Source organism: Schistocerca nitens, chromosome 4 (assembly GCF_023898315.1).
Source record: "Schistocerca nitens isolate TAMUIC-IGC-003100 chromosome 4, iqSchNite1.1, whole genome shotgun sequence".
Classification (NCBI taxonomy): Eukaryota; Metazoa; Arthropoda; class Insecta; order Orthoptera; family Acrididae; genus Schistocerca; species Schistocerca nitens.
Window position 1 is genome coordinate 747,027,181 of NC_064617.1, and position 72,089 is coordinate 747,099,269.

Here is a 72,089-nt window from a genome sequence, read left to right on the forward strand (position 1 = left end):
CCCTTTTAGTGTGATGAGTTGGTTCAGGACAGAACTAAAGAAGCCTCGGACAAGCGCCGTCATGGTCGGGGACGACGCTTGAACCCTATGCCCGCCCACAATGGTAACGACACTGCTAGCCAACTGGAAAATGATTTAAATCCAAATAGAGGTGTTTTGTAGGATATGCTTCCTGCAACCACCCTAGAAGGAAAACAAAGGCAGAGGATGAGATGGTCAGATGAAGTTAATCGACACTTCATGTTCTGTTATTACCAAGCAACAAACCTAGAAACCAACACAACTGGATACAGATCACAAGTATGCACAACATTTATTACCAGATACCCAGAATTAAAATTTTTAACTGAACAACGACTAGCTGATCAGATCCGTGTAATAATCAAAAATAACAGGATTACCCAGTCAGAATTAGAAAACATCAAACAACAAGTACAACAAATACTGGAACAAAATAATGTGCAATCAGAAGAAGAAGAAGAAAATACAGTAATGGACTCAAACATCCCAGAGCAAACAAACAAAAAACAACACGCATCAATTAAACAATCACAGGAAAACGAAATCTTACGACAGCCACCAGAACAAGCACAAATAGAACACGAAGTGACACACATGTTAGATATAGAAGAAAAATTTCAGCTGACATATATAGAATACAAAGACACAAATACAGACATTAGACCATTCTTGCATAGACTGCCAAGTAACCCACAAGTCGAAACAACAATAAAAACTATCAACACAATCATACACAACAAAATAAATGAAAACAACTATGGAAGAGTTACAACTACTGGTTTATATAGGAGCACTCACTACACTAAATATACACACTAGACAGAGATCAGAACCAAACAACATACAGAAGAAACCCACAAAACCAGCATGGCAACACAGGCTACAGATCAGAATAGAAAAACTGAGAAAGGACATCGGACAGCTAACACAATTTATAAGAAATGAAATGTCAGAAAAAAAACGAAAAAGGTTAGGTAAAATCTCACAACAAGAAGCGATAGAGCAATTAGATGAGAAGAAGCAGAAATTACAAGCATTGGCTAAACGACTTAGGAGATACAAAAAAAGTGAAAATAGAAGGAAACAAAACCAAACATTCAACGCAAACCAAAAGAAATTTTACCAGACAATAGATAACACACACATTAAAATAGACAATTCACCAAACATAACAGACATGGAACACTTCTGGAGCAACATATGGTCAAACCCGGTACAACATAACAGGCATGCACGGTGGATACAAACAGACACATACAAGATGATACCACATATGCCTGAACTGATAATTTTGCAACATGAAGTCACCCAAGCTATTAATTATACTCACAATTGGAAAGCCCCTGGAAAAGATAAAATAGCAAATTTCTGGCTAAAGAAGTTCACCTCAACAAATTCACATCTAACTAAATTATTTAACAGTTACTTTGCAGACCCATACACATTCCCTGATACACTTACGCATGGAATAAATTATCTGAAACCTAAAGATCAAGCAGACACAGCAAACCCAGCTAAATATCGCCCCATAACATGCCTACCAACAATATACAAAATATTAACTTCAGTCATTACACAGAAATTAATGACACATACAACACAGAATAAAATTATAAATGAAGAACAAAAAGGCTGTTGCAAAGGAGCACGAGGATGTAAAGAGCAACTGATAATAGATGCAGAGGTGACATATCAAGCTAAAACCAAACAAAGGTCGCTATACTACGCATACATTGATTACCGAAAAGCTTTTGATAGTGTACCCCACTCATGGTTACTACAAATATTGGAAATATACAAAGTAGATCCTAAATTGATACAGTTCCTAAACATAGTAATGAAAAATTGGAAAACCACACTTAACATCCAAACAAATTCAAATATTATCACATCACAGCCAATACAGATTAAGCGTGGAATATACCAAGGAGATTCATTAAGTCCTTTCTGGTTCTGCATTGCTCTGAACCCACTATCCAACATGCTATATAATACAAATTATGGATACAATATCACTGTAACATACCCACACAAAATCACACATTTGCTATACATGGATGCTCTAAAACTACTGGCAGCAACAAATCAAAAACTCAACCAATTAGTAAAGATAACAGAAGTATTCAGCAATGATATAAATATGGCTTTTGGAACAGACAAATGTAAGAAAAATAGCATAGTCAAGGGAAAACACACTAAACAAGAAGATTACATATTGGATAACTACAGTGACTGTATAGAAGCGATGGAAAAAACAGATGCCTATAAATATCTAGGATACAGACAAAACATAGGAATAGATAATACAAATATTAAAGAAGAACTAAAAGAAAAATATAGACAAAGACTAACAAAAATACTGAAAACAGAATTGACAGCAAGAAACAAGACAAAAGCTATAAATACTTATGCCATACCAATATTGACCTACTCATTTGGAGTAATGAAATGGAGTAACACAGACCTAGAAGCACTCAATACACTTACACGATCACAATGCCACAAATATAGAATACATCACATACATTCTACAACAGAAAGATTCACATTAAGCAGAAAGGAAGGAGGAAGGGGATTTATCGACATAAAAAACCTACATTATGGACAGGTAGACAATTTAAGAAAATTCTTTATAGAACGAGCAGAAATCAGCAAAATACACAAAGCAATCACTCATATAAATACATCGGCTACACCACTGCAATTTCATAACCACTTCTACAACCCTTTAGATCACATAACATCAACAGATACGAAGAAAGTAAATTAGAAAAAGAAACACTACATGGAAAGCACCCGTATCATCTAACACAGCCACACATCGATCAAGACGCATCCAACACATGGCTAAGAAAAGGAAATATATACAGTGAGACGGAAGGATTCATGATTGCAATACAGGATCAAACAATAAACACCAGGTATTACAGCAAGCATATTATTAAAGATCCCAATACCACAACAGATAAATGCAGACTTTGCAAACAACAAATAGAAACAATAGATCACATCACAAGCGGATGTACAATACTAGCAAATACAGAATACCCCAGAAGACATGACAATGTTGCAAAAATAATTCATCAACAGCTTCTCTTACAACATAAACTTATAAAACAACACGTTCCTACATACAAGTATGCGCCACAAAATGTACAGGAGAATGACGAATACAAATTATACTGGAACAAAACCATTATAACAGATAAAACAACGCCACATAACAAACCTGACATCATACTCACCAATAAAAAGAAGAAATTAACACAACTAATCGAAATATCCATACCCAATACAACAAATATACAAAAGAAAACAGGAGAAAAAATTGAAAAATACATCCAACTGACTGAGGAAGTCAAAGACATGTGGCATCAGGATAAAGTTGACATCATACCAATTATATTATCAACTACAGGACTCATACCACGCAATATCCACCAGTACATCAACGCAATACAGCTACATCCAAACATATATATACAACTACAGAAATCCGTAATTATTGATACATGTTCAATTACCCGAAAGTTCCTAAACGCAATGTAACATATACCGTACAGTTAAAAGGAAGTCACGCTTGATCAAGGTCCGCGTCACTTTCATTTCGAACCAGACCTAAGGTCTGAGAAAGGAAAGAAATAATAATAGTAATAATAATAATAATAATAATAACACGCACCAATTAAACAATCAGAGGAAAACGAAATCTTAAGACAGCCACCAGAACAAGCACAAATAGAACACGAAGTGACACACATGTTAGATATAGAAGAAAAATTTCAGCTGACATATATAGAATACAAAGACACAAATACAGACATAAGACCATTCTTGCATAGACCACCAAATAACCCACAAGTCGAAACAACAATAAAAACTATCAACACAATCATACACAACAAAATAAATGAAAACACAACTATGGAAGAATTACAACTACTGGTTTATGTAGGAGCACTCACTACACTAAATATACACACTAGGCAGAGATCAGAACCAACCAACACACAGAAGAAACCCACAAAACCAGCATGGCAACACAGGCTACAGATCAGAATAGAAAAACTGAGAAAAGACATCGGACAGCTAACACAATTTATAAGAAATGAAATATCAGACAAAAAACGAAAAAGGTTAGGTAAAATCTCACAACAAGAAGCAATAGAGCAATTAGATGAAAAGAAGCAAAAATTACAAGCTTTGGCGAAACGACTTAGAAGATACAAAAAAAGTGAAAATAGAAGGAAACAAAACCAAACATTCAACACAAACCAAAAGAAATTTTACCAAACAATAGAAAACACACACGTAAAAATAGACAATCCACCAAACATGAGAGACATGGAACACTTCTGGAGCAGCATATGGTCAAACCCGGTACAACATAACAGGCATGCACGGTGGATACAAGCAGAAACAGATACATACAAGATGATACCACAAATGCCTGAAGTGATAATTTTGCAACATGAAGTCACCCAAGCAATTAATTCTACTCACAATTGGAAAGCCGCTGGAAATGATAAAATAGCAAATTTCTGGTTAAAGAAGTTCACCTCAACACATTCACATCTAACTAAATTATTTAACAGTTACATTGCAGACCCATACACATTCCCTGATACACTTACACATGGAATAACTTATCTGAAACCTAAAGATCAAGCAGACACAGCGAACCCAGCAAAATATCGCCCCATAACATGTCTACCAACAATATACAAAATATTAACTTCAATCATTAAACAGAAATTAATGACACATACAACACAGAACAAAATTATAAATGAAGAACAAAAAGGCTGTTGCAAAGGAGCACGAGGATGTAAAGAGCAACTGATAATAGATGCAGAGATGACATATCAAGCTAAAACCAAACAAAGGTCGCTACACTATGCATACATTGATTACCAAAAAGCTTTTGATAGTGTACCCCACTCATGGTTACTACAAATATTGGAAATATACAAAGTAGATCCTAAATTGATACAGTTCCTAAACATAGTAATGAAAAATTGGAAAACCACACTTAATATCCAAACAAATTCAAATAATATCACATCACAGCCAATACAGATTAAGCGTGGAATATACCAAGGAGACTCATTAAGTCCTTTCTGGTTCTGCCTTGCTCTGAACCCACTATCCAACATGCTAAATAATACAAATTATGGATACAATATTACTGGAACATACCCACACAAAATTACACATTTGCTATACATGGATGATCTAAAACTACTGGCAGCAACAAATCAACAACTCAACCAATTACTAAAGATAACAGAAGTATTCAGCAATGATATAAGTATGGCTTTTGGAACAGACAAATGTAAGAAAAATAGCATAGTCAAGGGAAAACACACTAAACAAGAAGATTACATATTGGATAACCACAGCGACTGCATTGAAGCGATGGAAAAAACGGATGCCTATAAATATCTAGGATACAGACAAAAAATAGGAATAGATAATACAAATATTAAAGAAGAACTAAAAGAAAAATATAGACAAAGACTAACAAAAATACTGAAAACAGAATTGACAGCAAGAAACAAGACCAAAGCTATAAATACTTATGCCATACCAATATTGACCTACTCATTTGGAGTACTGAAATGGAGTAACACAGACCTAGAAGCACTCAATACACTTACACGATCACAATGCCATAAATATAGAATACATCACATACATTCAGCAACAGAAAGATTCACATTAAGCAGAAAGGAAGGAGGAAGGGGATTTATCGATATAAAAAACCTACATTATGGACAGGTAGACAATTTAAGAAAATTCTTTATAGAACGAGCAGAAACTAGCAAAATACACAAAGCAATCACTCATATAAATACATCGGCTACACCACTACAATTTCATAACCACCTCCACAACCCTTTAGACCACATAACATCAACAGATACGAAGAAAGTAAATTGGAAAAAGAAAACACTTCATGTCAAGCACCCGTATCATCTACCACAGCCACACATCGATCAAGACGCATCCAACACATGGCTAAGAAAAGGCAATATATACAGTGAGACAGAAGGATTCATGATTGCAATACAGGATCAAACAATAAACACCAGGTATTACAGCAAGCATATTATTAAAGATCCCAATACCACAACAGATAAATGCAGACTTTGTAAACAACAAATAGAAACAGTAGATCACATCACAAGCGGATATACAATACTAGCAAATACAGAATACCCCAGAAGACATGACAATGTCACAAAAATAATACATCAACAGCTTGCCTTACAACATAAACTTTTAAAACAACAAGTTCCTACATACAAGTATGCACCACAAAATGTACTGGAGAATGATGAATACAAATTATACTGGAACAGAACCATTATAACAGATAAAACAACGCCACATAACAAACCTGACATCATACTCACCAATAAAAAGAAGAAATTAACACAACTAATCGAAATATCCATACCGAATACAACAAATATACAAAAGAAAACAGGAGAAAAAATTGAAAAATACATCCAACTGGCTGAGGAAGTCAAAGACATGTGGCATCAGGATAAAGTTGACATCATACCAATTATAGTATCAACTACAGGAGTCATACCACACAATATCCACCAGTACATCAATGCAATACAGCTACATCCAAACACATATATACAACTACAGAAATCCGTAATTATTGATACATGTTCAATTACCCAAAGTTCCTAAATGCAATATAACACATACCGTACAGTTAATAGGAAGTGACGCTTGATCAAGGTCCGCGTCATTTTCCATTCTCAACCAGACTTAACGTCTGAGAAAGTAAAGAAATAATAATAATAATAACACGAAGTGACACACATGTTAGATATAGAAGAAAAATTTCAGTTGACATATATAGAATACAAAGACACAAATACAGACATTAGACCATTCTTGCATAGACCACCAAATAGCCCACAAGTCGAAACAACAATAAAAACTATCAACACAATCATACACAACAAAATAAATGAATACACAACTATGGAAGAGTTACAACTACTGGTTTATGTAGGAGCACCCACTACACTAAATATACACACTAGGCAGATATCAGAACCAACCAACACACAGAAGAAACCCACAAAACCAGCATGGCAACACAGGCTACAGATCAGAATAGAAAAACTGAGAAAAGACATCGGACAGCTAACACAATTTATAAGAAATGAAATATCAGACAAAAAACGAAAAAGGTTAGGTAAAATCTCACAACAAGAAGCAATAGAGCAATTAGATGAAAAGAAGCAAAAATTACAAGCTTTGGCGAAACGACTTAGAAGATACAAAAAAAGTGAAAATAGAAGGAAACAAAACCAAACATTCAACACAAACCAAAAGAAATTTTACCAAACAATAGAAAACACACACGTAAATATAGACAATCCACCAAACATGAGAGACATGGAACACTTCTGGAGCAGCATATGGTCAAACCCGGTACAACATAACAGGCATGCACGGTGGATACAAGCAGAAACAGATACATACAAGATGATACCACAAATGCCTGAAGTGATAATTTTGCAACATGAAGTCACCCGAGCAATTAATTCTACGCACAACTGGAAAGCCCCTGGAAATGATAAAATAGCAAATTTCTGGCTAAAGGAGTTCACCTCAACACATTCACATCTAACTAAATTATTTAACAGTTACATTGGAGACCCATACACATTCCCTGATACACTTACACATGGAATAACTTATCTGAAACCTAAAGATCAAGCAGACACAGCAAACCCAGCTAAATATCGCCCCATAACATGCCTACCAACAATCTACAAAATATTAACTTCAGTCATTAAACAGAAATTAATGACACATACAACACAGAACAAAATTATAAATGAAGAACAAAAAGGCTGCTGCAAAGGAGCGCGAGGATGTAAAGAGCAACTGATAATAGATTCAGAGGTGACATATCAAGCTAAAACTAAACAAAGGTCTCTACACTACGCATACATTGATTACCAAAAAGCTTTTGATAGTGTACCCCACTCATGGTTACTACAAATATTGGAAATATACAAAGTAGATCCTAAATTGATACAGTTCCTAAACATAGTAATGAAAAATTGGAAAACCACACTTAATATCCAAACAAATTCAGATAATATCACATCACAGCCAATACAGATTAAGCGTGGAATATACCAAGGAGACTCATTAAGTCCTTTCTGGTTCTGTCTTGCTCTGAACCCACTATCCAACATGCTAAATAATTCAAATTATGGATATAATATTACTGGAACATACCCACACAAAATCACACATTTGCTATACATGGATGATCTAAAACTACTGGCAGCAACCAATCAACAACTCAACCAATTATTAAAGATAACAGAAGTATTCAGCAATGACATAAATATGGCTTTTGGAACAGACAAATGTAAGAAAAATAGCATAGTCAAGGGAAAACACACTAAACAAGAAGATTACATACTTGATAACCACAGCGACTGCATAGAAGCGATGGAAAAGACAGATGCCTATAAATACCTAGGATACAGACAAAAAATAGGAATAGATAATACAAATATTAAAGAAGAACTAAAAGAAAAATATAGACAAAGACTAACAAAAATACTGAAAACAGAATTGACAGCAAGAAACAAGACCAAAGCTATAAATACTTATGCCATACCAATATTGACCTACTCATTTGGAGTACTGAAATGGAGTAACACAGACCTAGAAGCACTCAATACACTTACACGATCACAATGCCATAAATATAGAATACATCACATACATTCAGCAACAGAAAGATTCACATTAAGCAGAAAGGAAGGAGGAAGGGGATTTATCGATATAAAAAACCTACATTATGGACAGGTAGACAATTTAAGAAAATTCTTTATAGAACGCGCAGAAACTAGCAAAATACACAAAGCAATTACTCATATAAATACATCGGCTACACCACTGCAATTTCATAACCACTTCTACAACCCTTTAGATCACATAACATCAACAGATACGAAGAAAGTAAATTGGAAAAAGAAAACACTTCATGGCAAGCACCCGTATCATCTACCACAGCCACACATCGATCAAGACGCATCCAACACATGGCTAAGGAAAGGCAATATATACAGTGAGACAGAAGGATTCATGATTGCAATACAGGATCAAACAATAAACACCAGGTATTACAGCAAGCATATTATTAAAGATCCCAATACCACAACAGATAAATGCAGACTTTGTAAACAACAAATAGAAACAGTAGATCACATCACAAGCGGATGTGCAATACTAGCAAATACAGAATACCCCAGAAGACATGACAATGTCGCAAAAATAATACATCAACAGCTTGCCTTACAACATAAACTTATAAAACAACACGTTCCTACATACAAGTATGCACCACAAAATGTACAGGAGAATGATGAATACAAATTATACTGGAACAGAACCATTATAACAGATAAAACAACGCCACATAACAAACCTGACATCATACTCACCAATAAAAAGAAGAAATTAACACAACTAATCGAAATATCCATACCCAATACAACAAATATACAAAAGAAAACAGGAGAAAAAATTGAAAAATACATCCAACTGGCTGAGGAAGGTTCAAATGGCTCTGAGCACTATGGGACTCAACTGCTGAGGTCATTAGTCCCCTAGAACTTAGAACTAGTTAAACCTAACTAACCTAAGGACATCACAAACATCCATGCCCGAGGCAGGATTCGAACCTGCGACCGTAGCGGTCTTGCGGTTCTAGACTGCAGCGCCTTTAACCGCACGGCCACTTCGGCCGGCGGCTGAGGAAGTCAAAGACATGTGGCATCAGGATAAAGTTGACATTATACCAATTATACTATCAACTACAGGAGTCATACCACACAATATCCACCAGTACATCAATGCAATACAGCTACATCCAAACATATATATACAACTACAGAAATCCGTAATTATTGATACATGTTCAATTACCCGAAAGTTCCTAAATGCAATATAACACATACCGTACAGTTAATAGGAAGTGACGCTTGATCAAGGTCCGCGTCACTTACCATTCTCAACCAGACTTAACGTCTGAGAAAGTAAAGAAATAATAATAATAATGATAAAATAATAATAGTAGCTGCTTGTGGCTCAGTGTCCTGGTGCAAGGCTTTCTACTGAACGCCGAATCGGTGACTTGCGTGTTGCGTGTTCGTGACCTATCCGGGTTCTCAATCGGGGGAAAGGGGACGTGCAGTTAACGGAAAATCCGAACCGCATGTTGTTCCTGGCAACGCCTCACATCGATGAGAGGTGAAGGTTAGGCAAAAAGGAAAGCTGAAAAATCTGTGACCCGATCAAGACTTGATCCCTCGATCTCCCCGTTTATCTTTACGTTCAGATGAATAAGTTTGCGAATATCAAAATTTGCGACGTATGTGGCCGTACCTTTGACTGTATTGACTTAAGAGCTTACATTTTTCTCAACGCCAAGGAACCCTAGACTACAGCATCCGACGTAAATTTCAACTCTATGTATTCTACCCGTTTCTGAGGTAAAGGCGTCTTTGTAATCCGGCCGATAGAAAGACTAGCGCACAACAAAGTAATCCTATAAGGAATCAGTGAGTACTTAATTCCTTTTTCCTTTTCTTGTAGTATAGTACAATCGTTGTATACAACTGTTCCGATGGCATCAAACTTTATCCTACAAGGGTTCCGTTTTTAACCTATTGAGCTACGGAATCCTAAAAATCTGTTGGTCCGAGGTATCTTTCTTGATGTACTTGATTAACAGGTCCAGCAGGTGCCAGGCATAAGGTCACGAGTGGAGCTCTGAAGCGCGACACCTTCCAAAACACATTATGAGATAATCACGAGTTGAATTAAAACGAAGGGTGGTGCAATGTAATTTAACTGAAGCAGGTGGCGCTGAAGGAACTGGATTGAAATATAAGACACTGAAAATAATAGACGAGTTTGTTATGTGGGATGCCAATTAACTGACGATAGCTGAAGTATGGACGATGTAAAGTAAAGAGGGTGTAAAGTGCAGACTGGCAATAGCAATAACAGCGTTTCTCGAAGAGAGAGTTATGCTAACATCACATACAAGTGCAATAGGAAGACTTCTGCAGACATATTTGTTACGAGCCTAGCCTTTTATGGATTTGAAAAGTAATTCAAACATAAAGAGAGGTTTTTAAAATCAGAAGAATACTCATGATTATATGGATAAATCGGATAACAAAGGAAGAGTTACTGCATCAAATTAGCCGGAAAAGAAACTGTGGCATAGCATGATGAAAGGAAACAACCGGTTGGTAGGACAACTCTGGACATAATCATGCAATGGAAAAGTTTGGATGTTGAAGATTATTGAGGAATACAAAGGTTTGGTAACAATAAGCAGGGTCAAGTGGGCGTACGCTGCAGTAGTTATGCAGAAAAGAAGAGGCTTACACAGGATAGACAAGTGGCTGGAGACTTCCATTGTTGTCGCAGTGGAAAAGTGTGGAGTGCATTCTTGCAGGGCAGTCGGCGCACAGAGCGCTAATTACATAACATTAGCAGAACAAGAATTTACTCATTAAAGTTGGTATTTGAGTGTCTGTGCCAAGGCAGACAGCGTTGCAGAATGCGGCCTCAGAACTTGCTGATACGGGCTGAGCGAACCTCGGAGATTGTCGCCCTCAGCGTCCGGCTCATGTGATCAAAGTATCGGGTGGGTGACCGGCCTCACGGCCGAACGGCGTAGTACGTACGACTGGGGTGGCTGACGGTCGAAGGCTCTCGTAATTTCTTATCAACTCTGCATGGCGTGGAGACGTTCCGCAGCATAGCCCTTGCAACAAGGAAGGCGGGGGTGTGCATGGGTGTTTACAGTGCTGGTCAGGAGCAGCAGTGGTTAGTGCACCTTCCGAATAATATAACAGGCACCATCAGTTTATCTCAGCAACCCATAGGTAGATACCACCACATCTTCATATCAGTTGTTGCGAGGTCGGCAGTTCACAGCGATGGAGTACGGTAGATCAAATAGGCTAGTTGGAGAGGACTCTGAGAAAATTTTACATTTCTGCCGTGCAACAGCAGAATCAAAGCAGTAATGTGACTGAAGACCACAACATTTCGAAGCAAAAGTAGTGTCCTTTAATCATATCCCTCTGAGGAGACCAGCAATGCCGGGTCAGCAGATAGACGCAGGTGGATACATTGTAACTACGCCACGCACGGGAAACATCAACATATGCTGGGAGAAAAAGACGTTGGCTGTGAGTATAAGTGATGGAGGATAGCCACCGTCATTCCTGTTAAATAACTCCGGCAGTACTAGTGACATCAGTCAGACAAGCAACACTTGTCCATTTCAGTTGAAACGTTTCCTTAAATGTAATATTGTGGAGCACAAAAAATACCTTACTGGCGCTACTAACACATCACCATCAGTCTGGCAGCAACATACTGTAAAATATCCCATTCAATGTTTCACTGTAAATGTTTATTCGTTCCAGAGCCATTAATGAGTAACACTCAGGATAATGACCCTGAGAATAGCAACGATAGCATGTACCTAACATTGTTATTAAATCTTGATTGAGATATAAAAACGTTATTCTGATTTACACACATCAGTAAGAAGTAATGGTCATGTGTTTAACTGTGACACAAAATTGATGATTCTCATGTAGATAACGACAACCTTAAAACTGGCATACCCCTTCTTGTAATTTTTTTCTTCCACATGTCGCTTTCAACTCGAAAGATTTGCAAATAAAAAAATATAATAAACAGTAATTAGCTCCACAATCTTGATAACACAATCAGTTGAGCAAGACATAAATAATTTACTCGAAGTTTGGTTAACACAGTACGCAACATCCTCGGCAGGTGATTATTGATGCATGGACTCCTTTATATTATTTGTCTTTTAGTAACGAAACTCTCCATATCAAATGTGATTTGTACAATCATACCTGAACACACCAACGTGATACCCATTTGTGGCTGGCTCTGAGCACTATGGGACTTAACATCTGTGGTCATCAGTCCCCTAGAACTTAGAACTACTTAAACCTAACTAACCTAAGGACATCACACACATCCATGCCCGAGGCAGGATTCGAACCTGCGACCGTAGCAGTCGCGCGGTTCCGGACTGAGCGCCTAGAACCGCTAGACCACCGCGGCCGGCATACCCATTTAGGTTAAACAGCTTCCACAAGCTGTTATGACCTTAAATAACTTCAGATGTGAAACAAATTTGAAAATATTTCTGATATTTCATATCTTGCCAAATTCATGTGATTACGAACTTTCGAAAATGAGAAGTGTTGTTATTAGCACGATGACAAGTAAATTTAATCTTAAACAGACCTTTGTTAGAACAGCCTTTAGATGACTTTGTCCCTTATTGGCGCAATCATATTAATAGTACGTTAGTATTCACTGATAAACAACTGTTGTTACGTATAAATTAGTGAAAAGCAACTTTTTCGACGCAGCGGCTTTGATACTAATTTTGTTATGTTTGATGTAGCCTGTTAAAAGTAGGAAACGGATATCAAAAGAAAAGAACCTGAAGAACATGCAAAGCTTTTATACGAACAGAAAGCTTCGAAAATACCCGAAATTGTCTGTGTTTTTCCTCTGGATCAGCGACTAATTTATTTAGAGAGATGATATTTCGCGAGTGTGCTGCATCGGTACAACACACAAACCCCAGATAGAGGTGTTCACAGTGTTAAAAGTCAGCTTTCCAGCAGCTAAGTCCCGTGGGGGGTCATTAATTTAATTGCAGACGAAGGAATGCAAATGAACATTTCCTTGCGCGTGACTGCGTTCTGTTGACGCTCCGTTGCCTCCGGAATGGGATGCACTGCAAGCCCTGTGCCTTGGTCTGCTTCACCTCAAGCACTTAATACAGCCCAGCCACGCTGCTTAGTGCTTTGTTCGGCGTTCTGAACTGCTCTTTTTATAGACAAAGTTATCGTTTATCTTAAAAATCTAAGGTATTTTCAGGAAAACTTGCCCAGCTCCGGAATAATAAGATGAAAGAAGTATGAAAGCCACGAAAAAGGTTGCAGTGGGCGGCGTGAACGACGTGGTAAGTAGTGATAAAATGTGAAGTATCTTCAACATCACACAGGTATTTCCGAACTTCGCACTGGAGAAGGATGTAAGACGGGAGCAGGATAGGCATCGTGGTTGAAATAATGTATCAGCTTAGAAGGGAGGAAGGAAGATTAGGGTTTAACGCTCCGTCGACAACGAGGTCATTAGAGACAAAGCACAAACTTGGATTGTTGCACGACATACACCGCTTCTTATGCGACCCTAAATAATTACGTACAACACAGATATTAATTACTTGTAATATACTGTCAGTTGGAAAAGCATTCAACACATGAACTTTTTGATTAGCCTAGATTCGCACTTTTATTTTGTCAAGTGACTGTTGGTTTCGGTACCAGTACTATCATTAGCGGATAGCTTGTCGTGCAGTCATCACAATGACTTACCCAAGTTGGGTGTAAACACATTCAGAAAATAATCATACCGTCAAATTTGGTGGAAACCAAAATGCTGAACAAAGGACTTGTCGAGTGTAAGATACACCATCAGCGAGCAACATTTTTCTTTTACCAGTGTCATTCACCTAGTAAATGGCCTATAGTGAGAAAAATCCTGAATCATCACCAGAATATAACGTTAAGACGATTAGCAAAAGTACAATTTCATTTTGGGTATTTTCATCCTTGATCGATGAAACCATCTTTCCTGACAGTTTTACGTACTTGGTGTGACTGTCGATAGAAAACTGAATTCAGTAAGAAATCGGTTGAAGCTTTCGGAATACCTTTTGTCGTGTCTTACGCCAGATTCACTGCTGTCTGACTCTACAGAGAGACTTATATGAAGAAATAATGTTATCACACTGTGAAGTGATGATGTATTTTTACGGGCACGTGAATTTTGTGTAAAACAGACTATAGTTTTTAGTAACGCGCTACAGAAAATGATTACAGCAGTGTGAGGAAGAAATAAAATCTTATGCGTTACATATAGCTAAGAGCTAAACCACTATGGTCAGTGCCCAGCACGACATTAAACACTGTGGACAAAAGGCGAGTTATTAAGAGGAAAGTTATTAAGTGGAGCAGAGGCGACTGAGGAATTCAGTTGTCTAGATTTCTTCTCCATCTACAATCAAAATAACCTTCTGAGTAACAAAGTACGAGTATAGGACTATTCCTCGACAGAAACTAACATGGAGCGCAGACATCCTTACCTTTCAGTACAAAGCCCGAAACCTATTAAGTTACCAGGGCGGCCATCGGGTCTCCATCCATCTACCATTATCGTCCCCTATAAATCCCTCATACGTCCCGTTCTAGCCTATGCCAGCACTGAAGGGTTGTCCACCTCCCCTAAATTCTGCAGACTATTTACGTCCTGCAAAGACATGTTCTCCACCTCGCCTTGCACACGCAATTGCCTTTCCCATCTAGCATCTTCTGCCAGCTATACTTTAATCGAGATAACTTCATAGTAACTTACGGATAATGTGTACCATATTCCGTTGCACATCGGCCTAATCCCGTCAGAGTGCCAGATGCCGCTACAGGCGAAAACATCTTAGTCAACACCGATACTTGTCTTTTCCAGTATTTCGATTGTAGAATCGATAATGACATAAGCAGAACACTACGACAGAAAAGAAAACATATTGCTATTACACGGGTACATTCCTGATCTAGCATACTACAATTTTAAAAAAAGGCGACCCTTGCCTTGAATGTTAACGACATAGTAGCGTGGATCATCTTGCACTGTCACTAGAACATTCCTCTATTCCAAATTAAGTACGTTGAAACGGCGTAACATGGGAATCAGCTTATATTTCCTACCCAACGGATAGAGACAGACATGTACATAAAAAAGGCAGTATAAGGAACTTAAACGTAAAAAACATAATCTAACTTTTGCCGTTGCCCATAAATAGATTAGAATAAGGTTCACTTTGAAGTGATATGACTTCAAACGTTGCTACATAAACTTCAAACATTTAGAATTTACGTTTAGTGAGCTTGTAGAATCAACAAGCATTTTACAATATGGCGTCATTACAGCACAAAAATCGAAAAACTTATGACGAAATAGAATAAGCGATTATTAAATATTTCAATGAAAAAAAGTACTATGTGGAACAAGTACCCATAAGACCTGCAACGGAGTGAGGTGACGCAGTGGTTATGTTACAGTGTTTCGGTTTAGAAAGTCCCTGAATTTAATTTCCTGCCTGGCCACCTAGGGATGTATTCATTACAGTGAATTTACTCCCGAAATCCTATGCTTTATAAATGTTTATTGCAGATAAATCTATATCCCTCTTGATCGTTTAATGTTTGATAGCATTATTTATAGCATTGGTCATCTGACCTTATGTCTTAATTATAAAGGTATTAGCTTCAAAAATTCAGTGTGAACTTCAGGCTTAGATGAGCAGCAGGAGTACCTATTGTAGAAGAGCTACTGGGGTTCATAAGTAGTAATAATAGTTTTACTCACCAACGGTTGCTTGAGAAGGGATCGCGAATTTATTGCTGAAATTGAGTTGACCGTTCTAGACTGTACACCGACTTTAAATTTGTTAGATTCACGTCTCTTGTCGGATAATAAAGTAAAAAATAGAAAAAACGAATACTCCACCTGATGTCCATCAACCATACATTTTGCAATGGAACTAGAATACCGCTAGAAATAGCGAGAAACAGGTCGCGAGTTCGAGTCTCGGTCCAGCACACAGTTTTAATCTGCCAGGAAGTTTCATATTGGCGCACACTCCACTGCAGAGTGAAAATCTCATTCAGCGAGAAACAAGTCCACGAAGAATATTCCTACCAGTATAAACTTACAACAAACACGGATAATCCTCCACACCCATAGATACACATTCATCGCGTAATACAAAACTGACGATTAAATAACGGAGGGGACATACATTTCAGAAAATTGTGTTAGTGTTAAGACTTTCGTTCACAGGCAACGGAAATCAGAGAACAATAAGTTAGCTACGTTGTAAGTAGCCTGTTTATGTGTTTGTATGTTGGCAGCGCTGTGCAGCGCTTAGACTATATTAAAATCTCCGACAGCGCTGTGCGCACTCTGCAAGAGACTCTGTGGCAGGTCGCATTAGCAGTTGGAAGTTAATAGTCAGCGGTGATGGAATTTGGAGGTGAACAGCCAGCAGTGATGGAAGTTGGGTGTGAGTGGACAGCAGTGATGGAGGTGAGAGGTTAATAATTAGCCGTGTTGGAGGTTCGCAGCATTAGCGCTAGCTGACGGTCTGAATTTATATCCGTCATTGAGATTTATTACCTATGATTATGTAATTTTTGAACTGGTTGTCACATTCTTAAGGTGAATACATTGTTTGCTCTGCAACAAAACCTTTCCTTTGCTAACCACATGCCTATTAGTAGCCAGAGCATTCAGTAGTTAGAATCTCTTATTTAGCTGGCTGTATTGGCGCCAGCTGTATTGCAGTAGGTCGTGTAATGAAGACTTTTGTGAGGTAAGTGACTTATGAAATGTATGCGTTATTGTTAAGATTTCTTCTAATTCGGGACCATTCTTTTGTATTAATTATTTTAAGTCAGTTTATCAATTTTGAAGCAGTCAGATCGCATTATCCTTGAATATTGTGAGTAATTAATGAATAGGAAAGGTTTGAGTTCAGTTAGTCAGGGCAGATTCTGTAGGTCAGAAACGATACGATAAAGACAAGCAAAGAGACAGTATAGTCAAAGTCACTCAGCAGTTTAAGTACAAAAACTTAAAACAGAAGTTTCAACGTCCTTACTACTGAATTTCATTTTAAAATTGAGAATAAATGAGTTGGCTACGGCATTTCTGGAAAACACCCAGTGAAAACTAAGAGCTTGAGAGTACTTGAGTTATTACACAATTATGTTTTTATTAGTACCAGTGCTGCATACGACAAGAATAATGATTTCAGTATCAATATTAATATACACGTAAATTTGCGCTGCCGTTGGCACTGTCAATAAAATTCTTCTTGACAGTATCACTGTATCTGAAAATCAATTAAAGTTAAGGACGATTAAATAAAAAATTCAAGATTTTACGATGATATTATAATTCAGGTGGCAGATGGTTTGAAAGATCAGTGCATAGTACCATGAAAAGACGTTATAAGATGGAAACATAGAAAAAAAATGATGTGTTTGGTCGAATTAAGTCAGACGATGCTAGGGTTAAATAGTTCAAATGGCTCTGATCACTATGGGACTCAACATCTTAGGTCATAAGTCCCCTAGAACTTAGAACTACTTAAACCTAACTAACCTAAGGACATCACACACACCCATGCCCGAGGCAGGATTCGAACCTGCGACCGTAGCAGTCCCGCGGTTCCGGACTGCAGCGCCAGAACCGCACGGCCACCGCGGCCGGCTGCTGGGGTTACAATTGGAAGGAGGCACTAAATGTAATACACATGTTTTGGAAATTAGCTAACGAAGGCAGAGGTAAAGAGGATATGAAAGCATATTGAGAATAGTAGCAGTAGTTGTTCTGAAAAAAAGATATAAATTATGTGATGGAATAGAGACTATTTAGATATGGAGTTAGAGAAATATGTTGATTATGGTCCGATTAAAATTACTTTTGTGACAGAGGTTGGAGGGTGGGAGGGGTGGGGTTTCAGTGTTGCAAATGTACAGCCAGCGTTCTTGGACGTAGCTCCGCGAATATCTATCACAGGGATCACAGCGAGCGTGTGGCTCTAGAGATAAGACTATGTTCACCTGCCGGCTGGTCCCTACCACTCGATACGCTAAAACATCAATCACAACGATAATTTAAGCAGAGTGTATACCCATGGATCTAATAAGTAATGAGGCGATACAGAATCGTGTCTGGGGAAAATAAGGTTTATGGCAAAATAAGACAGAAAAAACATATCATTTAACGACATACAAAGTGAAACATCAAGGAATATCTGGTACTGGAAGGACATTGGTAAAAATTGTGGAGCCTGGCCAAAACTTGGATACAGTGAGTACTATCAAATGGATGTAGACAGCAGTAGTTACGCGCAGATGAAAAATACTTGAATAGGAAGCTATACGAAACGAGTCTTCGGTCTAACGACTATAATAACGATAATACTTCCTGATCTACAGGTAATACAATGTAAAGAGAAGTGACGGTACTAAGTTTAGAAACAGGTGAAGTGTAGCTTTAGACATGAACTATAAGCAGCGAAGTCTGATTTAAGTTGTAATGTAATTAAGCCTGCTACACTTTCTCACGCCTTAGATATCAATGGATATCGGTAACTTCATTTACAAATAGAGGAGTTTATATGCGACTGCGTTAACTTACATTATTTCATTCACGACCATTTATGTTTTTTTCTAATCGGGATAATTTTGAAATTTTAAGATAACCTCTTTATAGGTTTTTTACTAAGTTTTTCATTTCATGGAAACAATGTCTTTGACAATAATGTAAAATATTTATAAAGATCTTTGCGTCAGTTGATGTCTTTGTACTTCTTGTGTGGCTTGGCAGGAAGTTATTGAGTAATGGAGTCAAGAAATGTTTGTGATGCTGTAAAAAGGAGACAGTTTGGGTTGGAATTTATAGCTCAAGCGAATGAATGGATGTTAAAATGCAAGTCTGCTCAGCAGACACATTTTATAGACATTACCGCAGTGGTGTATTACAGCATCACACACAGACATATTCAAAATGATTTATACACTCGTTTTAAAGACTAAAGAAACTCTTTAAAAAAATCTCTACTGTAATTTCAGAATACCAACAGCCATTATTAAATAACACCCAAGCGTCGATGCGATACAGCACCCTCCCCAAAATACATGGATATCAATGTAGACATTCTTGGTACTGCGTGAACAGCAGATAGTGATGATGATGACGATGACGGTAAGGTCTTATATGAATCTCTTAAACGCTCCTTGTGGCAAAATGGCGTCCATCTCTTAAACGAGGGCTGTTTTGGATTCGATATCGCTGTTGGGCGAGAGCAGTTTTTCACCTTTCGCAGTACGAAGCAAAATTTTACTAACCCAATGTATACATCTGCAATTTGTTGTTGTTGTTCCCCACCTTGTTAGTTTAATTACACTCCTCGTCACAAATAGGCTTATCTGACGCAACAAATTTTCCTGGCATGTAGTCATTAACCAGTGTTTCCGCATATTTTGGATGTAATTTATGAGTCGTCATCATTCACGGCTGCTTTAGTTGGCATCATTTCTGCAATAATTATGCAGTATTAGCTAGTAAAATTAGTTTGGTACAAACACGAGGCGTAGTTGTTACGATTTCTGGTTTACTGAATATTGCTCGTATTTCACGTGCTCCAGGGGAATTTAATTAAAGCAAACGTACATTACGTCGCAGCAGCAAATGATGTGAAACCATATGAAGCGCTTATTTCAATAGTGGTACATGCCTATTACCTCCACTCTTCTGCCTATAATGCTTCTGAAATTAATGATCCAAACAAACAGAAAGAAAGGTTCATCTCTAGCAAGAAGCCATATGCTTGAATATTTCTGGTATTCAACTGCAGATTTTTCAGCGCTCATTTAGTTTTAGGACTTTGTATCTCAAAATGAAAAAAAAAATGGACTTGTACCACTACTGAAATAAGCCCTTCATATCGCCAGAGCACGATAGTACGGGATCTGCTGTCCCCGTACTAAATTATTGATCACGGTAATCGCAGCCTCTGTCTGTTTCCAGATTATGTACCTATTTATGATAAACTATTACTGTAGGAAATTTGCGTGCTCAGTTTCACATTACATATTGGTTTAGAGTGAAAATACTGATTAATAAAAGTGCAGTACGACAAAGAATCCTGCGTAGTTATCTCGACAATGTCTTCTTCGAGATAGTTTTTTATTAGGCTACTTTTTTGTCTTCTGTTGGTATCTTATTTGATGTTTTGTAGTAGCCTATACGTGACTGCTTACGTTATAAGCGTGTCGGGCATTCTAGTGTTTTATGTTGGCGATGAATATAGTGAATAGGTAACGAGTAATCCAACTGACCTCTTTGAGTGGGAACCACAGTCGACATAAATTCAAAGAATGATATCATTTCCACCACTTTCTTCCTTTAAGTGAGTGGGCATCGGTTGTAATTTTTGCTACACATTTACGAGAGTGATGTGTTAACGTCCTACGATTAGTACATTTGAAAATGGGCACATGTTCGAAAGTTGGCAGTACAACTTAACAAAATTCTCAAAATTCCTGAGGGAAATGATGTCGTACTTTGGGTGATGAATGGACATCGTGCGGAGTATTTAATGTCTTACAAATTCATACATGCCATAACGTGTGTTACGTGAAATGTTCAACAAAAGGTACGTTATAGGCCTTTCATTTACAGACAAGGAAGTTTGATGGTTCATAAAAATGAAGAAAGGACTGTCGTTGATTGGTTCACCTAGCGATTCACTCCTGCTTCTCCCCATGCTGCGTTATCTGCGTTTCTGGCCACCGTAAAGTTGAACACAAAAATGATATATGAAATACTGTGTCACCAGCTGACTAGGTCCCCAAGTCAGCTATAAGGTAACTACCCAGTAGGGGCAAAATGAAATTTTGAAAGTGTATAAAGAGTTCGATTTTGTTTAGTTAACGAAACTGAAGTTTTTCTAGAGTATAATGCTACTATCACTATTTAGTATGACTGAAATACTGATTATATAATTTATCTATAATTGTATTTCTTAAAAAGAAATACTAGCATTAATGCTTGACACTGTGGATACTACTTGTGAAACAAATGTATTATCATCTTTCTGGCATAGTCTACACACTATTCACATACTTCGTACTTTGTGGCAAGCACCCACGTCAGTATTATGGGGCATATTCGTAAGAGGTGCTTTAATAAAGCATGAAAATGCTTTCTCTGAGTTGCAAGTGATTCCCGAAATGGACCAAAAATTTCTTACACCCTGAAGTTTTCCATTTTCTGCCAGTTCAGATGTAAGGAGTCCAGCAATCAGGGGATTTTGAAACAATTAGTAAACTTCATCAGTCTAGTACACATCTTAGCTAGGTTGATTTTAAATGTGGTTGCAGGCTGTGGTTGAAGCTCGTGTCGTTAGCGGGAGGACTGGTGTTCGGAAACCATGTTTAACTGGTGTCTACCCTCAATGTTGATAGTTAGCTCTCTTTCGTGAGAAGGAGTTGTAGGTGGCGCTCGCAACACCCTGACAATGCCTTCATTTCTCTATAAAAATGTTTGAAGTAAGTAGTACCAGTTGTCTCATTAACTCGTTAGTAAGATGTATAATAAAACAACCCCTAAAACTAAGTATCACTTATCATTCATTTTAAAGATAAAGTACTCATAGAAAATTCTTTTTCATTCTAATGTTTAACTGGGCGCCAATGGTGATGGTCGTGAGGGGAATGACGTACTAGCTAATATCTGATCGCACTAGGTGTAACTGTCTCAGAAAGATTGGGAACCGCTGTGCTAAGAGCTTTGTACTGCGCTGGCATGCTGACTTCTAAGGGGGGAAGTTTCCATAGTTTAACTATAGATATGTTAACTTCTGGCATATTTATAATGTTTAGTGTTCGTTCTATTGAGAAAATAACGACATCATTTACCCCAATTCAACATTTGAAAACACTATACGTATAAATTTTATTATTACGGTGCACACAAACTGATCTTAATTCCTAAAATTCTGTCAGCATCTACAGCTACATAATTTCTTTGAAATTCTTAATTCAGTGTCTGTTACAGGGATCAGTGAACCAATTTCACTCTATTACTCTACCATTCCGCTCTCCAACAGCGCACCAGCAAAACGAGCTATTAAATCTTTTGATGCGAGATCTGATTTCGCTTATTTTATTACGATGGTCATTTCTCCTTATGCCGGTGGGTGTCAACAAAGTATTTTCGCTTTCGGAGGAGAATCTCGTGAAAAAGTCTCGCCGCAGTGAAAAACACGTTTGTTTTAATGACTGACACAACTCGCGTATCATATCCGTTACATTCTCTCATTTCACGACAGCACAAAAAGGGCTGCCCTTCTTTGGACATTTTCGTTGTCCTCCGTAAATCCTGACTGGTAAAGGATCCCATACCGTACAGCAGTACTGTTGCAGAGGACGGCGAGCGTAATTTGGGCAGACTCTTTAGTAGACGCAAGCATCTTCTAAGTGTTCAGCCAGTAAAACGCAGTCTCTGGTTTTCCTTCCACACAACATTATCTGTGTGATCATTCCAATTTAAGTTATTCGTAATTGTCCTTCCTAAGGTCTAGTAGGACTAAATAAGTTTAAATTATACGGTAACTTAGAAACTTATCGTTCAAGGTAATCATGAAGGTGATTTCTATTTCCTACTTTTTTAAATAGGGTATGCGTGAGGTAGTGGCATTTGTAGGCGCACAGAAAGATGGGTGGCACTCCGCAATGGGGCAGACACTGAACAACAGCCGCACACCCAAGAGGTTTGTTATGATTTTTGTGTCACTATTCGCTCATTAACTGAAACTGCAATTTAACAATGCGTTTGGTAATTTTGCACGTTATAAAGGCGAGTTAGAGGTTACAACTCGAACATCAACGTAACAATGGCACTGGAGAGTAGCTGCATTACATCAAGTGACGCGGAGGGATTTAGGAAAAGTGACTCTAATTGTAGGGACTGAGTATTTCTATTCGGACAGGAAGATAACTAACATTGGCCGAAGTAATGAAGATACAAAAATACAGACTGGCGATAGCAAGAATGTTCTTTCAGAAAGATAAGTATTTTAGCATCTAACATAAATTTAAGTGTTGGGAACTCTCTTCTGAGACTATTTCTTGGAAGTATAAGCTTGTATAGAAGTGAAATGTGGACGATAAACGGTCCTGGCAAGAGAAGAGAAACTTTTAAAATGTGACGCTACAGAAGAATGCTAATGGGTAGATAGCACTCGAGAATGATGAAAAAGTACTGAAAACAATTAGACAGAGAGGAAATCTGACTAATGGGATCGGTTATACCACGTCCTGACGGTGAAATATTCAACTTTACAAGGACGGAGGTGTATGTGTATGTGTATGTGTGTGTGTGTGTGTGTATGTGTGTGTGTGTGTGTGTGGGAGGGGACGGGGGGAGGGGTCGCTAAAATTGTGGAAGCTTCACTACATGAAGCAGTTTTAGTGCATGAAGCGGCACGTATGGTATAGACCTTGAAAGGTATTCGAAATGAAAGTTACAACATTGATCCCTCCCTGCGACTTCACGTATTTTTTTCCCAGTTTCATGAATCTGATAGTTCGTCAACGCCAACAGTCATCAAGAGAGCTGGTAGGACAGGAATATCAACGCATAATATGGCGGTAAGCCTTTGCCTAAAAAAGTGTAACCCCGACAACATGTTAATCACTGCTATTGGCTTCCTATAGATTTCAACATGACAGTGATCAATAGGGAAATTGGGGAAGGAGAGTCATAACAACAATTCTAAGGAGAAGAAATGTGACATAGCCTCACTGAATTACACAGCCACCCAACGTTTAAAAGTTGAAGGCTGCAAAACAGTTTCTGATCACAAAATATTTTACTTTATCATATGATTGGCTTCACTGTACGTCAGCATGATCAGTGGCGTATGTCTTCTTTAGCTAGTAAATATAAGATAAAAAAGCTTGTAGCCAAGACGAATTCCATCGAAAGACATAAAAATACATTGAGACTATGATCAACGCCAATGAACTTAGGGTAAGGTCATCGGCAGCAAGAGACCACAAGCATCAGAAGGACACGTTTGTGTTACAGTTTCAGGTTCGTGCATATTTCGACGACGTTTATGTTGGCTACATCCTTTTATGTTTTGTTTGCCACTTTAGGATGAGTAACGCATTGCAATATCCCAGTTACATTTTGCGCATTCAGCATAGCAAGATTCATACTCATCGCATTATTTGGAAGATACTGACATCTACGTTGTGTAGAGCAAAGACTTAATTTAATCTGCATGCTCAGTAGTCTCCCTCTATACAAAGATGGAGACGACGTCAAAGAACATTGACGTTCATATTAGCGAAAACAATGAGACGCTGTTGTATAAATAAAGAGACGAAGACGAGGAAAAGAAATTGGAAAAATCGTTGTAAAATGATGGACCCCACAAGGCTAGTAAAAATTAGTGAAAGGGGACGACTACAGCGATGATCAACCGAGAGATGGGACAGCAGTTTTTCCAGTACACATACGGAATGAGACCGACAACCGTGGGAAACCCTAGCCACCACCAGCAGCAGAAGAAGAAGCTGTCGCAATAGAGCTCGGCCATTTCTTGTTGTTCGCATTGCAAGAACCATAATCAGTATCACAAATTTTGCAAGGGCAATAAAAATAATCTTACGTAAAAGTGTATGGAGGATGCATATGTAGAACACTGTCAGACTTTTAAGCTCGAAGCAAAAGTAAACAGAAAAAGTGAAGTTTGTCGTTCGCAAAGGTACCTTTGCAAATATCAAGCTCCACAGTTGCTGTTTATCGAACCAACAACAAAGCATCTGTGAACCAAAAAGGAGTAGGAAAAACCAATTTAAAGACAATGACGTTTTAATATGTAAGGCACAGTTCTCTCTCGCAGGACCAGATACATTTCTGAACAGGCGCATGTGATCTGTAGTAATAAAGAGGTTAAAATAGGCAGAACGCTTGTTGCACTGGACTCCGGACTCTTGCTTCCACTCCCTTGCTGGGTTAATTTAATTCATTCTGTTAGTGCTCCCCATCGTATTCTTCCGCCGTATTCTGCACTGCACGTCTAGACACCAAGCTGAAAGTAACCTGTTTCCGAAACGTCATACAGTCAACCAGTCATTGTTTCCCCATTTTAGTTCATTAAATTATTTTTCTTTTGTCATATATGAAAATGAGTTCAAGTAATTCTGAAATATCTGACAAGGGTTCCACGCGTCTTTGTGATACGAAGGGTTCATGGTTATTAAGGTAATTCGGTTTTGAACCTATTATTTGTTTTAAATGCAGATATTCTCATTTGGACCTTCTCGCTCATTTGCTGGGAATTTATGTAAACATTTACATAAACTTTTTTCGCTGCCATCTCGTTTCGCGCGATACAAGATGCTATCTTAATGTCAGCTTGAGATTGCGTTTAATTAATTTTATCGAGGTGATAACTTAAGAAATAGCATCCCGTAGTTTTAACAATACGCAGGTTCGTTCTGTCACATGCATTTTCAATTCACAAGGTGGGTCGTAAGGACGGACGCTGGTCCTGAAATAGTGTATGTATTCAAGTTTTACATAATAGGAGGAATAGAGCATTATCTTGGTGTCTACCATGCGTTAGCAAACCACGGATATTCAGATCTTAAACTGAAACATCATTCAATCGGTTTTAAGTTGTATTGCCTGTAGATACTCAGTGTTTCATATTTGACTTATGATTACCATACTGGGAACTACTTCCTATTTTGCAGTGATCAGCTGCAAGTTGCGGATTAGTATTCTTTTCATATTTTTAGGACTTTGTGACTGATATTCATGTTCAATTCTGTTTAGTTTCTAAGGCTATGCCTGGAATGTTCCCTTGCATGATTTAACTTAGGTATGTTATTTATTTCCTTTTTCTCATACCAAAGTGAGTCCTATTAATGAGTAAGCTTAGGTCATTACAGGATCTGCTACAAGATATAGTTAGTCTGTATGAGGGAAAGTAGGTATATTGTGCAGCAGATAAGCACTTGCTGAAGAGAACACACGCATTGAAAGGTGACATGTGTAAGGTTAACTTTCCCCGGAAGGAGGAGGGCCCGAAAAGGTCAGACGTTTTGATGAAAAAGGACCACTTAAGACTAAGACTAATTTGTGAGCATGGCTGAAACGCAGAGCTTACGAAGGAAAAGTAAACACAAGAAACGAACTGATATTTGTTGTTGTTGTTGCGGTCTTCAGTCCTGAGACTGGTTTGATGCAGCTCTCCATGCTACTCTATCCTGTGCAAGCTTCATCATCTCCCAGTACCTACTGCAACCTACATCCTTCTGAATCTGCTTAGTGTATTGATCTCTTGGTCTCCCTCTACGATTTTTACCCTCCACGCTGCCCTCCAATGCTAAATTTGTGATCCCTTGATGCCTCAAAACATGTCCAACCAACCGATCCCTTCTTCTAGTCAAGTTGTGCCACAAACTTCTCTTCTCACCAATCCTATTAAATACCTCCTCATTAGTTACGTGATCTACCCACCTTATCTTCAGCATTCTTCTGTAGCACCACATTTCGAAAGCTTCTATTCTCTTCTTGTCCAAACTGGTTATCGTCCATGTTTCACTTCCATACATGGCTACACTCCATACAAATACTTTCAGAAACGACTTCCTGACACTTAAATCTATACTCGATGTTAACAAATTTCTCTTCTTCAGAAACGATTTCCTTGCCATTGCCAGTCTACATTTTATATCCTTTCTACTTCGACCATCATCAGTTATTTTACTCCCTAAATAGCAAAACTCCTTTACTACTTTAAGTGTCTCATTTCCTAATCTAATCCCCTCAGCATCACCCGATTTAATTTGACTACATTCCATTATCCTCGTTTTGCTTTTGTTGATGTTCATCTTATATCCTCCTTTCAAGACACTGTCCATTCCGTTCAACTGCTCTTCCAAGTCCTTTGCTGTCTCTGACAGAATTACAATGTCATCGGCGAACCTCAAAGTTTTTACTTCTTCTCCATGAATTTTAATACCTACTCCGAATTTTTCTTTTGTTTCCTTTATTGCTTGCTCAATATACAGATTGAATAACATCGGGGAGAGGCTACAACCCTGTCTCACTCCTTTCCCAACCACTGCTTCCCTTTCATGCCCCTCGACTCTTATAACTGCCATCTGGTTTCTGTACAAATTGTAAATAGCCTTTCGCTCCCTGCATTTTACCCCTGCCACCTTCAGAATTTGAAAGAGAGTATTCCAGTTAACGTTGTCAAAAGCTTTCTCTAAGTCTACAAATGCTAGAAACGTAGGTTTGACTTTTCTTAATCTTTCTTCTAAGATAAGTCGTAAGGTTAGTATTGCCTCACGTGTTCCAACATTTCTACGGAATCCAAACTGATCTTCCCCGAGGTCCACTTCTACCAGTTTTTCCATTCGTCTGTAAAGAATTCGCGTTAGTATTTTGCAGCTGTGACTTATTAAACTGATAGTTCGGTAATTTTCACATCTGTCAACACCTGCTTTCTTTGGTATTGGAATTATTATATTCTTCTTGAAGTCTGTGGGTATTTCGCCTGTCTCATACATCTTGCTCACCAGATGGTAGAGTTTTGTCATGACTGGCTCTCCCAAGGCCATCAGTAGTTCTAATGGAATGTTGTCTACTCCCGGGGCCTTGTTTCGACTCAAGTCTTTCAGTGCTTTGTCAAACTCTTCACGCAGTATCTTATCTCCCATTTCATCTTCATCTACATCCTCTTCCATTTCCATAATATTGTCCTCAAGTACATCGCACTTGTATAAACCCTCTATATACTCCTTCCACCTTTCTGCCTTCCTTTCTTTGCTTAGAACTGGGTTGCCATCTGAGCTCTTGATATTCATACAAGTGGTTCTCTTCTCTCCAAAGGTCTCTTTAATTTTCCTGTAGGCAGTATATATCTTACCCCTAGTGAGACAAGCCTCTACATCCTTACATTTGTCCTCTAGCCATCCCTGCTTAGCCATTTTGCACTTTCTGTCGATCTCATTTTTGAGACGTTTGTATTGCCTTTTGCCTGCTTCATTTACTGCATTTTTATATTTTCTCCTTTCATCAATTAAATTCAATATTTCTTCTGTTACCCAAGGATTTCTATTAGCCCTCGTCTTTTTACCTACTTGATCCTCTGCTGAGTTCACTACTTCATCCCTCAGAGCTACCCATTCTTCTTCTACTGTATTTCTTTCCCCCATTCCTGTCAATTGTTCCCTTATGCTCTCCCTGAAACTCTCTACAACCTCTGGTTCTTTCAGTTTATCCAAGTCCCATCTCCTTAAATTCCCACCTTTTTGCAGTTTCTTCAGTTTCAATCTGCAGTTCATAACCAATAGATTGTGGTCAGAATCCACATCTGCCCCTGGAAATGTCTTACAATTTAAAACCTGGTTCCTAAATCTCTGTCTTACCATTATATAATCTATCTGATACCTATTAGTATCTCCAGGATTCTTCCAGGTATACAACCTTCTTTTATGATTCTTGAACCAAGTGTTAGCTATGATTAAGTTATGCTCTGTGCAAAATTCTACAAGGCGGCTTCCTCTTTCATTTCTTCCCCCCAATCCATATTCACCTACTATGTTTCCTTCTCTCCCTTTTCCTACTGATGAATTCCAGTCACCCATGACTATTAAATTTTCGTCTCCCTTTGAAAGGTGGCTACACTGAGCCACAGCGACAGAGATCGCTAGAGAGCATTGTTCCGCCGCCTCCACGGGAGTGATTATTGAGATGTCGTAGTGGCAGTGCTTGTCGAGGACTCGTAGTAGTCAGTTCGTGTTGAGATGTGCTAGTAGGGTGTGCTTTCTGAGATGTGATACTGAAAGGTTCTTGTTGAGATGTGGTAATAGCGAGTCGGTGTGGAGATATATTGTAATGATTAGAGTGATTTTGGTCAATATATGAAGGTAACGAAACTTGATTTATTTTTCATTATTTCCATGTTAAATAATGCGTCATTACAGGTTCAGTCAACAAAGCATCTGGCTTGTGTTATTGTATTAGAGTGTAATTCTGGTTTTCTTGAGTAATTATGGTATTTTTATTTTCTTTAATTAATTCAGTATGAATGATATTTAAAATTTCTTGTGTTATTGAAGAAGAACCGTGCCAGATGCGTACGTTGAGTCATACTTCCACACACAGAACAGTTATACTTGTGCTTTGGTTTCGTAGGTTTTATAGTTGCTGGGGACTTAATTAATTAATTAATTGTGTTAATGAAAATTTCCATTTCATTCTTTGTTGTTGTTCTAAGCAGTCAGATTGCGTAATAATAACAGTCAGGGCCAACCGTTACGAGACTTCGTAATCGGACAGACAGCTACTAAACCGAAAAACTAAAAATATTTGCATTTCATATAATTAAGCCCCCATGCACGTGGCGACCACTGCTTCGGATCGTCCCTTGGAATTCTTCTGATTGTAGAAATAGTAGACAGTAGGATTGTTGTAGTAATTTGTAATTTAGTAATTGTAGTCTATATTGCATGTGTAGATTTGGTAATTGGCATTTTTCTAATGGTATTCTTTAAAATTTAATTTTTGTTGTCTTGTCTATGGGTTTGACAATTTAGTGCAATTATTTCAATTGTTCGATGATCGTGATTGAGGGAAGCATTTCGTGTGAATGATATTGTTGGAGATATAGTGTCATTGTGTGTAATTTTTTTATAGTGACGAGTTTTGTATATTTTGTAAATGATCACGCGATCAATGAAAAAGGCAAAAATGATGGATAGTCAGAATGACGAAATTGTTGACATGGCGAACTCGCCAACACAAGAGAACAGTATGTTGAATAATGAAGTGGAAAACAATGTAATAAGTCGGGAAAATAGTCCGGAACCATTTCAAAATTTTTCTCAATCAGAAAATTCACAGAATCCGAGATTAACGACAGAAGATTCTGGAATAGTATCGAATTCAGATAGCTTTACAGCTATGATGAAGGAAACTGGTTTCGAGGCAAATGTTAGGAGCGAAAGGAATTTCGAACAAGTTAATATGGAGCAGTTGATGAGTGTAATATTAAATTTTCGATCTGAATTTAAAACTGAGATGGGAACAATGGGAACACGGTTAGACTCACAGGGATCACAAATAGGAACAATTAAAACTGAGATAGGAACAATTAGAACTGAGATGGGAACAATGGAAACACGGTTAGATTCACGAATAGGGACTTGTTTCAAAAACATGAAAGATGAATTAAAGAAAGAAATCAGAGAAGAAGTACAACCGATTTTGAATGCTCACAATAATAGATTAATTGCAGTAGAGATTAGACAAAGGGAACAGGATAGAGAACAGGAAGAAAGAGATCGCGTGATAGTACAAAAATTTTCAGAATTAAATTTACAACGTGCACACGATAAGGAAGAAATATTTGAGAGAATCGAGGAATCCGTACCAAATGACAGAATAAATAATCTAACACAACAATATGAACAGTTAACTACCAAATGTGTCAACACTGAAACCCGAGTCGCGACACTTACGGAAGACGTAAATAAACAGAAAGAAAAAATAGGTGACTTATCGGAAAGAGTTGAGGAGATTTCAGATAAATTGACAAGTCTTAGTTTAAATGGGGATAGAGATTCAGATGATACAGCTCCATTACCATTTGCAGAAACCGAAGAGTACCAGAACATAAATAAGCATGTTGAAAATCAGGGAAAATTTAATGAACGCGTTAAAAGGGAAGTTGAGGCATTACGAAAGCAAGTCAAACAAATTGAAGGCGAAATCGTAGGAAAAGACAGCAGAAGAAATTTAGAATCACAGATAGCAGAGGGGTTTGAAGAAAGTAATTTATTTCATTTACGGGACACAACAAGAGAGCGCCAGGCGCGCGAACTTGACAATAATCGACATTCAAACTGGGACAGACGCGGTAGGTCTTTGTCGCCACGAGGCGAAAACTTTGACTATAAACACTTTTTGACTGTTCGGAAATTTAAGATCTTCCGCAATTCTAAAAATGACATACATCCATGTGCATGGTTAGATCAATTTATGTATGCACTCCCACCAAATTGGCCACTAAGTCACAAACTGGAATTTATGTGTGGATATTTAGAAAACGAACCGGCGACGCGGATGCGTGCACTCATTAGAGATTGTAATAATCTGAATGATTTTTATCATGCATTTCTATCGGCATATTGGTCCGAAAACACGCAAGACAGAGTCAAACACAGTCTTATTATGCAGCGTAATTTCAAACAGTCTGAATTCCGCACGCCAGCAGAATATTTTGAAGACATGATTCGAAAGAATCAGTTCCTTTCCAACCCTTACAGTCCGACTGAATTAATTCGCATTTGTTTAACTAAGCTGCCACAATCCATAAGACAAATTGCTGTAGCCGGAAGATGTAAAGACGACATTGAGACTTTTAAGACTTTGCTACAAGAACTTGAGTATGACAACGACGACGGGACTTCTTGTAATTTTTTCAGTAGCAGTAATTACAATACATTTTCAGAGAAAAGGGATAGTGATCGGAATGGACGTTATTTGGGTAACTTTGAGAATGACAGACGTAACAGACAGGACAATAGATACCAGCCTTATGACAATAACAGACGTTCTAACAGAAATTACACAGACAATTATAATAACGGTAATTCCTACCGGAATGATCAACCATACGGAAACAGTAATCGGTATCATCAAGATAGAAATTATTCATACAATAACAGAAATTCTTACTACAGAAATAACCAGGGTAGTAGATACAACAATAATTTCAGAAGTGACAGTCGAAATTACACAAGAAGTAGTTATGCAGACAGACAGGAAAACAGAAATTTTAATAACAGACACAACCAAGAATTTGCATCTAACAGACAGGAAGAACCTAATTGGCATCCTCCACGTGACAGAACTTCAGAGAGACAAGTGCAATTAGTAGAAATTGATCCGCGAAATGACGCGAATAATCAAAGACGTGACGCAAACAATCGACAATGACTAGCAGCTTCGGCTTCTGGCAGCAATATAGACGGTTCAGAAAGTAATGACACTTCGACTTTACACTACGTACGACTGGAAGACATGAGAGACATTTTGTTAGACGAAAAGGAAACTAATGTAGACGCATTTTTACATCCTGTTATTGAAGTATGTGTGGGTAAGAATAAGTTCACTGCAGTTTTAGATTCTGGGAGCCCATTGAACGTCATTAGTGAATCAGTTTTTCGTATATGTGAAAGAACTATTGCCTGTCCCGTGTTACCTATTTCTAAAACTACAATTCGAGGAGCGATTTCTTGAAAAGGTGTGGAAGTTAAACAACAGACCAACCTAAATTTCATTTGTCAAGGATACGAATTTTCTGCTAATTTTATTATTGTTCCATTACTCAGTACACAGATTATTTTAGGTATGGAGTTTCTTAACGCACATAAGGCAATTTTGAACTTTAAAGAAGGAAGTGTGAATTTGACTGTTGCCGGAATGCTGAAATGTTTGAAATTTTTCGAGTGTTTAGCAAGATCTGAATCAGATACAAAATGTTTAAGGTTTCTTACTTCTGATGCTTTTGTTGAGCATTATGACGACAGTGTGTTTATTCATGACAATGACAATAGATACAGGGACGCGATGGATGATGTAATTAATAGCGAAGAATTAATTAATGAAAAGGTTAAGAAAGCTGAAGTGCCAGATGACGTTGCAAGAGAAGAGCTGCACCATATTTTGACTTCACATGCTACAGTGTTTAGTCATCACACAGGAACTATACAAGGCTTACAATATTTATTTAAAGTAAAAGAACACACACCATTTCGCGGAAAAACGTACGCTATTCCTTTGGCTTACAGAGACAAGGTTAAGAATGAACTTCAATACATGTTAGATCAGGGCATTGTTGAGCCAGCAGTCAGTCCTTATACCAGCCCATTACACGTTTTCTTAAAAAGGATGGGTCAATTCGTTTGGTTCTGGATTCCAGACAGATAAATAATATTATTATTCCTGAAACTGACCGTCCACAAAATTTAGATGAACTTCTTCGACATTTCCATGGAATTAAAGTTTTATCCACGATTGATATGCGCGCAAGTTTTTGGCAAATAGAACTCCACCCTGATTGTAGAAAATATACTGCTTTTTTAGCCTTTGGTAACTGTTACCAGTTTCGGAAATTACCGTTTGGACTTACTGTATCTTCAGCAGCATTCATTCGTAGCTTAAATGAAATTTTACCTGTTTATCTTCGTGACAATATTACTTCTTATGTTGACGACATTCTTATTGCTAAACGTTCTTGGAGTGAGCATAACAAAATTTTGGATTCATTATTACGTATTTTTGCACGAGTTGGCATGACAGTGAACTTGGAAAAATCTGAATTTGGTCGTTCTCAGGTGAAATTTCTCGGTCACATTATTTCTACAGAAGGTATTCTCCCTGATCCAGAGAAACTAGACGCTATTCATAATTATGCTGTTCCTACCACAAAACGTGATGTTCGTAGTTTCCTTGGTGTCTGTAATTTTCTTAGACGCTTTGTTAGATTGGACAATTTGGCCACACCTCGTTTATGTGAATTATCTGGAAAAAATTCTAATTGGTGTTGGGATGAGGAAGCTCAGTCAGAATTTGAACAACTTCGTGATGCTTTAGTTGCTGCCCCACTTCTTTCACATCCGGATTTATCTAAAGATTTTTGTTTGGCGACGGACTCATCATACAAAGGCCTAGGTGCACATTTATTTCAAGAGATAGAAGAAAACGGCGTTGTAGTACAGAAAACTGTTGCCTTTGGAAGCCGTGTTCTCTCCAAATCAGAGAAGAATTATTCGATTACGGAACTTGAAGCTTTGGCTGTTGTATGGGCCTTCACAAAATTTCGCACATTTTTGTTTGGCAGACATACTAAGGTTTACACCGATCATCGAGCTCTGGAATTTCTTATGTCGACAAAATTAACTCATGGCAGATTGTCACGATGGGCGTTGTACCTACAGGAATTTGATTTTAGTATTGTTTACATACAGGGATCTTCAAATATTGTTGCTGATGCTTTATCACGTGCACCTATGGGTTTGAAACAAAGTGCCGAAGAGGACGGCAAAGAAAACCATTATTGTTTGATGTACATTCAAGGTGTTGCGTTTGAGAACTTTATTTCGTCTTCGCTCCAGGACATCGCTAAGGAGCAAAATAAGGATCCAATCTGGAAGGACATTAAGGAGAAGTGGAGGAGAAAGGAAAGCGTAGCGATCAGACAGTATTATTTAGTTCGCAATCATATTCTTTTCAAACGAAAATCGGTCGACAACTCTGTTTGGTTAGTTTGTATTCCTGATGAGTGGGTCAATAAATTGATTTGGTACACACATTTCAGTTATGCGCACTTTGGTCCCAGAAAATGCTTTCATAAATTACGAGAAAATTGCTACTTCAGTAATATGGAAAAACGTATTCGATCTGTTCTTGCCAAATGCAAATTATGTCAAAAGGCTAAGCCGCCAACAGTTTCTCACAGAGCACCGTTGTTTCCTATCATTCCAGCGAAATTAAAGGAGATGGCTGCAGTCGATTTGTTCGGTCCAGTGGTTCGTTCTACTAATGGTTTTGCGTATATTTTCGTAGCAGTGGAATTAACATCAAAATATGTGTGTTTTACACCTTTACGCAAAGCAACAGCTCGTTCAGTATCTAATGCTTTCATCAAACATTTTCTTAAGGAAGTTGGTCATGTTGATAAGGTTATATCAGATAATGGATCACAGTTTCGCTCTAAAATTTGGCTTCGTACTCTACGGCGTCGTAAAATTAAACCAATTTTCATTTCACTTTTTCACCCTCAATCTAATCCTTCAGAGAGATGGATGAAGGAAATCAATAAATTGTGTCGTCTTTATTGTCATCAGAATCACAGAACGTGGGATCAGTATCTTCATCTTTTTCAAAACATTCTGAATGAACTTCCTAATGATTCAACTTCTTTACCGCCTATACTGATATTAAAAAATAAAGCACCGATAAATCGCATTTCTGAAATCGTTTCTTTTCCGCCTTCACGGAAACTGCGGCATTCTGAAGTTGTCAACCTGGCTCTACAAAATATTGCATCTGCGGCTGCTAGAAGAGAGAAATCAGCTAAACGTCCTGGTCGTTTAAAAATCTTGTCAGTTGGTCAGAAGGTGTTAATTAAATCTCATAGTTTGTCTCATAAAGGAAAAGGCTTATGTCGCAAATTTTTTCTGCTTTATAACGGTCCATATAGAGTTCGCAAAATTATTCATGATAACACTGTTGAAGTAGAAACTCTTAAAACTCGGCGCTCTAAGGGAATACATCACATATCTAACGTAAAAATTTTTGTGGAATGACATACTTGTGAGAAACCAACAGTTTATGTAAACATGGAGAGAGTACAAGGATACCGCGCTGTGTTTGGCGGCGGCACATACTCAAAGCAACAGTCAGTCTGTGCGCCGCACAAGGCAGTCGTTGACCGCAAACAATTACCTTCCTACGTCACGCGCCTACAGCTGATCGAGCGCTCAGTGCGAATGCACTGACAGACGTAAACAAATACACAGTCTAATTTCTCCGACTAAATTCTGTATAAAGCTATAAGGACTTCATAAATTATGTTATTAACGTTCAGTATTTTTCAGGATACGGTTGTCTAAAGTATTTAAGACCTTCAGGTAAATTCGGTGCGTGTCCGACGTTAAGACGACTTGCTATCGAGAAAATTTCAGGAAGAATGTAATTTCGAAAAAAAAAGGTAATAAACTAAAAAGGGTAACTATTAATTGAGTTTATTTTTCAGGTAACATAATTCCACTTAGGTACGTACTTTAGACGTAATTTGCTGCTCGCGATTACGTGATTCATACTTTGTGCTAAATTTCATGTTCTATGAATTTACTTGTGAAGCGACGTGCTTGCGCACATTAACTGATTTTGACAATGATTGATTAATGAACAGTGTTATTACTTGCGTATATTATGCATCGCTTGGCTGCTATGCTTTTTCACTGACGTCATATTTTTTTTATTATGTGCCAGCTGTGGTTATTTATTTAAATTATAATTGTCACCTGATTAATTGTGCTGATGTGGTTAGATATGTAAGTTATACTTGGTGATTTATCTGCTTGCGCCTTCATGGGTACTTATTAAGATTACATATGAACATTTATTTGCTTATGTCGATGTGATGCTAATGATCTGTTTATTGTGTAAGGCATGTTTGCTGCTGTGCGTATGGATTGCATATTTACACGTTTCTGTTTTGTTGTCATAACTACTCTTCAATTTAGAATATAGAAATGCTGATATACTGTGTACGTACATAGAGTTTAGGTCACACTATTGTATTAATTATAGATTTTTCGCTTGGCAGAGCCTCGTTATAGGGATTGTGCTGCATCCACTTGTTGACATTCTGTTCTCTACTGGTATATTTACTCGCTATTGCATGTTTTGCTTACGCTCAGTGCCTTATATTTTTAAGATAAGAAAATGAACTGCTATAATTCGACGAACGACATTAGTACAAGAAAGTCATAGAAGTCACATGAGCTGAGGTTTTATGGAATCTGTATAAATTTATGCTAATAGGAAGGAAGCTAACGACATGACAGACCAAAACTAGGTTTAGACCATTGACAGTATTACACTGCATTTTCGTGAGCAATTGAAATAGGAAGTGTCACTTGACACAAAAAATACTCCACATGTTTGCTTCTGCTATGATTCTTGAAGTGGTGTACACACTGTGAAATATTATGATCATTCACACTCCGTAATCGTACTTAATCACTGAGAGTTATTCGAACTAAAGTCTGTTAGAGGTCATGTATGCATTTCTTTTATTTAATGATGGACAAGGAACCAATATGTATCTTATAATTTATAATGAGTAGAAAATTTGGGTCAGATGGATTACACAGAGGTTGTGTGTGGACACTGTGTCTTCGGATTGTATGGGATGATGAATTGAAGTTGCACTAGGATTTTGTCTGTACTTGTTCGAGGAGACTGACTAGAGGAAAGAGTTGTTATGGAAGTGAAATGATATTGGTGCTAAGGTTTATATGTATCGATGTATTGATGCTGATGATTATTGGAGTTTTGGTGGATAAGAGGTAAAGTAATGATGATGATTATTGGAGTTTTCGTGGACAAAGGTTTATATGTATCGATGTATTGATGCTGATGATTACTGGAGTTTTGGTGGATAAGAGGTAAAGTAATGATGATGATTATTGGAGTTTTCGTGGACAAAGGTATATATGTATCGATGTATTGATGCTGATGATTATTTGAGTTTTGGTGGATAAGAGGTAAAGTAAGTGAGGAGCATATTTTTTTTGTTGGTCTATATGGAACAAGGAGGATGAAGATGGCAGACTAGAACACTTAAGTAGAAGAAAGATTGCCTACACACACACTTTGTTAAATCACTAAGCAGTATATACTTTTTTTTTGAGAGAGGAAGCATTTGCATATCTTGGTACACTGACAGTTGTTCAGCAACCGTACATTTTGATCTGGCTTGGCAAACATTGGTCTTAACATGATGACTATGACGTTGACTTAACTATTATTGACTGTTATACATTGCTGCCACTAGTACTTGGTACACATGATGAACATCAAATCTTGGACAGAGTTACATTTACACAGTTAACACTATTCAATTACACAGTAGTACTTAATGTGGATGAAAGATGAGTGGATGTGTTTTGTGTGTTTTCCTTTTCTAATCCTACCCACCTATCTCCTAAATATTATTTCACTTGTTTGTTGTGGCTTGCACTGACACCCATAAATATTATAGGTTAACTGTTATTGTGTACTGTAATAGTTAATGTGACAATTACCTGATATCATTTGTGTGTTTATTATGATTTGTATGTTTAGTGTAAGAGCATTGATAATAATTTGTTAAAGAAATTGTATGTGCATTCAAACTATTGTTCATGACTGAACTGTCTCAGTAGTTATGGTGAATAGTATGGACTGTTACTTGCACTTTTTCTACATGATTGGTGCCACAAGGACATGTTTAATTTCTGCTGATGAACTGTGTGATCAGTGATTGTAAAAAATTATGGACTGTTACTTGTACCTTTTCTACATGATTGGTGCCACTAGGACATGTTTAATTTCTGCTTATAAACTCTGATGAACAGTGTGATCAGTGCTAGTGAATTTTATGGAACTGCTTCTGCTGAGAAATGTGACTTGTTGCTGTGTGCACCTGATCAACATTGCTGGTGCCACTAATGGACTGCTTCTACTGAAATGGTGTTACTTGTTGCTGTCTGCACCTGCTCAACATTGCTGGGTGCCACTGATGGATTGCTTCCACTGAAATGAAGTCACCTGTTGCTGTGTGCACCTGATCAACATTGCTGGTGCCACTAATGGACTGCTTCTACTGAAATGGTGTTACTTGTTGGTGTCTGCACCTACTCAACATTGCTGGGTGCCACTGATGGATTGCTTCTACTGAAATGAAGTCACCTGTTGCTGTGTGCACCTGATCAACATTTCTGGTGCCACTAATGGACTGCTTATACTGAAATGGTGTTACTTGTTGGTGTCTGCACCTGCTCAACATTGCTGGGTGCCACTGATGGACTGCTTCTACTGAAAAGATGTCACCTGTTGCTGTGTGCACCTGATCAACATTGCTGGTGCCACGGATGGATTGCTTCTACTGAAATGAAGTCACCTGTTGCTGTGTGCACCTGATCAACATTGCGGGTGCCGCTGATGGACTGCTTCTATTGAAAAATGTTACTTGTTGGTATTTGCACCTGTTGACCATTGCTGGGTACTACTGCTGGAACTGTCAACTGCTTATTCTTGAGCTATGGAAAGCGTTTATGTGAATTTTTGTATAAACTGATTTTTTGTGTATTACTGTTTGTGAAAAGTTATGAGACTCTTACCTGCACATATTCGTCATTGCTGACGCTATTGATTGAACTGTTTAACCACATAATACTTGTGTAAACTTATGTAAAGTCACATGTATGAAAGAAATTGTATTGCTTACTGTATTTTATATATTAGGTTATTGAAAGGTCAGTGCAAAGCCAAAATTTTATCTAGTTATATGATATTTACGTATTAATATTATCTTTTATTTTTGTCTGTATTTTTTGACGAATTTGGTGGTATTTTCACCACCAATGCTGGCAAAAATACCATCAAATTCTAGCCGTGGAGGAAGGGCATATGAAAGGTGGCTACACTGAGCCACAGCGACAGAGATCGCTAGAGAGCATTGTTCCGCCGCCTCCACGGGAGTGATTATTGAGATGTCGTAGTGGCAGTGCTTGTCGAGGACTCGTAGTAGTCAGTTCGTGTTGAGATGCGCTAGTAGGGTGTGCTTTCTGAGATGTGATACTGAAAGGTTCTTGTTGAGATGTGGTAATAGCGAGTCGGTGTGGAGATATATTGTAATGATTAGAGTGATTTTGGTCAATATATGAAGGTAACGAAACTTGATTTATTTTTCATTATTTCCATGTTAAATAATGCGTCATTACAGGTTCAGTCAACAAAGCATCTGGCTTGTGTTATTGTATTAGAGTGTAATTCTGGTTTTCTTGAGTAATTATGGTATTTTTATTTTCTTTAATTAATTCAGTATGAATGATATTTAAAATTTCTTGTGTTATTGAAGAAGAACCGTGCCAGATGCGTACGTTGAGTCATACTTCCACACACAGAACAGTTATACTTGTGCTTTGGTTTCGTAGGTTTTATAGTTGCTGGGGACTTAATTAATTAATTAATTGTGTTAATGAAAATTTCCATTTCATTCTTTGTTGTTGTTCTAAGCAGTCAGATTGCGTAATAATAACAGTCAGGGCCAACCGTTACGAGACTTCGTAATCGGACAGACAGCTACTAAACCGAAAAACTAAAAATATTTGCATTTCATATAATTAAGCCCCCATGCACCTTCACTACCTGAATAATTTCTTATATCTCGTCATACATTTCATCAATTTCTTCATCATCTGCAGAGCCAGTTTGCATATAAACTTGTACTACTGTAGTAGGCATGGGCTTTGTGTCTATCTTGGCCACAATAATGCGTTCACTATGCTGTTTGTAGTAGCTAACCCGCACTCCTATTTTTTTATTCATTATTAAACCTACTCCTGCATTACCCCTATTTGATTTTGTATTTATAACCCTGTAATCACCTGACCAAAAGTCTTGTTCCTCCTGCCACCGAACTTCACTAATTCCCACTATATCTAACTTTAACCTATCCATTTCCCTTTTTTAATTTTCTAACCTACCTGCCTGATTAAGGGATCTGACATTCCACGCTCCGATCCGTAGAATGCCAGTTTTCTTTCTCCTGATAACGACGTCCTCTTGAGTAGTCCCCGCCCGGAGATCCGAATGGGGGACTATTTTACCTCCGGAATATTTTACCCAAGAGGACGCCATCATCATTTAATCATACAGTAAAGCTGCATGTCCTCGGGAAAAATTACGGCTGTAGTTTCCCCTTGCTTTCAGCCGTTCGCAGTACCAGCACAGCAAGGCCGTTTTGGTTAATGTTACAAGGCCAGATCAGTCAATCATCCAGACTGTTGCCCCTGCAACTACTGAAAAGGCTGCTGCCCCTCTTCAGGAACCACATGTTTGTCTGGCCTCTCAACAGATACCCCTCCGTTGTGGTTGCACCTACGGTACGGCCATCTGTATCGCTGAGGCACGCAAGCCTCCCCACCAACGGCAAGGTCCATGGTTCATGATATTTGGGACTCTGAATATTGCTGCCTTCATAAAAGAACGCCCGATGACCTCTGACGAGCTATATGTGGTACTTCAAGAGAGTTAAAATTTCACTTAATCTGAACTGCAATTTAAGAAAATCATGGTTGAACTTAAGTATCTGCCTTTGCTTAACACTTTCCGTATTTCAGTAAGTAATAAAAACTGAACATATGTAATATGAAACGTTTTATTCGAATTAGTCTTTACTATCATTTCGAAATTATTTACAGTTCGTCCTGAAACGCCATGTATATGACACTGAATAGACTCTCTCCACAATGAAACTGGCTACGTTACGTATTTTTCCACTTACAGTGTTGGAGTAGATTAAGTAAGTACACCATTTTGATGCATTCAACGGATGTCGTGAAGCTGAGAAGCAAACAGCGCAAAGATAATAATTGTTGTAGTTTTCTGTATCAATTCAAGCCCACAGCTGTGCGTCTATTATACTGTTAAACATAAGACTCAGTTTCTGTTTAAACCTAAAACCTAACAGTAAGTATTGCTCCTATTGGGAGATTAAAAATTCATAAAATGACGAAAAATAGAGAATCTTATGGTTAGAAGTCAGTTATAAGAAATCAACGATTAGTCAATCTGATGCCGGCTTAAATCTGGAACCCTTCTTCAGACAAGTGCCTACATTTCCCGTGAAAATTACAGAATTTTCGAATATAATTGCTTTTACTGGTCAGCCACAGCCTTAAGTGCTTCATGAAAATTTGTATATTTATATCATGATACCGCGTCTTAGTCACGGCCATTCTCTCGGTAAAATTGTGCCTTGTATTCTGCTGTGATTATTAGCCTATTTAACATTATAAGTTTTCTGAAGAAACTGGTGTTATTAATGACTCCGGCTGTTGCACTTATTGGGATGAATACAATTTTGGTGTTTTGCAACTAACTTAATTTGCTCTATTGGGTTTGAGTCCGCTGTGGTCATCTTACTTAGTAACAACTACTTTTAATTTATCGCTTCTCAGCCATGGCCATATGGGAGACAGAAAAACTTTAACGAAAATAATTTGCAAAATCTCTGTGAAGACATAACTGAGATTTTTGTCTGGAGTAAGTGAACTTAAAATCTTTTTAAGAAAGGCGTTTTTTATGAACCGAATCTTTTTTGTTACGTATGTATTTTCCGGTATCGCTCAAGTACCGATGTAGGTATTGTTTGCTTTGATGTTGGAACAAATGTTGAGAAGAGCTCAGTGGCTTATCATTCAGGGAGCATGGTATGCAAGCAGACCAGCTTCAAGTTTAAGTACCACCTGGTCCCTCCCCCTCGTGGGTACGTTTCAGTTACATTGCACAGATCACCTGGTAACAAAAGAGTGGTTCATCAGTATCAGTGTACAAACATTCAACTGAATGTCCTATTTTTCAAGTAAAGATTTTCCATAAAGAGTCATATTTTTCGCTTTTAGTACCTTCGGATCTTTTTTCCGTAAAATACAGTGTCCTATGGCGACACGTGTGCCAGCAGTTTAGGCGGTCCAGTGGTATTTAAGGGCGTGGGAGGGTGTTCCGTGGTATCGCGACATGAAGCAGACTTGTTCGCACACGATGAATAATGGCCTTGTAGCTACAAATCTCACGCTACGTGAGTGATGGATAATGTACTCTGCCGCGTCAGCGTGCGATGTTTACATTTCTAGCAGATACAGTGTTGACTGACGACTAACCGCGTACATCGAGCATTGTGCTCTGTATCAGTAAGAAAAGGAGATTTTTTTTCCTTGGTGTGTTCTGCAGATCACGACGAATGAATGAAAGAGTAGCACACAGAGATACCGCTGTATTTGAAACTGTGAGACGTTATCTGAGCTAAAGGAATGAACAATTGCTTGAAATATATCGAGGCCTGTGACTCCCACATTACACACTGAATCTTTTACTTTTGCAGCTGTATGTGTACAGAAAATAAATTTGTAAATCGAATATAGCTTTTCACGAAACCAATTTTCATAACCAGTTTTTATGAAAGATAAAGGATGAGACGTTAGTACTATTCTAGCGAACAGCTTTCAACAGTCAACAAGTTTTCCCTAAGGAAACTAACATTCAATCACCATAATGTATTCTAACCCTCCTTTTAAGTGGATTCAGTATAGTGTTAAAACGATCATTAAAATTATACCATGACATGACATATTCGGAGCACTCTTCCATTATATGCCATAAATAATGCACATAAAGAAAATGTTGAAGAGTGAATCCGTAGGTGGGTGTAACTAGTAACATAACATTCAAATATGTTCCTGATACTCTGTAATATCATATTACAAAATATGAAGATACTTCGTTCACTATATGGGCATAATTTCTAGCCCCTGCCGACAGGTCTAGTGGCAACAATGAAACCAAATCGGTGGAAGATCAGGAGTTCATTTCCCGTTGCCGGCAGTTTATTAGAAACTGAGATCAAGACTTCGCCACCACAACAGTAAATATGACAGACCACGCAAGAGACTGAATATAGATCCTCCAAAATTCGTTCCCAGGTAAGCCGTAGTGACATTTCTCTCACAGTACAACAAAATATCACTTTTTGGTAGAGCTTACGCTGTCCAAGAACAGCCTACAGCAAATCCTTTACTTCTCTTTGGGCTCAATAAGTTCTTTCCATGTTCCTCGACACCATTCTCTTTGGCGCATAATTACATGGGATGATTAAGCTGCCCCTAACGATGTCATATTATGTAGTAACCCTCAATGTTACCGCTGGCCTTCAGAAGCCACATGCAATATTTTCATATTCTCTCCCTTTCTCTCTCTCTCTCTCTCTCTCTCTCTCTCTCTCAACGCGAAAACTGTTAGTCCTAGAGAACCTTTTTGTAGGCTATTTAATGGAGTTAAATTTTTTAAGGGGATACGTTTTCGCTAGAGGCCATAGTTTTTGCGTCATTTGAGAAAAACGTACAAAAGTAACCTTCAAACGCACCCACCTCCCACACTCAGCCCGCATAGGCCATGATTTCCAGTACGTCGTTCGTGACACTCCCTCCTAGCACTGTACAGATATTTGCAACTCCACGAGTTATTTTCCACTGACTGGCTGTATTACGCCACCGGTTTAGTGCAGCACGTACATATCGTAAAATTGACGTTTCTGTAAATTTTACCAATCAATTTTGTGAATCTTAACAGCATGAAATAAACAATTACACCGTTGTATTCGCCAGGGCTTCTGACTACGAAACTATTGTGGTTGTACGGGTGAGGTTTGGATCGAATTTGTCAAAGAAATTAGCGTAGCGTTAACAAAAGTCGTTTGTAGTTCATTACCCCAACGGGCACGCTTAAAGTGATAATGCTCATGAAGTAGCCGACTATGTTACTAGCGAATAGCCCAATCAACAGTGTCCAAAAGAGGTCGAATATCGGGAGTAGTGCGTATAGTCGGAAATTTTTGTACAGTGGTAGGAGATAGACAGTGCCAAAAGTATGTACTAGAAACCCTGACTGGTGATGGGCGACAGTGAGGATGGAAGTGCATTTGAAGGTCACTTTTTACGTTCTCCTTGAATTACTCGAAAACTGTGAACTCCAGAGAAAACGTAACACAGTTCAAAATTTAACTCCATTAAGAAGGGTCCTGTTAATATTATCTGTAGGACCAATAGTCTGCGCGTAGTGAGTGAGAGAATACGAAAATTTCGCACGCGGTTTGTGAAGCCCCGCTAAAAATTTGGGATTGCATAAAACGACAGCGGCAGGGGCAGCCGAATCACTCCGTTTGTATTAAGCCAGAGAGTTACAACATACCCTGTAACACCATGACGAACGGAAATGCCGGCCGGAGTGGCCGAGCGGTTCTAGGCGCTTCAGTCTGGAACCGCGCGACCGCTACGATCGCAGGTTCGAGTCCTCGGGCATGGATGTGTGTGATGTCCTTAGGATAGTTAGGTTTAAGTAGTTCTAAGTTCTAGGGGACTCATGACCTCAGATGTTAAGTCCCATAGTGCTCACAGCCATTTGAACTGAAATGGACGAACACACACACACACACACACACACACACACACGCGCGCGTGCGCGCGCACGAGTTCGAGCACGCGTGCGCGTGCATACGCACGCACACACAGGAAGAAAGGGTCCAGACAATGTCACAAAGCCAGCGGCTATCGAATCGACGTAGCTAACATAACATGTTATGTTATTTGCCTTAAAATTACTTAATAAATGAGAAAAACACATTAGCAATGTTTGGAGTACAGATACAAAGTAGCATCTCGAAAATACACTCATGGAAATTGAAATAAGAACACCGTGAATTCATTGTCCCAGGAAGGGGAAACTTTATTGACACATTCCTGGGGTCAGATACATCACATGATCACACTGACAGAACCACAGGCACATAGACACAGGCAACAGAGCATGCACAATGTCGGCACTAGTACAGTGTATATCCCCCTTTCGCAGCAATGCAGGCTGCTATTCTCCCATGGAGACGATCGTAGAGATGCTGGATGTAGTCCTGTGGAACGGCATGCCATGCCATTTCCACCTGGCGCCTCAGTTGGACCAGCGTTCGTGCTGGACGTGCAGACCGCGTGAGACGACGCTTCATCCAGTCCCAAACATGCTCAATGGAGGACAGATCCGGAGATCGTGCTGGCCAGGGTAGTTGACTTACACCTTCTAGAGCACGTTGGGTGGCACGGGATACATGCGGACGTGCATTGTCCTGTTGGAACAGGAAGTTCCCTTGCCGGTCTAGGAATGGTAGAACGATGGGTTCGATGACGGTTTGGATGTACCGTGCACTATTCAGTGTCCCCTCGACGATCACCAGTGGTGTACGGCCAGTGTAGGAGATCGCTCCCCACACCATGATGCCGGGTGTTGGCCCTGTGTGCCTCGGTCGTATGCAGTCCTGATTGTGGCACTCACCTGCACGGCGCCAAACACGCATACGACCATCATTGGCACCAAGGCAGAAGCGACTCTCATCGCTGAAGATGACACGTCTCCATTCGTCCCTCCATTCACGCCTGTCGCGACACCACTGGAGGCGGGCTGCACGATGTTGGGGCGTGAGCGGAAGACGGCCTAACGGTGTGCGGGACCGTAGCCGAGCTTCATGGAGACGGTTGCGAATGGTCCTCGCCGATACCCCAGGAGCAACAGTGTCCCTAATTTGCTGGGAAGTGGCGGTGCGGTCCCCTACGGCACTGCGTAGGATCCTACGGTCTTGGCGTGCATCCGTGCGTCGCTGCGGTCCGGTCCCAGGTCGACGGGCACGTGCACCTTCCGCCGACCACTGGCGACAACATCGATGTACTGTGGAGACCTCACGCCCCACGTGTTGAGCAATTCGGCGGTACGTCCACCCGGCCTCCCGCATGCCCACTATACGCCCTCGCTCAAAGTCCGTCAACTGCACTTACGGTTCACGTCCACGCTGTCGCGGCATGCTACCAGTATTAAAGACTGCGATGGAGCTCCGTATGCCACGGCAAACTGGCTGACACTGACGGCGGCGGTGCACAAATGCTGCGCAGCTAGCGCCATTCGACGGCCAACACCGCGGTTCCTGGTGTGTCCGCTGTGCCGTGCGTGTGATCATTGCTTGTACAGCCCTCTCGCAGTGTCCGGAGCAAGTATGGTGGGTCTGACACACCGGTGTCAATGTGTTCTTTTTTCCATTTCCAGGAGTGTATATAAGTGACATACGGACGAACGGAATACATTGGAACTCATGGGATACATATTATGGAACCGGAAGAGTAGGTACTTAGACATTTTATCCGATCGGCGATTTGCCACTTACTTTGGATGAGACTTGTTAATTTTTCAACATATTTTGTCCACTTCTATGATGCTGTGAGCACACAGAAATGCCTGAGGTCAGTTTCGTGATAAATTTCCACATCCAATGGTTGATCTTTCGTCGAGCGCCATTTATAACAGGGCAGCGGGGTCTAGAAATATTTGTGACTAATTTGTACATTGGAAGTTTATCCACATAAATACGCTGGAAATCTGTTTGAAATTTATTGGGTACTTCGAACTGGTCTATGTATTAGGGTCCGTTCACTTATTTGTGATCCGTATTTGTGGTCCGTACGAGGTGTTACCTTTGGGGCTGTCCTACATTAAGGTAAAACGTTGTGACCTGCTGTTGAACAGCGTGTCTACCTAATGGCTCTGAGCACTATGGGACTCAACATCTTAGGTCATAAGTCCCGTAGAACTTAGAACTACTTAAACCTAACTAACCTAAGGACATCACACACACCCATGCCCGAGGCAGGATTCGAACCTGCGACCATAGCAGTCCCGTGTCTACCTAACATTAGAACTGAATACATCGGGTCTGGATGAGGTGAATTCGGTAACCAAGACATCAAGTTGACTGTCATGTGACTCAAATCACCGTAGCAATCTTATGACCTTGAGTCAGGAGTAGTTATACTGTTGGAAGATGTAATCGACGTCTGTGAAGACGTCGAGCGTGAAGGTATGATAGAAGGTGCGCAACAGGATTCATTTAGTCCACAGCTGTCGTGGAGCCTTCGTTTACCACGAGAGGTCTCATGGAAGTTCAATTGAATGTCCCTCCGTAACAGAATAGTGACACCGTATGCCTGCGTCCATGGTGCGGTTGACTTCTGGAGGAGTCATTCCCCAGAACACGACTATCGATCTGGCGTCATCAGGAATATGATTCATCGGACTATGTGACACGTTTATACTGATATACTTATTGGCGATATGTACATGAGAGGTGCCGATAGCAATAGGAAAAAGAAGTCGAAATTTTCGGATATCCCAAAATAAAATGAGAAACTAATTGGCATTGTAAGTTATACACTTTCATGAAATCTTATTCAACCGTTTTTCGGGTGTCCTTTATCACATAAAACTGCTCGTAATTACCAGATACCACAAATTATGCAGTCATACAGTGTTTCATGCGTTAGATCTACACGTGGTCTTACCTTACGTAGGAGTGAAGAGAACAGTACGGCTTAAATTGATTACCTGTAAATAAAAGGCCTAAATTACTCTTAATTCAGACTTTTAACAGGTTTACAAGTGCTATAAAACATATAACATATCAATTATCATAAGATACTTTTGCAGAAAGCACCGAACAGTTGCGAAAAACATCTCCATTCAACATTGGTTGTCGTGTGTTACGTGCATTCAAATGATTTGTCTTTTCATAGGCATCCAATATACGAAGCGCAAGTAGTACATGAACGATTATGTTACATTTAAGACAGATTCCTCAATATTCTACAGAAAATGAGAGCTACAAATAAACGTAGATTTTAATAGGGAAGTAGCTGTAACCTGTAGTAATCCTATAACACTGTCATCTGAATGAACCATAGACACTACATCTTAATGTATGCTGTTATAAAAATTCCTGACTTCCAGTTGTTAAGAACATTGCCTATGGAAGGTTCTGGTCAATTAGTACCACAAGAAGTTTCCAAATTACTGTCATATTGTTACTCAACGGTTTACTATTGGGCGAGAGCATTTCAGACAGGATTTTCTGTTCCCTAAGATTACAAAGAAAAACTACAAAATATATTACGGTCAATATAAAATCGTTGGATCCAATATCTAAAAACAGCCGTCTCACAGACAACTCCATAGCAGACTTAAAGTTTACGCGAACTACGCCAGAAAATCTAGGCAGACAGATGTCTTTCGTGTGTGTGTGAACCTTTAGTACGATCTGTGGAAGCGAAACCCTTCTACTGTCTACGTCGCCGTACCGCGTTCACACAGCACGCGAGACTGAGCCTGTTATGAAGTTTGTAGAAACGTCACGCCTCGATATTACGACTAACGAGCGCACTGGGCTTTATCGCAGCAGCAGAATACCTCAGCCTCGGCAGCCCTCACACAGTCCATTTAAAACAGACACACAATATTACGACTGTTACGTGCGCGACCGGAGCGCTTGTTACCGAGTACTACGCAGGAGAAAAGCTTCGCCGAAATACAGCGAGAGTGCAGAGGTATTCCACGCGTGAAGCTGAAACTTCAGCCCTGTTTAACAATTTAACCATTCCAAATGCACTATCTGAGCTACGTATGTATTACCCCGAAAGCACTTTTGATAATACCAGCGACTAGAAACGACGAAGTTGTCAGAAGTTATAGGGTGACGTTTCTTTCATCAGGCACTTCTTTATTTACTTTTTCTATATTTTTCTTCTGCTATCGACTGAACTATCAGACTCCATCGCACCTCTCAATACTTACATACTGATGTGCAAAACGTAAGGTCGAAAGTAATTGCCGAATAATCTGTCACCGCCAAGTAACAAAGCCCGATGAAATTGGACCAAGCATAGAAAGATCTTCTACTTTATAGAACAGAAGGCAACTGAAATACATTTACATCTACATCTACATCTACATACATACTCCGCAATCCACCATACGGTGCGTGGCGGCGGGTACCTTGTACCACAATCAGCATCTTCTCTCCCTGTTCCACTCCCAAACAGAACGAGGGAAACATGACTGCCTATATGCCTCTGTACGAGCCCTAATCTCTCTTATCTTATCTTTGTGGTCTTTCCGCGAAATGTAAGTTGGCGACAGTAAAATTGTACTGCAGTCAGCTGCAAATGCTGGTTCTCTAAATTTCCTCAGTAGCGATTCACGAAAGGAACGCCTCCTTTCCTCTAGAGACGCCCACCCGAGTTTCTGAAGCGTTTCCGTAACAATCGCGTGATGATCAAACCTACCAGTAACAAATCTAGCAGCCCGCCTCTGGATTGCTTCTATGTCCTCCCTCAATCCGACCTGATAGGAATCCAAACACTCGAGCAGTACTCAAGAATAGGTCGCACCAGCGTCCTATAAGCGGTCTCCTTTACAGATGAACATCATCTTCCCAAAATTCTACCAATGAACCGAAGACGACCATCCGCCTTCCACACAACTGCCATTACATGCTTGTCCCACTTCATATCACTCTGCAATGTTACGCCCAAATATTCAATTGACGTGACTGTGTCAAGCGCTACACTACTAATGGAGTATTCAAACATTCCAGGATTGTTTTTCCTATTCATCTGCATTTATTTACATTTATCTATATTTATAGTTAGCTGCCATTCTTTACACCAATCACAAATCCTGTCCAAGTCATCTTGTATCCTCCTACAGTCACTGAACGACGACACCTTCCAGTACACCACAGCATCATCAGCAAACAGCCGCACATTGCTATCCACCCTATCCAAAAGATCATTTATGTAGATAGAAAACAACAGCGGACCTACCACACTTCCCTGGGGCACTCCAGATGATACCCTCACCTCCGATGAACACTCACAATCGAGGACAACGTACTGGGTTCTAGTACTTAAGAAGTCTTCGAGCCACTCACATACTTGGGAACCAATCTCATATGCTCGTACCTTAGTTAGGGGTCCGCAGTGGGGCACCGAGTCAAACGCTTTCCGGAAGTCAAGGAATATGGTAGCCGTCTGATACCCTTCATCCATGGTTCGTAAGATATCATGTGAAATAGGGCGAGTTGCGTTTCGCAGGAGCGATGGTTTGTAAAGCCGTGCTGATGCATGGACAGCAACTTCTCTGTCTCAAGGAAATTCATTATATTAGAACTGAGAATATGTTCGAGAATCCTGCAACAAACTGATGTTAAGGATATTGGTCTGTAATTTTGAGGATCCATCCTTCTACCCTTCTTATATACTGGCGTCACCTGCGCTTTTTTCCAATCGCTCGGGACGTTGGGCAAGAGATTCTCGATAAATGCAAGCTAAGTAAGGAGCCAATGCAGTAGAGTACTCTCTGTAAAACCGAATTGGAATCCCATCAGGACCTAGCGATTTATTTATTTTCAACCCATTCAGCTGTTTCACAACCCAAGGGATGTCTACCACTACGTCCTCCAAAAGGGAATCTGTACGAGACTCAAACGGCGGTATGTTTGTAGGATCCTCCTGCTTGAAAAATTTCTCAAATGCTAAATTTGAAATTTCAGCTTTCGTTTTGCTGTCTTCCGTTGCCAGGCCAGTCTGATCAGTGAGTGACTGGATGGAAGCCTTCGACCCGCTTACCGATTTTACGTAAGACCAGAATTTCTTTGGGTTTTCAACAAGATCTTTTGCTAATGTATGACGGTACCGATTGAGACGGACAGAACTAACATTTTTATTCAAGGACAATAATTACACGGAAGTTACCGCAATTTGTGGTGTGCTCTTGGACATGACAAGGTTCTTGAGATGCATGCTCTGCATCCTGCTTACATGCTGACCACAAAGTTGGCAAGAAGTTCTTGAGGTTGGGCGTTCTATTCCTCCATGTGCAGGGTCGACAACAGGTCAGTGGTGGTTGCTGCTTATGGACATGCTGCAATGCGTGTCTCCAACACGTTCCACACGTGCTCGATGAGATTTATGTTGGAGGAATGGTTAGACCAGTCCATTCGCCGAATATCCTATCGTTGTAAGAGCTCCTCCACCTGCACAATCCGATGCAATCGCGCATTGTCAGCCACAAAAATGAATACAGTGCCAAGTACAGCCCTGAAGAGCGGCACATGGTTAATATTAAAGTGCCACAATAACGTTAATTGATGAGTGCACCGTTTTGGAAGATCTGGTGGTCGGCACGCCCATGTAACTTTATACCTTACCACACCATAACATCTGGACCATATAACGATCACGTTCGACAGTTTTCCTGTTTGATACGTTTTCCCACTTCTCGCCATTTGAGTATACGTACATCTAGAATCACTTCTCACATTGGTTCTGCTCTCATCCGAGAACACGCTACCCCACTCCTCGTGGTGCAGGCCTGATATTCTTGGTTCCAACTCATACGCTGCCTCCAATGTACGGGTGTCAACGGGACACAACATATCGTCGGACAAAGAGCCGCGCGGAGTGGCCGCACGGTTTGAGGCGCCATGTCACGGATTGTGCGGCCACTCCCGCCGGAGGTTCGGGTCCTCCCTCGGGCATGGACGTGTGTGTTGTTGTTAGCATAAGTTAGTTTAAAGTGAATTTAAGTAGTGGATAAGTCTAGGGACCGACGACCTCAGCAGTGTGGTCCCATAGGAATTGACACACATTCGGACAAAGAGACCAACCCCAAGCCATCGGCACAATGGAGCTCGACACTGCGTGTCTTGCAGTCCTGATCCACTGCACCCACCGCGTGACGTGGGTACCTTTCTGCATGTTGCACCATGTTGCTGTCATCGGCTGCCGAATGTGACCGTGGTCGACCAACTCTTCTCCTGGGGGCGGCAGTACCGGGGGTTCGGAACGCTCTACCAAATTCGTGGAATACATTCGTCACACTTTGTCCTTCTTCCAGTTTCCCCGTGATTATTCTGTGTATGAAGGCATCCATATGTCGTCAGCGAGCCACGTTGTAACGAAGAAAACAGTCACACTGCGCCGTAACTGATCGCTGGTTGACACACGCTGTCTTCCGTTCCTTCAACTGTCTCTTGTTGCGGGGCCAGCCGCATGTGGCGCTGTAGTGACACTGACCACAGGTCAAATTTCTGTGCACGACTGGGAGACCTCTTGAAACTTGTTCCTGCACTTTCAATCATTCCTACCGAGAATTTAATATGTTATTTTACTTTATCTAGCTCGCCCATGTATCTTGCAGAGTGGTGTTTTTATTAGCCGGATCAGGTCAACAGATAAGAAGTTGACGTAACTGCGTTCATCAAAATGTTTTAAAAGGCAACGGACATCATTAGCTCTAAAGCCAACGCACACTATTAGTTCTAGAGCACATCACAATGTACACTAAATTCGTTGGTGCATTCATGTCGTGCACATCCTTTTCAGCAGCATACAGTGCATGTACTGGTAACTGTCATCGACGTTCTTGACAACAGATAACACACCACTTGAACGTCACGAAGATAAGTTTCCAATGTGCAGAACGAAAAAAGTTACTTGCAGTTATGGGACACAACAATCTACCTCTGCCTCTAAGACAATAATGCCACACGACTAATAACGAATACTTTTACTTGGTATGGTGCGTAGGAATGTGTGACACTCAGAAAATTAAATGGATGAAAAACGAACAACTTAGGCATTTAACGACATTTCTACAACTAGATCATTAAGATAATCACAGCAGATACGTGGAGAAGTTAGTTTGGATTGACGTCTGAAAAGAACCGTTCCAACAATCGACAACAATGAACCTGCGTAAACAGAGAACCTACTTTAATTTCTTAGTAGTACTGAGGACGCTGGATTCACCGATGATGTAACGCTACTATTTCTGGGATGCTGGTACTTGCCTCTTGGAAAGATAGGGATAGGACTAGTTACAGATAAGAAGGAAAAACGTCAGACAGTTCTCTGGAAAGTCTGGTGGTATAAACATGACAACAGTCGGAACAGCGCGCACACTGAAAAATCTGAGCAGAGGTATTTCCAAACACCAGCAAAGGAAAGAGGAAAAACTGCTTCATAACAGCGGTACAAGGAAGGCATCTGAACTTAGACTGTACCGATCTGCAAAAAAGAGTGTGATTCGACAGTGGTTCCTTACTTAGTAGTATTATTTATACTAAGCTTTGAAAGAGGAGAGAGGCCAGAAGATTGGCAAACAGTCTCTTGGTTGCTGTCCACAATAGAATTGGTTCACATGACGCAGGGACTTACAGAGCAGTCTGTGTAAAATACGTGATCAAAATGGTAACGAATAGCGTAGTAGCTAAATAAAGTCGATGACCAGAAGTCGTAGCAAGTCAATGGCACAAGATAATCGAGGCTTTCATGGCCACCTATTGACAAGTTGTTCGTTGGCTTCTGCCTCGGCTTTCCAGCCGACGATCGTTTGATGATTTTCCTGACGTTTAGCCACCACGAGTGCCTGGCATTGTAGAAGTCACACCCTGCAGTCCACCACCAGCAGTGGAGGGTAAAGCTTTGACAATGCTACTGGCGAAAATTCAGAAAAATTACGAGATGTCGACCGAATAACCCGAGACAGAAGCCAACAAAGTAAGTGACGTTCACAGCGATCAGCTTCTCCGTGAACCATAAAAAGTGCAGTAATTACGACGTATTGGAATCAGTCAGCACTGATACAGAGAAGTAGTAGTTCAATTCCAAATGGTTCTTTTTAGTGCTAAGTTCATCACGTGTAGGTAAGTATCGATAGAATCACATAATTCATTTGTTGGATTAAGACTGCGTGATCTGAATGGCAAGACTATGGTCGCGGATGTAATGCGATGTTCATCAAGCCAACGTACAATAAGAGAGCGGCAACATCTGCATCCAGTGACGAGTATGAGCTGAGAATGACACGGCGGCCGGTCAGTACCATTGGGCCTTTTTGGCCTGTTTGGGAGGAGATTAGTTTTTAATATAACGCTATGTCCTGTCGTGACTTATCCGTTAAAGTACTATAATATCTGAAATGGATGCTGATGATCTGGCACGTGATCTGGGAGAATGTCCACATAACGCACATCTGTCACTGGCCGCTGCATTTTGACAATGAGGCGCAGTTTCAACCCTGTGAAAAAAGCGCTCACCCTGACTGATTCTCCTCCTCCTCCCTGTTCATGCAGGACCCACTTTCATTGGGCAAAAGCCACGCGCAAGTCCTTGAGCACTATTGAGCTGTAATCAGAATTCACTAAAACGTTCACCACTCCGCCATTGTTAGTTCATTTATTATGTTCGCGAGCCTACTCAAGTCTTTGAGTCTCGTGTCGGGGTTTCAGCAAAGGAACAATAGTTGCTAAGGTCAATGCATTTATTTCGTACAGTTATCACAGAAACAGTATTCTGACAGCCGCGCAGGATTAGCCGAGCGGTCTAAGGCGCCGCAGTCATGGACTGTGCGGCTGGTCCCGGCGGACGTTCGAGTCCTCCCTCGGGCATGGGTGTGTGTGTTTGTCCTTAGGATAGTTTAGGTTAAGTAGTGCGTATGCTTAGGGACTGATGACCTTAGCATTTATGTCCCATAAGATTTCAAACACACACACACACAGTATTCTGACAGCCTGCATTCGAAAAGGCATTGGTTGACTCACACTGTATTGTCTGTTACTCTTTACAGCTCAGCGGAAGCGGATTGACGTCTGTTTTTCAAGCACTTCTGGTCGTCCTACGCGGCGGTTTACGCGTGTGGAAACCTATTCCATGCGGCATTGAAGAGTCATATTAGACAGTGCTGATACATGTGGTCTTTCGATATGTAATCAAACGCGCGAAATAACCTCTTTACCTGTAAGTAAGCAACCGCTCCCTTCACTTCTCGCCAGGGGGCATCCGCACCCAGTAACCTGCAGTCGGTATGGTCCCACTCTCAGTCGATAACTGGAGGATGGCCATCCAAGGACAACTGCTGTGAGTCATGTGGGGTAAGGTCGCTATTAGCATACATTTGGCGGATGACGGTCGTGCTGCTTCCTCTGTTATTTGGTACCCACAGGAATCATGGGCAAAGCGGAATAGTGCTGAGCGTTTCATGCACTTGTCTGGTGAGCGCCTTTATGAGCAGATTGTGAGAGCTGTTATTCAGAGGTACCCTCTGTGCCTTAGGGTCCCTGAAACGCAACCACCGGGCTGGGGTGAAACTTTACGGAATGTTATGAATTGAACTATCAAGTTAATTTGTTCAGTTTCTAATTTTAAATCTGTATTGTTACTTTGCTCGCATTCTTTTGAGTACTTTACGTTTTAAAGAAGTATGTAACAATTTGACGTACCTCTTGAATTAAATTTGCCTTTTTTCCTTTTTCCTTTGAAGTGTTGGATTCCTTTTGACGTGATATCTTACCACTTCCAGCTTCTAGAGTGCTCAAATACTCCAGTGCTACTCTCGGAAGCTCGAATTCTTGTATAATCACCGATACGCTACTAGTCATGCATGTTGCACCATAAACTGATGTTCGAAGGCGGTTAAATAGCTGAGTCCTCCAACGTACACTCCATTCGCCGCATCTAGTTACAAAATTGTGGTGACAGCATGGCACATTTTCCCTAAGGGACTACCCTTCCTGTGATGGTTGACCGTTCTTATCGTTTGTATTTACTCAGTACACCACATATCACATTTGCTGAAGACATGATAGATACTCAAGATGAGAGACGGTCAGTAGACTCTACCATTGTGTATCAGTCACAGGCACATGGCAGACTGGAATTGAAGATTGGGTGGAGAGCTGGATAAAGACGATTTTGTAGGGTAGACGACACAGACTACGAGTAGGGAAAGCAGTATCGAAGAAAGTGTAAGTACTACTAGAGGTGTCACATGATAATATACTGCGGCCACTACTGATTACATTATATATATTAACGGTATAATCACCAATGTCCACAAAAATCTTAGGTTGTTCTCAATGGTTAAGATGGTGTTAGTAAGACCGGAAACTAATGTTTTATTGCAATAAATTCACAAACTATTAAGAAGTTTTTATTTTTAAATAATGACGTAACACCTCCATAATCAACAATGTTTTACCATCTGGTGTACGCGTTTTCAATGCTGGACCGATAAAAATCAGTTGAATTTTGACCAACGTATTTGGATATGGCAGTTCTGATAATCCAAATTTTCAACAATTTTGACCATAGGAAATGTTACAGCGATCGCAATAAATGCAAATCCGATGCTAAGTGTGGTGGGAGAGGCAATACCTTCCACCCAAAATCATTAATTTGTTTCCAGGTTTCATCTTGCGCAGTGCGGTCTTGAATTATTGTGTTGCAGAATAACGCCTTTTTGTTGACGATAAGTACTTTTCAGCACTCCATCATGAGCGACTTCGCGAATACTTCACCAAACAGGAAAAAGCTCCTTTTTTTGGGGTACAAACAGGGCTTCGTTGTAGTTCGTGGTGATTCATTCGTAAAGAGCCACTATCTTTTGCTGCCATGAGTAAGCTTTAGTCATCGAGCAATCGAATGGTTGTGTGTGATGTCCTTAGGTTAGTTAGGTTTAAGTAGTTCTAAGTTCTAGGGGACTGATGACCTCAGAAGTTAAGTCCCATAGTGCTCAGAGCCATTTGAACCATTTTTTTTTATTTGCTTCCACTTTCGCAGTTATCATGTTACTGTCTAAAGTTTTTTGTCTTCCTGATTGATAAGAGTTGGAACGAATAAAATTACCAGATTAGAATTTGAGAAAACATCTTTGGCATTCACGTACCTCTATTGCATTTTGATAAACATCACAAATGTTTTTGATATCAAATGTTGCGCTACTGCCCTTGAGAAACATAAAGAGTATACGATACCGGATATGTACCTCTTCTGCTATTTCGCTGGTCATTTCACTACAAATTGCAAGAAAATTTAAGGTCTATCTCTTGCTAGTGAGAAAGTCACTCTGACATTATAATTTCTCTGGCACAACTACAAAGTACACAGTGAATTGATACATGACAAAGAATATCAACTTGTGCAGAAACGGCATTACTTTCCAGTCCCCCTTATACCTACCTGAGTAAGGCACTTCTGTTTATAATTCGATTAGATTTTTAGAAATATGGACTTTTCGGAAACGGATTGATTTTTAAAATTTCATTTAAAATTTTATTTGTGTAGCCAATGTCTTATTCTTTCTCAGACAAAAAATCTTGGGCAGAAGCAAATTAAACTACCATAAATTACTTCAATTTAATAACATCAGAAATTAAACCGTAAATTATGCCTACTCTAACTGGACCTAGTGTTAAAAGACTGTAAGAAGCATCTATTTAGAACTTCACTCTTAATAGCGTAACTACTGTACCTGCAGCCTCAATGGCTGTGTCGTCCGAACAAGACACAGCGAGGGCAAAACCACAGGCGCAAAGATGGGAGCTGGTCCGGTGCCATAGAGACTCACCACTTCCGCGAATTACACCAGCGCCAGGGGCCAGTGACCTAGGCCAACGGCCGGCCAAGTACAATTCGCCAATGACCGGACGACAACGGACAGAAGCCTACTCGGAAGACAGAAGAACAGCTCTCGCGCTCCTGGTGTAAGTAGGCTGTTTAGGTTTTTTTTATTGGTAACGCCACCTCTGTATGAAAATCACTGGCTGTGCTGTGTGCAGTCTGTGGCTGCTTTGCATTGTTGTAATACTCGCCATTGTAGTGTTAGGCAGCTGGCTGTGAACAGCGCGTAGCGTTGCGCAGTTGGAGGTGAGCCGCCAGCAGTGGTGGATGTGGAGAGAGAGATGGCGGAGTTTTGAAATTTGTCATGAACTGCTATATATATTATGACTATTAAGGTAAATACATTGTTTGTTCTCTATTAAAATCTTTCATTTGCTAACTATGCCTATCAGTAGTTAGTGCCTTCAGTAGTTTGAATCTTTTATTTAGCTGGCAGTAGTGGCGCTCGCTTTATTGCAGTAGCTCGAGTAACCAAGATTTTTGTGAGGTAAGTGATTTGTGAAACGTATAGGTTAATGTTAGTCAGGGCCATTCTTTTGTAGGGATTTTGAAAGTCAGATTGCGTTGCGCTAAAAATATTGTATGTCCGTTTAAGCACAGTTGTAAAAAAAAAATTTTTCAAATGGGACGTTTCATATGTCGACCCTTAGCCGAGGATACCTCACTGGAATCTTCTGATTTTTTTCTTGTAGTTTGTGTAATTAGTGTAGCTTTTGTTTATTGCTAGCGTGTAATTGTAGAGAAAATCTCCTTTGTAGTTGCAGTCTTTCATTGTTGTACAGTAAAACAGTTGTGGCATGCATGTAGATTTGCACCAAGTATTTCGCAGCTGCAATTAACTAGGTATTATTTTCAGTGTTATGTTAATGGGTTCTCTTATTTGTGCTCTTCAAATTGTGTTTTTCTGTGTTGTCGTGTGAAATACAGTGACAATAATGGCGTGTGAAAAACGTAATACTAGGCTCCAATGTAAACTGAGAAATGACAGCGAAAACGAAAGCAGTGTGTTAGCGCCATCGAGTAATGAATTAACTGATGTTCAAAGTAGTAATTTGGTAGTTGTGCATAGGGAAATGGAGCGGGCGGCAAACAATGGTGTGGACAGTGAAACAATTAGTGAAGAGGGAAGCATTATCGATCGATCGGTCGGCAACAGCTCGCCTCAGGAATCGGGAATGACAGGACACAATTTTGCAAATATTGTAGACTCAGGTTTATGGTTCTCACCGTTTTCTCAAATGAGTCAAGACACATTTTCCACTTGTCAAAATGTGAATGTTGCCGGTGCAAATTCACTGCCGAAAAGCACTGAGGAACATGTTTCAGACACCAGTGCATTGTTATTACAATTAATGCAACAAATGGGACAAAAGCTTGAAAAATTATACACAATGGAACAAAATCAGAGACAAACACAGCAAAAGCTTCAAAAATTAGACACAATGGAACAAAATCAGAGACAAACGCAGCAACAGTTAGACACAATGGAACAAAATCTTCAAAAGTTAGACACAATGGAACAAAATCAGAGACAAACACAGCAAAAGCTTCAAAAGTTAGACACCACACTTGAACAAACACGTGAAGATTTAACTACTGAGTTACATAACATTGAATCGAAATGTCAAAAAGTCTGTAATGACGTAAAAACACAGATTTGTGAGCATTTCCAACCTATTTTTTCGCGTCATGAAAATGCAATACAGAATCACGAAGCAGCCATAAAAGAACTGCAGACTATTGTTCATGAAAATCACGACTCCTTGAAAGCTAAAATTGACTCAGTTGCATCTACCGATTCGGTTACGCAACTTGCAAAAACTCAGGAAAACTTAAAAGACACAGTAGATACGATTTCAACACAAATGGACACTCTGAAACTTGGTTCAGAAAAACACACAGAGGAAATAATTTCACTATTGGATAAATTGGCCGAACTTTCAGATCAGTTCACTAACTTATCTACAAAGGTAGATGATGATCTGAATGACACAAGACCCGTAGCCTTCACGGACACTGAAGAGTATGAACAAATTAGAAAATTCAAACAAAATCAAAATCAAATCAATGCACAGTACAAAAGAGAAATCCGGGAAGTACAAGATCATTTGGCACAAGTAATACAAGAACTACATATTTGAGAGGACACTCGCGCTCCAGTACGGGAAGAGTGACATAGAAATACGGAAGAGCCACAAAATAACAACACAGGGCACTTCGGAAATTATGAAAGAAATTGGCAAGGTACACCGAATTTTGAGATGGAACCGCCGAAACGACGTAACAATGACCGACATGCGACTCGCCGACATGATGATTTTGACTATAAGCTGTTCATTACTACACGTAAATTCAAAACATTTAAGAATTCTGGCAACGACATTCATCCACAAGCATAGCTCCATCAATTCTCTCATTGTTTTCCTCCCAACTGGTCATTAGCGCACAGATTAGAATTTATGTGTGGCTACTTAGAGAATGAACCAGCTGTAAGAATGCGATCGGTCATTCACGATTGTCACAGTGAAGGAGAGTTTTACCATGCCTTCCTCTCAGCATATTGGTCCCAAGCCACACAAGACCGAGTAAAACATAGCATCATAATGATGAAACATTCCGAACAATCTGAATTTTCCAGTCTTGTCAAATATTTTGAAGACATGTTGCATAAGAATCAGTATCTTTCAAACCCATACAGCCCCTCAGAACTCATCCGCATTTGTTTAATCAAACTGCCTGAACATTTACGACATATTATTTTGGCAGGACGTTGCAAAGACGACATTGAAGCATTTCAGGGACTCTTACAAGAATTAGAAATTGACACTGACAATCGGGGAACGCGGAAACAGGAGCTCAACAATTACAGATCACATCCGTCACAATTCCGCGATGACAGAAATAATATACGACAAGGCTATTCTTTCAACGTAAATCGTGACCGAAACAGACACCACCAGTATGACAACCGTTGGCAGAGTAGTAATAACTACAGGGAAAGATCACCTCTCTGCGGTAATGACTATCACAGAGACAATCAGAGAAACAGACAATATGGGAACCAAAACAATTATTATTACGAGAGACAGAATAACTTTAGACGCAACGGTCCAGTGCGCAGTTACGATTCAGGGAGAAATTCTCCACCACTTAACCGACAAGAAAGAAACCACAGGAACTACCGACATGACGATAGACGATATGATCGTAACGACAGACCTGAATTGCATCAGAACTGGTGGGATTTAAACAGGGCAGGGCCCTCTCGACAAGGTGAATTTGTAGAAGTTAGGTCCCCAAACCGCAATAACGATGCGCGCCAACAAAGAGACAATAGGCAATGACTCATACGGCTGGCAGCCACAAAACGTACTTATGAAACTAATGACGCACCTGCCGTAGCTAGTAATTACGTAAAAATGAAGACATTTGGGACATCTTACTCCAAGAACACGACGTAAAACATAACAAAATTGGATATCCTGTGATTCACATTACAGTAAATGACGTAAAATTTACGGCAGTACTTGACTCTGGCAGTCCCATTTCAGGAATTAGTGAAACAGCCTTTAGCAAATGCAGCAAATCGAACGATTGCCCCACACTTCCGTTACGTAAGATTAAATTACAAGGTGCAATCTTTGGAAAAGGTGTAGATGTACGCCAACAAACCAACTTAGAATTCTTTTGTCAAAGCCACAGTTTCTCTATGAACTTTCTTATTGTTCCATTATTGTCGACGGAAATTATACTGGGAGTAGACTTTTTGAATGAATACAAAGCAATCTTAAGCTTTCACGATGCTGAAATAAGTTCAGAAAAAGAAGGTAAGTCAGTAGCTTTGAAATTTGAAGATTGGCTCTCAAACCATGACGAAGAAATTAATCGGCTTTACCTCCTGTTAGACAACAGTTCGGAATTTTCGACGGAACTTGACACTAACAATCACTCTGCAAGTACTGACATGGGTGATATCGACGGCGCATTTGATACAAATGAGTTAATTCAGAATAAAATTCAAACAATTGAGAATTGTAATGACAATGATAGGCAAGACCTTTTTGAGATTTTACAAGAACATTCCACAGTTTTTAGTCACAAAACAGGAACAATCAAGGGATTTCAATACCAATTTCGTGTTCGTGAGCATACTAAATTTTGTGTTAGACCATACGTAATTCCGGCGCATTATAGGGACCGTGTTAGAACAGAAGTACAATCTATGCTTGACGAGGGCATTATTGAGCCTGCTGTAAGCTCATACAACAATCCATTACATGTTGTTGAGAAGAAAAATGGATCGATGAGGCTTGTCTTAGATTCGAGACAAATCAATACTATCATCAATCCTGAAACAGACAGGCCGCAAACGTTGGAAGAACTTCTTCAAAATTTTAATGGTGTAAAAGTGTTGTCTTCCATTGATCTCAGATCCAGCTTTTATCAGATCGAACTACATCCAGAATGTAGAAAATACACAGCTTTCCTTTGTTTCGGCGTTTGTTATCAGTTTCGGAAACTTCCTTTTGGTTTGAAAATTTCTTCGGCAGCATTTATTCGCGGGCTAAATTCCATATTACCTGAGTTCTTAAAAAGTCACATCACCTTATATGTGGACGATATTCTGATAGCAGAAGCCTCATGGGAACAACATAATCGCATCCTCAACAATTTGTTATGTATTTTTGCAGAATCTGGAATTACAGTTAACTTGGAGAAGTCGGAATTCGGTAGGTCAAAGGTGAGGTTTTTGGGACATATTATTTCTTCTGAAGGCATTCAGGCGGATCCTGAAAAGTTAGAAGCAATCAGAGCCATTCCAGTTCCATCCACAAAAAAACAAGTCCGCAGTTTTCTAGGTCTCGTAAATTTTTACCGTCGTTTTCTGAATATGCAAATTCTTGTTACACCAAAACTTTGTTCTCTCACTGGAAAAAATACTATTTGGAACTGGGGCGAACAAGCACAGTTGGAATTCAATTCTTTGAAAGAATCGCTACTTAACGCGCCAATACTAGCTCATCCAGATCTGTCACAAGATTTCTGCCTTAGCACGGATTCTTCTAAAGTCGATCTTGGTGCCCATTTATCTCAAGAAGCCACAGAAAATGACACTACTGTTCAGAAAACCATTGCTTTTGCTAGCCGAGTGCTAACAAAATCTGAAAAAAATTATTCCTTTACTGAATAAGAAGCTTTAGCTATCGTTTGGGCATTTAACAAATTCCGTTTCTTTCTTTCTGGTAAGCACGTAAAAGTATACAGTGATCATCTTGCATTACAGTTTCTTATGTCTTCAAAATTAAATAATGACAGGTTAAAACGTTGGGCATTGTTTCTGCAAGAATTCCACTTCACAATAGTCTACATTCCCGGCAAGGAGAACATTTTTGCGGACGCACTGTCACGCGCACCGGCTGGGCTTGAGAAAAGTAACACAGAAGGCAATCTCGAGAAAAATTTCAGTATTCTTTACATTCAGAAAGTCGCCTTTGAAAACTTCATCCCCACATCTTTAAAGGACATTGCTAATGAACAAGATAAAGATCCGATTTGGAAAGACATCAAAAGTAAATGGCATGAAAAGACACACACTCAGATTCGGCATTATTACCAGGTTAGAAACAACATACTCTTCAAACGCTGCACTGTTGATGACAAGCTATGGGTACTTTGCATTCCAGACGATTTTGTTAATAAGCTCATTTGGTACATTCATTTCAGCTACGCACATTTTGGTCCACGAAAATGTTATCATATTCTTCGAACGACTTGTTATTTTAACAATATGGAAAAGAGAATTCGAAGAGTCTTGTCTATTTGTAAACTTTGTCAAAAGGCGAAACCATCTACTATCTCACATCGTGCTCCGTTGTTTCCTATCATTCCTTCTAAATTAAAATAATTTGCTGCAGTTGATCTATTGGGACCCCTTGTCAGAACATCGAATGGATTTTCGTACGTTCTAGTCGCTGTTGAACTTACTTCAAAATTTGTTTCTTTCACTCCGTTACGTAAAGCCACTGGACGGTCTGTATCCAACGCCTTTGTTAAAAATTTCTTACGTGAAGTTGGCCACCTTGCTAAAGTCATTTCAGATAACGGACCGCAATTCAGATCTGCTGTTTGGTCACGCATGCTTCGCAACCATAAAATAAAACCTGTTTTTATTTCATTGTACTCACCACATTGTAACCCCTCCGAACGGATTATGAAAGAAATCAATAAGCTTTGCAGACTTTATTGTCACAGAAAGCATCAGCATTGGGACAGATATTTACACTTATTTCAAAACGTGCTGAATGAAATGCCTCATGACTCCACTGCTTTACCACCTACTCTTGTACTGAAGAATGAAAAACCACCGAACAGAATCAGAGAGCTTGTACCTTCCCCGAATACACGTAAACTTTGACACAAAGACATAATTGATTTGGCTATTAAAAATATAAAATCTGCAGCAGACAAAAGGAGAAAACTACACGGTAAAGCAAATGTAAAGAAATTATATATTGGTCAGAAAGTTCTCATTAAAGCTCATTCATTGTCACATAAGAAGAAATACTTGAGTCACAAATTCTTTCTAGTTTACAATGGACCTTACAGAATCCGACGTATACCACATGATAATTGCGTTGAAGTTGAAACTCTGCGCACTAGGAAGAGTAAAGGTTTACACCACATTTCACATGTAAAACCGTTTATTGAAAGATAATCTGCTTTTTAACTTTGTCTTTGCCATAAAACTTTTCACTTCACATTTCTAGTATGCTTTGTCAGACTTAAGAAACTGTTAACATGCAAGAATGTTTGAAGTTAAATATCCAGTCTAGAACCTAGGGAACATTTTTAAACAGAAATTACGAATGCATTGTTATAGTGAACAGACGACACAGTGTTGTATTTGTACATTCTTGCTTGTTAGTTGCACGATTACGTAACGACTATCAGGCTTATATACTTAGGACACATACTAGTACTGCTAATGAGATTTTGATGCAACATTTTGGTTTACTTGAAAATACATTCTGGATTTAAAGTACTTTCCGTGAGATACCAGATGACACAGTGGTTAGTTTATGTGACAGCTACACCATTTTATCACGACGCTACTAATGTGTGACACAATTTACATTGTTGCTTGTGTGCTGTATCTGCTTTAGATCTGCACAGTTTTTCTGAATTCTTCTGGAAAGTAAAACATGTTTAATAGTGACTTTGTGGTATAGCTACAATGAGACTGCCTTTTCTGTAGCACAACAATACGTTACTGTACAGTACTTTCTTCATCACGCCAATAAGCGTAATAACTACGATATCTATTCGCAAAGCATTTCACTTTCGTTTATGATGAGGTAAGTACATTGACTTCAGCAGAACTTAGCTTTCGGAGGACGATAACTACGAGACTTCCACAGAGATTATCTTACAGCATGACGCACAGTTTAGCGCTACAGTACACGTATTTGAGTGATTAATTTCGCACTTAAAACATTTATTTTTTTAAGATATTTGAAGTGCAATGATACAAGGGTTTTCCGTGAAACATTTCATTCCATTGCTATAATCTGTAACACCTGAGGGTATAATTACATTAATCCTCAGGGGGGTACACGCTTACTTTGTGTACCATGTGTTTGGTAAGCACAAGGAACCCTAGCTAATGTGGTATTTGCTTATACAACTTTACACATCGGTACCATATTTCTCTAACACACAAATTGCACAGCTATCTGATCATTTAACTGAGAGATAAACTTTTTTTACTACATCTGTGACACATGTTTACGCAATTACACAGTTGGATAATTTCACACTTATGAAATTGTATTTTGTCTGTACTTTGTGAAATGTTCATATTTTTTCTGAACCATTGTGATACTGTGTGAGCTTTGAATGTCGTATTTCTTATGGGATCATGATTTTTAAAGTACATTTGAGGTAGATGACACTTTTGACATGAGCAGAGATTTTTTTTAGGTTTTGAAATTATTGAAGGAAGCTACGACGATTTTGAGATTTGGCTGAGGTTTTATGATGTTATGATAACGATGTGTATTACGTTGTTGCGGTATGTTTATGATCAATAAGCTGATGCTGTATGAGTTATTTGATTATGCTACGTATCTGTGATGATGAAATATTGAAGAAGTGTCGACGAATAAGGTAAGAAATAATGAGTAGTGGTTAGGGACGCTGATTTGTGAAAAAGGTTGTTGGTAACCAAGAATCGTACTTTAAGAGTTATGAAATGTGTGTAAATGCATGAATGTATCACAATGCCGACGAAAACGTTTTGAACACTGTTATATTCATAGGATTTTGTATCTACACATTTGCAACGAAAATTCTCGACCTGTAAAATTTTTTATATGAGACTGCCACTGTAGCGGAAACTGCTGTCGTAAATATTTCCGTAAGAAAGTTAAGTGACCACCTGCACGTAATGCGTCGTGGGCACCCAGATGGGCGACAGTCGCCTGGAATGAAGTCATTAGTGTGTGCCAGTGGCGCAGGTGGAGAAGAAAAAAAAAGGGAGGCCATTATCCTCGCTATTGATGTTCTCTTGTAGAGAGCATCGCAAAAACGACACGGTCGAACTTGAAAACAGATGATTACACTGTGGAGCTCTTAATTTATGATATTTACTAAAATGCCTAATGAAACGATGAGAAACATTTCACGGCTATTGTCTTGCTAATTGAGAGAAATGCCATATGGCTTGCTTTATTTATTTATTAACTCATTTTGTTTAATATCTAGTTTCTAGCTGCACTACAGCATTGGTAAAAATAAAATTTTAAAGATGTATTAATATAAATATTTTGTCTACAGATCGAGTAAATAATCATTTTTTTCAAAAAAATGAGGGAGCACAAAAAGACATTTGCCTTCACAGGAACTGCATTCATAATTTTCTTTTCAAGTACTTCGTAATTTCTTTTCTAGAATAAATTGTGATGCATCACTCTAGTGTTAAGAAGTGAAATAGGTATTAGACATGGCCATTTTTAGTGTAATATTTTTTTCTGCTTGAGGTCTAGGTTTAAATTTTATTTGCTGCTGCTGTTTGCCAGCCATAGTGTTACTGAATTTAACTTTGTATTACTCTGTTAAGCTAGTTTTACTACTGATTTATTTTTCTTGTTGCTGCACATTGACTCATATTAGTTGTAACATTGCATTGCTTGGTAATTTAGATTTCCTGTAGCTTGCTTTGCATTTTTCCATTTTTTTGGTCATTGCTGTTTATATTAATTGTTTTGTGCTGCTGCATTGCCTCATCCCTTAGTTTAGCATCTGAGCTCAGTAGATTTAAGTTAGCTTAAGAGGGGGTAGACTATATAAGAGAATGAGTTGCGATGAATTGGAAGAAATGCATTGAGAAGTCATACAAAAAAAAAAGTACAGAGAGCAGGTATAGATAGGACTTTTTGGAAATAATGAAGAATGAAGGGAGATCTCCAAGAAGTAAAGAAAGTTTTGTTTGCAAAATACTGCAGTAAAACAAACCCTGTCCTTTCCCCCTGTGTTATTCTGGTATGTGTTTGTTTACTCTTGTATATTTGTGTTTTTCGTGTCTTTATGTGTTTAGCTAATAAGAGTTATGTTGTAGAATTTTTCTCATAATATGTTATTTTCTTTGTAAAGATGTTTAGACATTATTTATTCTGTTTTTTTTTTAATTCTCATGTGTGAAGTTGATGTTTCGAAAGTTATTCTGATCTTTTATGTATGTACTCATGTCATAATTCCTGTACCACTGATGTATATGTTATTTCGATTCTTTTGTCAAGCCTGTACTACAAATGTTATCTGTATTATTATGTTCTTTAATGAGTTTTTTGTACCTTTGTTATTGTATTCTCATGTTATAAAACTGTAATTGACACCAGGTCATCAAATTACTAACTTGTAAGTTACATTTCACTGCACACGTTTCTGTTGGTCATAGTATATGGACAATATGTGAGAAGTAGGGACTGTTAGTGTTTGCACGTGTGTTAATAATTCAGCAACGGACTGGATAACAGCATTGTTGGTTCTAAGGACATTTAAAAAAAAATGTGAGTGCACAAGTGGTGGTTTATGGACTTGCTATATTGTCCGCAAGACTCTTCGATGGTGATTGTGCACCTGCACAGTCGCAACAGATGGCTGCTGGCCATCTCTACAAGGACTACAGTGGGTCTGCATCTTTCATGACCCACCAGTACCATTATTTCTACAAGGACTGCAGTGGGTCTGCACCTCTGGTGGCCCACCAATGCCGTAATCTCTACCAGGACTGCAGTGGGTCTGCTCTGTGATGACCTACCAAACGATATTCTTCAAAACTTCGATTGACTCCGCTGTGGGTTTGCTCTGTTGTGGCCCATTACCTGTCAGCATGTCAAGAGTCAGCACTGTCTTTCTGTTGGAAGGACAACACTACTTCTTCAAGACTGCATGGAAATTTACTACTTCTGTGTGCAATTTCTTTTACTAATGAGACTTGGTGAAAAAAAACTGTAATTACTATTAATATGAATGATCAGGACTATCTTTATGGACTGTGAGAAAATTTTAGCTTTTGACCAACATTGTATCAATAAGTGTGTGCATTTGATTTCTTTGTTATTGTAATTACGATTATGAAAAATTTTAACAAATATGTATTGCCCAGTGCCCAAAACAATTTGTAAAATTTTTTGTGGGGAGCATGGGGGCTATGTAAGTAGGCTGTTTAAGTTTTTTTATTGGTAACGCCACCTCTGTATGAAAATCACTGGCTGTGCTGTGTGCAGTCTGTGGCTGCTTTGCATTGTTGTAATACTCGCCATTGTAGTGTTAGGCAGCTGGCTGTGAACAGCGCGTAGCGTTGCGCAGTTGGAGGTGAGCCGCCAGCAGTGGTGGATGTGGAGAGAGAGATGGCGGAGTTTTGAAATTTGTCATGAACTGCTATATATATTATGACTATTAAGGTAAATACATTGTTTGTTCTCTATTAAAATCTTTCATTTGCTAACTATGCCTATCAGTAGTTAGTGCCGTCAGTAGTTTGAATCTTTTATTTAGCTGGCAGTAGTGGCGCTCGCTTTATTGCAGTAGCTCGAGTAACCAAGATTTTTGTGAGGTAAGTGATTTGTGAAACGTATAGGTTAATGTTAGTCAGGGCCATTCTTTTGTAGGGATTTTGAAAGTCAGATTGCGTTGCGCTAAAAATATTGTGTGTCCGTTTAAGCACAGTCGTATAAAAAATTTTTTCAAAGGGGACGTTTCACTGGTTATAAATCATCGTTCAGGGCAGGCCTAGACAGGGAACGTCATTTAGTGAACTCTTAGAAGTGAACAGAGAGTTGTTAATTTCATTTGCTGATTTGTGTTAGCAGAAGAGCCAACACCGTGTTACGAGTGGAGGCCGAAATGCACGCGTTTTAGCTCACGCAGTCTGGCATGAAGAGGGAGGAACTATACTGACGTGAGGTCTGGAACATGACAGGGAATGAGAATTCAGAAAGCGGACATAATTAGTTTGATACTTAACTTTAATCCATTAATGATGAACGTCGCTCTTTACGGTACATGAGTCACAATTTATCTGTTCAGAAGACATTCTTGAAGATAGTACTGATAGTAACTGAATATGGCGCCATGCTAGGTTGTAGCAAATGACGTAGTTAAATGTTATGCTAAACTGTCGTCTCTGCAATTGAGAGCGTCTGTAGACAGTGAAACATCGCTAGCAAAGTCGGCTGTACAACTGGGGCGAGTGCTAGGGAGTCGCCCTAGACTAGACCTGCCGTGTGGCGGCGCTCGGTCTACAATCACTGATAGTGGCGACACGCGGGTCCGACGTATACTAACGGACCGCGGCCGATTTAACGGCTACCACCTAGCAAGTGTGGTGTCTGGCGGTGACACCACATGCTGTGTACTGAGAAATTTACTTACGATTATTTGCACTTAGCCATTGAGGGCATTTTTTCTGTTACATTACATGCAGTGTTGCAGGCTGCATTATTCAACAAGTCACAAAGATATGTAATCCTTTTTAACTCATTTGTGTGACTTTGTTACAGTTTTGTGGGAGTGTTGTACAACCTTCGTTCTCCTATCCTTTTACCTGACCTCGGGGCATAGTTGTGTAATAGTGGAAGGGAAAATTGCCTTAGCGGTGTACTGCGCCAGAAGCCGCTTCATGAACTCACAAACAAGGCCTACCGCAACAACAGTGGCAACTTGGCCTCCATAGTGGTAGCGACGAAGCATTTACAAAACATCTTCGGTAAAACAGACGTAACCGCCGAAAAGTCTACAGGTGAATGAATTTACTTCGAGTAAAATAACTTCGCTTTGACGTTTTAGCGAATCGAGAGCCGGCAGACCGAAATTCTTTCAACTCCACGTGTTCCCCATTTTATCGTTTCAAGCAGTACCTTGTCAAGCGTTGATGGCTGCCGGGCTATTTCTCTATCGTCTAAGTTACCCAGATAGGACCAGTGAGCCATACTTCTACATGTACCTCATCTCCTACCTTCCAAACATCACGAATGTTCTCCCCATGTCACCACGAATAACAAAGGTCCCGTGTTCAAGTCGCGTTCCGTCAACAGTTTCAATCTGCATGGAAGTTTCATATCAGCGTACACTCCGCTACAGAGTGAAAACTTCATTCTGGAAATCACTAAGTTATTTTATTCCAGTGACATCGTCGGCTAAGTTTATATCATCGATTAGCAGATAGTCGTCATTATAAATAATCGCTGCAACAACTGTAAAAATTTACTACTTTCAGTGCCCTCTGCGCTTTCGAGCGAAGACCAGTCACATTAATTTGCATTAAGGGATACTTGACGAACAGTAAACATTGATGATGTAGCAAAATCACTGTTTATTCCATCTGCCACCCATACTGTCTGCTGCCGGCCAGCTGGGAATCACAAGAACAAACACGAAAGTCATTTCGTTGTTGCCTTAACAACGGACCGGTTCTCACTGCCTTGTTACCTTTGACTTCGCGCCAGCGACTGACTGGCAAGGTTGGCTCGTCGCGGGAAGCAGCTGGGGAATTAGCCGCCAAATACACACCAGCTGGTCAAACAATGGCCGCAGCTACTCGGGTCGTTGTTTTACTGGGAGTTGGGTAACATTCGGCACGACCCGCAAGTTGTCAGGAGCTCTCTCCGGTGTGCCCTCGGGGCGTACAGAAAGTTCGGATCTGCTACTGTACGGGTCCTCGTTACATTGTACAAGCGCTCCCGCGTCCATTATAGAAACTAATTATTATGGTTACTAAAAGCAAGTGTGTGTTCGCGGTAGGTTTTCTCCAAATACATTAAAATGTACAAGAGAAAGATAAGCAAATAGGGTGAACTATATACTCTCAGCAAAATGAAAAATAAAGACACGACGCGACACGGAAGAATAACCAGGATGGGACAGAAATCGGTAGATGCGATGCACATGTACAGACAAACAAATGATTATAATTATAGAAAAAATTCATGATTTATTCAAGACAAAGAGCTTGTGCATTGAGGGTGACCCGCA